The following is a 67,984-nucleotide window of genomic DNA, read 5'->3' as shown; positions in this document are numbered from 1 at the left end:
AAGTGATAAAGTAGCTGAAACCACCTCTAGCATTTGTACTCATTGGTCCACATACATCTGTATGGATTAAACCCAATAGTTCATTTGCTCTTTCTCCAACTTTAGAGAAAGGTTGCTTTGTCATTTTGCCAAGTAAACATGATTCGCATTTACCATAATCCTCTAAGTCAAATGGTTCTAGAATTCCTTCCTTTTGAAGTCTTTCTAAGCGTTTCAAGTTTATATGGCCTAATCGACAATGCCACAGATAGGTGAGATCTGAATCATCCTTTTTGGCCTTTTTGGTATTTATGTTATATACTTGTTTGTCGTGATCTAATAAATAAAGTCCATTGACTAATCTAGCAGATCCATAAAACATCTCTTTAAAATAAAACGAACAACTATTGTCTTTTATTAAAAAGGAAAATCCCTTAGCATCTAAGCAAGAAACTGAAATGATGTTTTTAGTAAGACTTGGAACATGGAAACAATCTTCCAGTTCCAAAACTAGCCCGGAGGGCAACGACAAATAGTAAGTTCCTACAGCTAATGCAGCAATCCGTGCTCCATTTCTCACTCGTAGGTCGACTTCACCCTTGCTTAACTTTCTACTTCTTCTTAGTCCCTGTGGATTGGAACATAAGTGTGAGCCACAACCTGTATCTAATACCCAAGAAGTTGAATTAGCAAGTATACAGTCTATAACGAAAATACCTGAAGATGGAACGACTGTTCCGTTCTTCTGATCTTCCTTTAGCTTTGGACATTCTCTTTTGTAATGGCCTATTCCATCACAATAAAGACAGCTTGATGTGGACTTGTCCTGCTTTGATTTAGCATTGCCCTTGGACTTTCCACCTTTCTTGAACGGTCTCCTTCTAGCCTTGAGTAAATCTTTGGCTTCACAGTCCAGTATTATTTCAGCCTTTCTGACAAGGTGAACAAATTCTGCAACTGTTTCTTCTCTTGGTTCACTTAGGTATAGTTGCTTGAAGCGACCAAACCCACTGTGTAGTGAATTGAGCAAGATAGAGACTGCCATCCTTTCGCTTATTGGTGTTCCTAGTAGACTTAGGCGATCAAAGTATGAACACATAAGATCCACATGGAACCTCAGTGGGACGCCTACCCTCTGTTTAGTGCGAAGGAGCTGAACATGTGTTTCTTGGACCTCCATCCTATAACACCTGTTGGGAGAACTAACCTTTAGACCAGACATTGATTCAATCAACTCATGGACGTTCAGGTCCCTGTCCTCCGTACTTCCACGACAGATATCCCTCAGATTCTTGATGAGCGTAAAAGGTTCATAGGCTACAAACCTTTTAGCCCAATCATCAGGGATATTGTTCAGCATAAGACTCATAACCTTTTTGAGATCCGCATCCCAGGCGTAAAATCTCTCAGGGGTCATGTCTCTGGCATAGTAGCTTGGCATGGGATGTGACAGTACATACTCAAGTCCATTGAGTTTGACTATTTCAACTAGCTTAGCTTCCCATTCAAGAAAATTTGCCAGGTTCAGCTTGACCATAAGCTCAGAACCCATGATGATGTTTTGATTGTTGTTTGCCATATTAAAACTACAATTGAAAAGAATAAACAAATAAATAACCATTCACAGTTTCTCTTAATAAACTTAAATTCTAGCATACATGCATAATTCAATGTTCATTAAGCATTTTATTCAAGTTATGTGTTCCGGCAGGTGTGAATAAAATGATTCCAAGATCCTAAAATCATTGAAGAACTAAGCACAGTTTGTCGACTTAATCCTAGAACATCTTAGGTAAGCAAAAGCCTTTTGCTAATAGTCTAGAAACTATTCTTGGTTGATAGGTACGTCTAAGAACTTATTAGGTAAACCTATCGAATTTGCCACGACATAAAAGGACTCCTTACTTATATCGTTGAGTTTCACCAAAACTAACATGTACTCACAATTATTTGTGTACCTTGCCCCTTTAGGACCAATAAGTAACACCTCGCTGAGCGAAAACTATTACTAGATTGATGTAAAGGATATCCAAGCAAGTGTATATTTTGGCATGGCACCTTTTAACTCAATTTTTAAGTTTGGAACTTAAGGCTCTTACTATGTTGGTTAGATTTTAAGTGAACTAAAATCCTTAATCATGCAACATAATCAAGCTTTTGATCTCATGCATTTTAAGACATATTTAAAAGCAATAAATAACTTAAAACATGCATAAGATAAATGTGATCTAGTATGGCCCGACTTCATCTTGAAGCTTTAACTTCAAAGTCCGTCTTGAAAATCTCCGTGGGAGGCACCATTTTCTTTAAATAGGATAAGCTATAACTAATTACAACTATTTGATGGTACGCAGACCATATTTGAATTGAAAAATAACTTTGGTACTTTAGACCAATTACATTCAAATTAATGGTACGCAGACCATATTTTCTATCCTATTTGGGCCATACTAGTCACTTCATAACCTGCAAAACAGTACATATACAATATATACCATTCACCCATTCATTATCATGAATGGCCCACATAGCTGGTTAGTAAAACACATTATGCATCACGTAAATATTTGCAGCAATTAATCAAGGGCACCAATAATCTACCAATTATTCAGTCCTTATTAATTCTAATCAAGTTGTTTTAACCTTAAGGATTTGTAGACCTAATCAAGAGTTTTATGACTAAAAAGGGCTCCCACTTAAACCAATAAATTCAAATGCTTTACTAATTTTAAACATAAAAATGTATTTCAAGTCTAACCGGAAACATACAAATTTAATTAAAATTTAAAGCTCATATAAATTTATAATTGAATCCAAAAAGTTTAATTTAATTTCAGTCGTATTTAAATTAATTCATGATTATAATTTTAGTAAAATAATTAGAATAAATTAAATTTATTATAATTACAATATTCAAAATTAAAATCCAAGAAAATAATTTAAATTATTAATTTTAAAATTAATTAAAATTACGTAAACTGAAAAATTCAAATTAAACATTCAAAACGATCTAATCGCAACGCAAACACCCTACGCATCGCACGCCCATGGGCCGCACGCACACAGCCATCGCTGGCCATGTGCGCGCAGCCCATGCGCTCGTCGCATAGCTGCTGCATCTTCCATCGCAAGCCATCGCACGCTGTGGTGCTTGCTGTGCGCGCGCCAGCGCTCGACGCACGCGAGCCATCGCTCGCAGTGCACGCTCGCCAGCGCTCGCTGCGCGCACTCCATCGCTCGCTGTGCGCGCGAGCCATTGCTCGCTGTGCGCGCGAGCCATCGCTCGCTGTGCGCGCGAGCCATCGCTCGCTGTGCGCGCGAGCCATCGCTCGCTGTGCGCGAGCAATTCCGCGCGATCAACGCTGGGCGCAGCGCTCGTGGCACGCGAGCTTGCGCTCGCTGCGCGCGAAGCTGCGCGCCTTTGCGCGAGGCAGTGCGCGTTGTGGCGCAGCTCGCTTGCTGCCCACACGCGACTGCCATGGCTCGCCTTTCGCCCATGCCCATTTGTTCATAGCTCGTGGCCCACGACACAAGGCAGGGCTGCTGCCTTGTGCTCGTGCACCATGCCTTGCTCATTGCATTCGTGCCGCACGGGCGACGAGCTCCCTTGCTCGTCGTCGCATGCCCGCACTATACAACACCCCTTAAGGGTAACACGAAGCGTCCATTGCTTTGTGCGTGCAAGTTATATGAACGAATCGCATAAAAATTTAAAATTTATATTTAAAAATTAATGACAAATTAATAAATAATATTAATTTCATAATTTTAGGGCGAAAAATCGAAAATTTATTATTCAATTGATTTCCGATTATTATGGATTCAAGTCTAGGTCATAAAAATTTAAAATTTATCATAAATTTACAATTTTTATGGTGGTTTTTAATCATAGGTTTCTAATTAAATTATAATTAATTATGAAAATCAAATTAATTCTAAATTATTCTAATTTTCAACAAATTAATCATAATTACAAATTAGATTGCATAATTAACAAGGCTAGGCATTCAAACTTGTTAAACATATACAGTAGGTCAATCAAAAATTCAAGATTTATCAACAAGAATTGCAAATATTTAATTTAACATCTTAAATTTACGAAATTTTGCATTCGAAAAACTAAAACCTTCGAAAAGTCATAGTTAGGCTTCGAATTTGAGAATTCTGGGTTCGGCAGAAAAATAATTTTTTTGTCAAAATTTTAGAATGCCTTTTACATGCGGAATTGACACAAAAATCACTCGATTTGGATGAGTAACGAAGAAACTGCCGAAAAACTGCGTACGTATAATTAAATAAACGCAATTTGCAATTAATTAATAATTACGAAAATTAATCACCCCTTTTAATTCTTGCAAATTTGTAATATTTAACCATGTTCATGCAATTTAGATTATGAAAATAATAAGGGGCTCGTGATACCACTGTTAGGTTATGATACATATGACAATTTCATAAATCATGCGGAAACAACCATTAAGCCAGGAATACATATTATTTACACATAATCATATAGCATAATTTAGATGCATACTCTTTGTTGCGTGCCTTCCCTAGCTGCGCCCGAACCGAACAAGAACAAGTCTTTAGGACTCCAAGTGTCGTCCCTCCGTAGATAGTCCACAGCACGTCCGGATCCGCCTTAAGATTGACCAACTAGAATCGCCCTTAAGGTACTAGAATTTTCGGCACTATTGAGCAAGGAATGTGGCTGAATTTTTCTCTCAAAACTCACTTTGAATACTTGAATTAATCTCAGAAAATATGTGACCCTAGGCACGTATTTATAGAGTTATGGAAAGGGAATTGTAATCCTAGTAGGACACGAATTAATTAAACTTAGAATCCTACAAGAACTCTAATTAATTAATTTATCCTTTTAGGAATAGGAATTTAATCATATACTAACTCTAATAGTTTTAGGAATCATGCATGAACACAAACTCACACACACACGGCAGCCACAAGGGCTGCCCATGCGCGTGCGTGCGAGCAGCAGCCCACGCAGCGAGGCCACGCAGCCGTGGCCTTGGCGCGCGCTAGGCCTGCCTTGCGGTAGGCCTGGGCGCTGCCTTGGCTGGGCTTATGGCGCGCGTTTGGCTTGCTGGGCGATGGCCCGACTTCGTGCTGGGCCTTCGTCCGGCAGGCCTCGTCCGATGCTAATTCGTACGATACGCTTCCGATTAAATTCCCGGTTCCGGAATTCATTTTCGATACGAACAATATTTAATATTTCCGATTCCGGAATCAATTTCCGTTTCGAACAAATATTTAATATTTCCGTTTCCGGAATTATTTTCCGATTCCGATAATATTTCCGATTCTGACAATATTTCCGTTTTCGACAATATTTCCGATTCTGGTAATATTTCCATTTCCGATAATATTTTCCGATACGTACCATGTTTCCGTTTCCGGCAACATCTACGACTTGGATAATATTTATATTTCCGATACGATCCATATTTCCGTTTCCGGCAATATCATCGTTTCCGGAGTATTCATTTCTTGCCTGTGACGATCTCAGCTCCCACTGAAACCAAGATCCGTCGATTCCGAATATCCATAGATGGAGTATCTAATGCCATTAAATACTTGATCCGTTTACGTACTATTTGTGTGACCCTACGGGTTCAGTCAAGAGTAAGCTGTGGATTAATATCATTAATTCCACTTGAACTGAAGCGGCCTCTAGCTAGGCATTCAGTTCACTTGATCTCACTGAATTATTAACTTGTTAATTAATACTGAACCGCATTTATTAGACTTAACATAGAATGCATACTTGGACCAAGGGCATTATTTCCTTCACATGCACCTCAGGTGGATATGAGGGCTCATGCGCCGAAGTAGTGGTATCATGTTGTCGGAGATCGACGCTTGCTTGCATAGTGGCCGCTTTGTTGGTAATAGGGGTGAACAACAAAGCATTAGGCAAACTCAACCGTGTAGCAGGATTAGGGAGGAGTGAATAAGGGACCTTGCATGCGCCCTCCGTTACCCCTTTTGTATACCACATATATGTGCTAGTTCCACATGCCGATAACCAGTCAAATTTTTCCAACCTTTGATGAGTAAGGGGAGCCATGTTTTTCAAAGTTGCAAAAGAAGACAAGGGGACTCCGACATGCTCGGCAAAGAGAGTGACAAAACTCCCCTATAGTGATGCTTTCCTTCTTCTTTTGGCGCTCTCGAATGAACGCATCAATGAGGAACATCCCAAAGTCAAGTTGACCCATTTTGTCCTTGTCACCATGCACAAACCACCATAGCATCTTGAAATCTTTGGTTGTGAGATTACCCAGATCTTTCCTTGCATAAAGCACCTGTGTCATGATCCGATGCCAAAGACGAATAGCTGGATTCACAAAGGAGAAGGCCTTTGAAAGACCAACTCTCCAATCATCCCGACCCGTCACCTCCTTCCAAAAGGCCTTAGAAAAGAATTGATGCCCATTTTTGTCTCCGTCGAATGACTCGAACTCCGTAGGACCGATGGTCCCATCACATGGCCATCCAAAAAGCTCATTGACCTCCGTCGAAGTCATAGTTCTTTCCACCCCATCAAGGTAAAAAGATATGTCACCTGTCTCCGAAACAACCTCAATCGAAGAAAGAAATTCAATCACCAATTCCGGATAAACCTCGACTTTCAAATTGAGAACCTTGGACCATCCATATTTTCTTGCAAGACCTTGCAAGCAATCATCTATCCCAATGGCTTTAGCATGCTTGGCCGAATAACGAAGAGTGGGCATGATGCTCCGATTTTGCAAGGCTAAGAAAGTCTCTTGTTGAGTGTCACTCAACCATGGATATTTGGGACACGTAGAAGTTGATGGTGGGGTGGGGGGTTGTTTGTGTGTAGTGGACGGAGTGGCTTTAGATGGTGCTTTGGTGGATTTCTTTGGTGGTGGCTTGGCTCGTGCTTTGCGGGTAGGATTACGCTTCTTTGCAATGGAATTTTTAGGAGCAAGTGGGGATGCGGTGGATTTTGGGTGAGAGCTAGTTGGCTTTTTTGTTCTCATGATGCAACAACCACAATTCAAAGTACTCCAAGTCTCCAATCAACCAAATCGACGCATAATTCAATATTCAACGATAAATCCCAACAAACAACTCAAGCAATAACAATAGTCCTCCAATGCCAATAATTCAAACTTCGACAACTAACAAACGCCAACCAATTTCAACCAATCAGTTCAATCAATATTCACCAACAACGATAACCATTCTATTCAACAATCAACATTGACATCAAAATTCCAATTTCCTTTTCAAAATATGAGCCAAGTGAATAAACTTTTTAGAAAAATTGAAATGTTAATACCTTTTGCACCACAAAGACTAGAATTTGGTTACGAAAGCACGTGAATTTCACAAACAATCCACAAAACTACACAATTTATCAATGCCCACAAAGAATCAAAAACCCCCAAACTGATTTTAAAAGTTAGGGTTTTAATCATGAACCAAATAATGGTGAAGGAGGGGGATTTGAGAGGTGTAGGGGAAGGTGACAGCAGGTGGCGCACCGACCGACCATGTGCAGGTGGTCGGCGGTGGTGAGAGAGTGGCGGGGTGGTGCTGTGGGTTCGAACGAGGGAAAGGGAGCGGCGAAGTGCGAAGGACGCGGGTGGGGTTTCACGAACTGGTTGCGCGGGGGGGTGGTGTTTGTTGCGTGGGTGAAAGGGGAAGGTGGCGGGTTGGTGGTGGCTGTCGTCGAAGGGTAGTGTGAATGGAGAGGAAAGACTGGCGTCGGTGGGCGAGGGAAGGGGTGTTTTGCGTGAGAGGAGAGCGACTGGTGGTTGCTGGGGTGACGCGCCGACCGCCGGTGTGGCACATGGGCGGAGGCGGTGGTGATGTTGGTGTTCGACGGATTATGGTGGTTGGAGGGGGGTGGTCGAAGGAGGGCTGGGCGTAGGTGGTGCAGTGGTGAGGGAGGTTGGTTTCGGTTTTTGAATCAAGGGGAAGGCGGGATTTCCAGCGGTAGCGCTGGTTCGCCTGCGGGCAAGGCAGAATGTTCAGCAATTGAGGCATATTTGGCCAGCGAGGCCGCTGTATGGCCAGCGCGCAAGGCAGAATGTTCAGCAATTGAGGCATATTTGGCCAGCGAGGCCGCTGTATGGGCGCTGGTTTATGCGTGCACGAGGCAACAACCAAGCTGCTCGCTGGGCGAGCGCTGCTTTCACGTTTGATGCACCGGGATTTCCAAATTGACTTGAACTTGCACCTATACATCCTAGAAAATTTTTATCAAGTACCACTAAAATCAAAAGTTAGGATCGTTAGTAAAACTAAACACACAGAATACATAAATAAACAAATAAATACGATGAACGAAAACTAATCTAAAAATAAAATAAAATTATACGAATTCAATCGAAATCAAAATAAAATATTTTTGTTCTTTTGTTGTTTCTAATTTATTTTTTTTATTTTTTTTCAATAAAATAACCAAATAAATAAAATAAATTAGATTAAAAATTGAAATAAATAGAAAAAAAAAAAATTGAAATAAATAGAAAAAAAAAAAAAATTGGAATAAATAGAAAATAATTTGAAAAGAAAAAGAGTTAGAAATCGGGTTGCCTCCCGATAAGCGCTCGTTTTAAGTCGTTAGCTTGACTCCAAACCTCAATAGTCAAGCGTCGGTGGGTAGATCGGAGAGATAGATCGTCTCCAATTTTCCAATAAACGTTCCTTCAGTGTATAGCTTCAAACGTTGACCGTTCACTTTGAACTTGGTGCCATTTTCACTAGCAACCTCAATTGCTCCATGTTCCTCGACTTCGGTGATAGTAAAAGGCCCGGACCATCTAGACTTAAGCTTTCCTGGAAAAAGCCGTAGTCGTGAATTATAAAGCAAGACCTTATCACCGATGTTGAACTCCCGCTTTTGAATCATCTTATCATGGAACTTCTTCGTTTGCTCCTTATAGAGCCTATGATTCTCGTAAGCTTCAAACCGAAGTTCATCTAGCTCATTCAATTGAAGAAGTCTCGCTTCACCGGCCGCTTCTAAATCCATATTGATCTCCTTGACGGCCCAATTAGAGAGATATTCCATTTCAACTGGTAAATGACAAGCTTTGCCATACACCAACCTATACGGAGTTGTCCCCAACGGAGTCTTGTAGGCCGTGCGTAACGCCCACAATGTGTCATCCAACTTCAACGACCAATCTTTTCGAGACTTGTTGACTACTTTTTCGAGAATTCTCTTGATCTGTCGATTAGAAACTTCAACTTGGCCACTCGTTTGAGGATGATAAGCCATGCCAACCTTTTGAGTAACTCCGTGCTTCTTCAGAAGAGCCTTAAAAGTCCTTTGATGAAAATGGGAACCCCCATCACTAATCACGACCCTTGGGACTCCAAAGCGCGGAAATATGATTTTCTTGAAAAGCTTCTTTACGACGTTAGAGTCGTTGGTTGGCGATGCAATAGCTTCCACCCACTTTGTAACATAGTCAACGGCAACCAAGATGTACCGATTCCCACATGAAGAAGGGAATGGTCCCATAAAATCAATGCCCCATACATCGAATGGCTCAACCTCAAGAATTCCGGTTTGTGGTAGCTCTTGCCTTTTCGAAACGTTGCCCGTTCGTTGACATTCGTCACATGCATTGCAAAAGAAACGAGCATCCTTGAATATAGAAGGCCAATAGAAACCACTTTGAAGAGTTCGATGGGCGGTCGGAATAGCACCAAGATGACCACTAGAAGGTAAACTGTGGCAATGCTTAAGAACCCCGTGGGTATCCCAATCCGCTACACACCTACGAAACATACCATCGGCGCACTTCCGATACAAATGTGGATCGTCCCAAAAATACCGCTTAGCATCATGGTAGAATCTCTTACGTTGTTGATATGTCAACTCCGGAGGATGGGAGCCACCGACACAATAGTTTGCGAAGTCCGCATACCATGGGGATTGAGTAGACACAGAGAATAGATGATCGTCAGGAAACGAATCATTGATAGGCCCGTCTGTGCTAGATTGAAATTTCAACCGAGAGAGATGATCTGCAACAACATTCTCTGCACCCTTCTTATCCCGAATCTCCAAATCAAATTCCTGGAGAAGAAGAATCCATCGAATAAGTCTCGGTTTGGCCTCTTTCTTGGCCAACAAATACTTCAGGGCGGCATGATCAGTGTGTACAATGACTTTCGAACCAACAAGATACGTCCGAAATTTGTCAAGAGCATAAACAACCGCAAGGAGCTCTTTCTCAGTAGTAGCATAATTCATCTGAGCTCCATCCAAGGTTTTGCTTGCATAATAGATGGCATGCAACACCTTGTTCTTTCTTTGGCCAAGCACTGCTCCAACAGCATAATCACTCGCATCACACATAATTTCGAACGGCAAATCCCAATCCGGAGGCTGAATGATTGGAGCAGTTATCAATGCTTTCTTAATCCTGTCGAAAGACTCCAAACAAGCATCAGTGAACTCAAATGTGGCATCCTTGAGCAATAATTGAGTGAGGGGTTTCGCAATTTTAGAAAAATCTTTTATGAAACGGCGATAGAAACCCGCATGACCGAGAAAACTCCTCACTCCCTTGACATTCACAGGAGGGGGAAGTTTCTCAATCACCTCAATCTTTGCTCGGTCAACTTGGATGCCACGCTCAGAAATAAGATGACCAAGTACCACTCCTTCATTGACCATAAAGTGGCACTTTTCCCAGTTCAATACCAAATTTGAAGGAAATAATGCCCTTGGTCCAAGTATGCATTCTATGTTAAGTCTAATAAATGCGGTTCAGTATTAATTAACAAGTTAATAATTCAGTGAGATCAAGTGAGCTGAATGCCTAGCTAGAGGCCGCTTTAGTTCAAGTGGAATTAATGATATTAATCCACAGCTTACTCTTGACTGAACCCGTAGGGTCACACAAATAGTACGTAAACGGATCAAGTATTTAATAGCATTAAATACTCCATCTATGAATATTCGGAACCGACGGATCTTGGTTTCAGTGGGAGCTAAGATCGTCACAGGCAAGGAATGAATACTCCGGAAACGATGATATTGCCGGAAACGGAAATATGGATCGTATCGGAAATATAAATATTATCCAAGTCGTAGATGTTGCCGGAAACGGAAACATGGTACGTGTCGGAAAATATTATCGGAAATGGAAATATTGCCAGAATCGGAAATATTGCCGGAAACGGAAATATTGTCAGAATCGGAAATATTACCGGAATCGGAAAATAATTCCGGAAACGGAAATATTAAATATTTGTTCGAAACGGAAATTAATTCCGGAATCGGAAATATTAAATATTGTTCGTATCGGAAATGAATTCCGGAATCGGAAAATTTAATCGGAAGCGCATCGTACGAATAAGCATCGGACGAGGCCTGCCGGACGAGGCCCAGCACGAAGCCAGGCCATCGCCCAGCAAGCCAAGCGCGCCGCACAAACAGCCACGCCAGGCCCAGCGCAAGGCCAGGCCCAGCAGGCTGCGCGCAGCGCGTAGCGCGCACAGCGCGCGCGGGCGCTGAGTGGGCTGCTGCTCGCGCGCACGCATGGGGCCCATCGTGGCTGCCGTGCGTGTGTGTGCAAGTGTTTGTGTTCGTGCACGTTTCCTAAAACATGCAGAGTTCGGTTAATGATTAAATTCCTAATTCTATTTGATAAATTAATTAAATTAGAGTTCTTGTAGGATTCTAGGTTTAATTAATTTGTATCTGAATAGGATTTCGATTCCCTTTCCATACCGCTATAAATATGAGGCTAGGGCTCACAATTTATAACACAAGTTTTCAAAGTATTCAAAGTGAGTTTTTGAGAGAAAAATTCAGTCACACATTTGCCTATAAAGTGCCGAAAATAATAGTACCTTAAGGGCGATTCTAGTTGGTCAATCTTAAGGCGGATCCGGACGTGCTGTGGACTATCTACGGAGGGACGACACTTGGAGTCCTAAAGACTTGTTCTTGTTCGGTTCGGGCGCAGCTAGGGAAGGCACGCAACAAAGAGTATGCATCTAATCTATGCTAAATGATTATGTGTAAATAATATGTTTTCCTGGGTTTATGGTTTTTCCGCATGATTTATGAATTGTCATATGTATCATAACCTAACAAAATTCACCTCAGAACAACGTTTAAGCACTTTAGAAAGATTATGCAAACATACATCAAAGTCAGAACCATAAACACTAAAATCATCCATAAATACCTCCATGATATCCTCGATGAAGTCAGAAAAAATGGCCATCATACACCTTTGAAATGTAGCAGGGGCGTTGCACAAGCCAAACGGCATTCTGCGGTATGCAAAAGTTCCATATGGACAGGTGAACGTCGTCTTCTCCTGGTCATCCGGGTGAATGGGAATCTGAAAGAAACCTGAATATCCATCCAAATAACAGAAAAAGTACGTTGTGTTTTACTAATCTTTCTAGCATCTGGTCAATAAAGGGGAGGGGAAAGTGATCCTTCAAGGTGGCCGTATTCAACATTCTATAATCTATACACATACGCCAACCTGTGACAACACGAGTAGGGATAAGCTCATCCTTATCATTCTTAATGACCGTTGTCCCCCCCTTCTTAGGAACGACTTGCACCGGGCTCACCCATTTAGAATCTGAAATGGGATAGATGATGCCCGCATCAAGTAGTTTCACTACCTCTTTTCTCACCACATCTTGCATATTAAGATTCAAACGACGTTGTGGTTGGATGCGAGGGCGGTGATCTGCTTCCAAATTAATTCTATGCATACAAAAGTCAGGACTAATGCCCTTGAGATCGTCAATGCTATACCTGATTGCCTTTTTGTGCATACGGAGCACGGTCAGAAGCTTAGAAAGCTGGCTATCATCGAGTGCAGCATTAACGATCACAGGAAAATCCTCATTATCATCAAGAAATGCATATTTAAGGTGGGATGGTAACGGTTTTAGTTCTACTTTCGTTACCTGTGGCTCGGAAATAGAGCAAACAGTTTCTAATACCTCAAAACCATCGACCTTCTCAGCTTCACTTCCATCTAAATCCGAGATCAAGGAATCAATCTCACAATCTCCTTCTCCTTTTCGGGCCTCCAAGGTGAGAGTCGCCAGCAATAGATCATCATACAACATTCTAGGAATGTTGTCTAGAGAAATTTCTTCTGCAATATCAATCCTGCAACAAGTATTCTCAAGCATAGGAGACTTGACAGCATTGGTTAGATTAAAAGTAACAGTATCATCACCAACACTCAAAGTAAGAGACCCAGACTTGACATCAATGACAGCACCTGTAGTACATAAAAATGGCCTACCCAAAATTATGGGAATTTGACTATCCTCCTCCATATCTAGCACTACAAAATCAACAGGAATGTAGAATTTCCCCACCCGGACAGGAACATCCTCCAAAATACCCAAGGGATACTTTATAGAACGATCTGCCATTTGCAACGTGATTTGTGTGCATTTTAGTTTTCCCATATTCAACCTATTACAGACAGAAAGGGGCATGACAGACACACTTGCACCTAAATCACACAATGCTTTATCAATGAACAATGCACCTACATGACAGGGGATGGAAAAACTACCCGGATCCTTAAGTTTGGGTGGAGACTTATTTTGCAATATCGCACTACACTCTTCAGTTAGAGCGACTCTCTCCACACCACCATAATCCCTTTTCTTAGTGATCATCTCTTTCAAAAATTTTGCATAAACAGGAACTTGAGATATTAAATCAGTAAAAGGGACCGTTACCTCAAGATTCTTGACCATTGCCAAGAACTTACCAAGCTGTTGATCGACCTTAGTTTTCTGCATCCGGTGAGGGAAAGGTAACTTAGGCACAATAGGGAGAGAATCAGAAATCTTCTCTTTCCCTTTATTTGCACCAACATCATCAGCATTATCAACTTCCATGACTCGAGGCTCTGCATCAGTTGCTTTCCCTGGTCCATCTGTGTTCCCCTTAGCAAGAGTTGCATCATCAGTGGGCATCGGGGGTCCATTATATTTCGTGCCACTTCTAAGAGTGATAGCATTGGCACTTTCTCTGTTCTGGGGCGGAGTAGGTTGCCCTGGTAGTGTACCCGGTTGCCTTTGAGATAGAGTGTCAGCAAGTTGGGCAACTTGATTCTCCAACATTCTATTCTGATTCTTCAACTCTTTGATGCTCTCATCATGGTTCTTTTGAGCTATCTCTGCGGTCTTCTGCATATTTGCAATGAGCTTATACAGATCACCCATGTTAGGCTCTGGAGTAGCACTGCTCTGAGGGGGTTGTTGATATCCTTGATGCGGGGGCCTATTAAACCCCGGGGGAGCATTATGTGAGGCTCCTTGTTGAAATGGAGGCCTAGAAACATGTGGTTGAGGTGGATGGAACTGTGGTTGCGACCATTGTTGCTGGGGTTGAGGATTCTGAACATTGTTGCCCCGATATGAGAAATTTGGATGATTCCTCCAACCCGGATTAAATGAATTGGAGTATGGGTCATTGGGTTGTCTCTGTTGAAAAGCATTCACTTTCTCCAATTGTGTAGTATCCTGTAAACTATAAGAGCACTCATGACCAAAGTGACCTTGGATGCCACATACTTCGCAGTAAGAAGTTGTCACTGGAGCTACACTAGACATAGCATTGATACTCATTGGGGGTGTACTAGACTGAGGAGCCTTCAAATAATCGATCTTCAGGTTCAAGGCTGCCACTTGTGAGGACAATAGAGCATAAGCATCGACATCCAATTTTCCCTTCTTAGATGTGGATCTGGTGGTGCTGTAATGGTTGGCAGCTAAGTTGGCAAGAAAATCATAACCTGCATCCACTTCTTTGTCAAGAAAAACACCCCCAGCAGCAGAATCAACCGTGTTCTTTGTTTCATCTTGCAAACCATGGTAGAAAATCTGAACCAAGAACCATTTTTCAATGTTGTGATGCGGACACGACCGCTGCAAAGCCTTGAATCTATCCCAGGCTTCTCGAAGTGATTCACCAGGTTCTTGAGTGAATGTAGTCAGCTTATGCCTTATTTCAGCAGTCTTGGTGGGTGGAAAGAATTCTTCTAGAAAGGCCTGTGAAATAGCACTCCACTCTGTCTCCTTGACATCATTCAACCATGTCTGAGCCTTATCACGAAGGCTAAAACCAAACAACATGACTTTCAATTGGTCTTGAGTGACCCCTTGATGCTTGATAGTACCACACAGTTGGTTGAACCTCTGCAAATGGTTGGTGGGTTCCTCAGATGGATGGCCACCAAATTGACTTTGTGAGACCATGGAGATTAGAGAGGGCTTGATCTCAAAGTTGACTGCATCAATAGTTGGCATTGTGAGCCCAGTCGGAACACTATTCGAGGAAGGAACCCCATATGATTTCAGGGATTTAGACATCGTGTGACTCGGTGGAGTCTGTGAGTCTTGGGACCCTGACTGCTTCTTCTTTTTCTGTTGCTTTTTTAGTTGACGAAGGGTCTTTCCAAGATCGGGATCGGGAGGAACCAAGGTACCCGTTCTGGCAGACCTGGGCATAAACAACAACGAAAGAAAACGCAGTGAGATTTGCCTCAATTGGAACTGAGAGTTCCAATGAGACAATGGAAATAGTTCAAATAATCAAACTAAAACTAATAGAATATAGCCGTCTCCACGGCAACGGCGCCAAAAAACTTGATAGATTAAAAAGTGATACCGCAAGTGCACGGTGTCTGTTGTTAGCAGATACTTAGCAAATACGGGTCGATCCCACAGGGAGACAAGTTCTATTAGTTTTTGCCCAATTATACGAACTATTTCAACAACGAAAGTTGAGTTTAAGTATTAACTACTGAAGCTAAAGCAATAATAAAAATGCGTAATTTATCAATGAATTAAAGGTCTAGGGCGTCTGTTCGGTTCACCATGCTTATACCAATCCAATAACACAATTTAATTCGACAACGAATAAACTAGGCCGAGTAATTAAAGTACATGCTAATCCTACGGTCGGGTCTTAACACTTTCAATTCAACATATGCAGTGCGATCGCTAACATAATCAGAATTGCCAATTGTACAAAGCCTCTAAAAACACGATCTTTCGATTCTAATTCCTATTAGCTAGATAATTAATCCATGAAATTGGCCGATAACATGAATCAACGATTAAGAACAAATCAATTGGAATTACTCAAGCAATAATCTATAAATTAGCAAACTTTAATGCATAACAATCATGGTATAAACATGGCTTCCCTAACTTAGCCCTAGAATATAACTACTCGCTCATAATTGAATTAACAAGCATGAAATACATAATGAAAACGAGATTCATAATCAAAGGACGAATTAATCTAAGAAACGGAAATAATAAGAAAGAATTAAAGCAAAAGAAATTATTGAATTACCTCTAGATTGATGAATTGAAAATTGAAAGCTAGGGTTCGACAATGGAATAAGAGAGGAATAGAAAACTAGAACTGACGTGAAAAAATTATCACGGAAAAAAAACGTCAAAAAATAAAAGCATAAGGGAATACATTAATTCCCTTGAGGTATTTTAGTGTTTCCTAAATTCTCAACAAAAAAGGAAAAAAATAATAATTACATAAGTTATCATTTAATTGAACGATCACGAGAAACGACGCAACGAACCCCCATGGAAGTAGCTGGGCGGAGAAACCAGCGGGCCCGCTGGTGGGTCGCTGGTTTTCGCGCCCAAGGGGAAGATTGGGCCATCGTTTTGGGCTTCGGGCGAATCGGATAGTCGAGCCATCTTGTTTATGTCATAACTCTTGTTCTACAATGCCTATAAGGACGTGTGACCTGTCGTTGGAAAGCTCTTGAAGTCTACTTTCTAGGCCAATAAAAATCGCCTCATTCCGACATGTAGAACTTGAGATATCATCAAAAGAGTGAACGCTTGTCCGTTTTGATGCTTAGAAAAATAGCGTTTAGCTTCGTTATTGACTCAAAATTATCCCTAGAGATATGCAATGATCCTCGAGTCAACATTCCATCCGTTCATCATCCAAATCAACTCATAACACTCCGAAAGCATCCAAATGACCGTAAAATCACCTGAAACATTAAGAAAACACAAACGGGGCGTAATAGAGTACGACAACGATAACTTATGCAAATGTGATCCTAAATGCAACTAAAATGATATAAATGCCTAATAATGCAACCTAAATGCGCCTAAAATACCCTATACAAATATGACTCATCAGCGGTCCATTAATCAGTTTGCTAGAATCATTTATTTATTTTTTATTTTTTTTGAGCAATGACTGATTTTGAATAGTTTGCTTAGAAGCTTGATAGGGTTCAGGCCCATTCATGAAGTGGGCTCAAACATCGTACCCTTTCGATTGTTCAAACATTTGCTTCGAGAGATTTTTTTTAATTTTGCTATGGTCGTTTCGTAGCTTGGAGCCCCCAAGTATGCATGTTGGGATGCTTCCTTTTGGCATACGATTTTTGTAGGTTCTTTCGAGAAAGATACCTTGGGGTTCTACTCGTGTAGGTGCGAGCTATCCCTTCTGTGGTAGGTAATGTTTTGCTACCTTTAATCCTTAATGTAGAAGTCACGTGGCTTGCATTTCGAATTTGGGCGATAAATAGTCTTTGCCTCTTTTACGCGTGTTCTTGGTCGTGCCTATATTAGTGCAATATGCCTTACTCTTTTTTAGACTTGTACCGTGGGATGGTTGAACTTATGGTGCGACGTAGGCTTGTGTGGCCTAACAGCGTGTCTTAGAACATTCCTCCAGGTGTTGGGATATCATTATTATTTTTGCATTGGAGTATTTCATCAAGCCTCGTTCATGTGTTTGAACAAGTGTAGCACCTTCTGCGTGGGTTTGCACGGCTTATTACTTCGTTCGATGCGAGGATTCATAGGTGTTTCTTTCTTATTTTTATATCTGGGAAAAACTTGGCTAGCAGAAAGATTCAGCGCCCAGGCCGGGGCATTAAAGATATCGGCGCCCAGCTCTGGGCGTTGAAAATGATTTCTGGGTATATTTTGACGGTTCTTATCCTTGATTTTTTTTCTTTCGCTTTTGCTTTGGAACGAGGTAGACTGTGTAACGGGCGCTTGTAGGGCGAGCGTTATGTGCAGTAGTTTGATCGGAGTTTTGGTGACTCGCGATTTTCAGTTACCCTTGTTAGAGGGGTGACTTTATATATTCTAAGTAGTGCTTAGAATTCGGGAGGGGTTGTAGCCATTCTAAGGTTCGTTTTACATGATTAGACCTTAGGATCGTGCCCCTATGATGTATGTATAGCATTAGCGTCTAGAATTTGCGATAAAATCGTCATTTCGAGCATTTTTTAGAGTGTTTTTCTCAAGCCCCAATTGTAGCTACGGGATTGGCTTGGTCCTATAATGCTTTGCATACGTTTTTTATGCATTCATGGTGACACGGATCATGAATAGTTTGAACCAGACTCGTTTAGTGCGAGGTACGTTCGAGTAGTGACCTGCTACTTCTCTTTAAATGTGGTATTATGCGACATTGCCATGGTCAAGGTAGTCACATGTCGAAGTGTGCCTTGACCAAAAGCTAGGTGCATTTCTTTACCCATAACCATATTTAAAAATCTTTTTGACTCACTTGCAACGTTGAGATAGACGCATACTAAGCTTAAACCAACGACACTTTATTATGTTCGAAGAAGTCTTTAAAAATCATTTGAAAATTATTTAAAATCCGAGTCCTACTGTGTACAATCCGAGGTGTCCTAAGTAGGTTTACTTATAGAGGGGTTCGTACAGGATTACATGAGTGAATCAAAATACTGTTACGATTTTTGGAATGCTGTCTAAGGATTTGCTGGAAGCCAGGGTGCAGGCGTCAAGATATTACTTGTGCCCGTTTGGCATATGCTTTAGGCTTTTAGGGCCATCTTTTCCAGAATTGCGGGAATATAAACCGTTGTCAAATTGACTTAGATTTACTTGGATTATGTCCGTACAAAAGGTCAGGGTATACTTAGTTCTTTCCCTAGCTCTTTCACTTCAATTTTTTAGCCCCCAGTTGCTACTATGTCTTCCCATTAATGATGCTTTTAGATTTCGATTTTAGATGCCCGTGCTACATGTCTGAGTGGGGTGAGCCTTGGTTAAGTGCCAAGTCCTATTGACAATGTCTGATTTTTTTCAAAGGGGATTCGCAAGCATTTGAATTACCATGAACGGGTGCCCTGAGGTCGAGGGAACGATGGGGCGACGCCGTAGAACAATCTTTTTCATTGCAAGCTTACTGCCTTTACTACTTGTTGGCGATCATGACTGTGTCTAGTGGTGAAAGAAGGTCTTTAAGCGAACGACTATGTCTAGTGGTGAAAGAAAGTCTTTAAGTGAGTTAGTTCGCTTTAGGGAGGGTCAAGTCGAGTACTTTAGAGGTCATGGACGCTTGCGCTAGCCCCCATTCAATTGAGGCAAAGCGATTTTTTGAGTGTTGGCTAAGTGCCTAGGAGTGTGAGTGCTCCTTCTGGCAAGGGTACGTGCCCTTATTATTTTTCGATGTGTGCTCGTTTCGGCATCTTGATGATTTGGATTCTTCCTTTGACTCAAATTTTTCTTTCGACTTGGGTTGCAAGTAATTAAATTTCAATAAGGGACTTCTATTTTTATTCTTGTTTTTCTATAGGCTTTAATATTTTTGCAAATTGGTTGGACCGAATAATGGATTGCCTACGTATCCGCCTTAAATAGATTTAATTTGGAATCAGGTCTTGCGTAGTTCTTAGCCTAGAAAATGGTTTCTTAGAATGCCGATTTTAAACAAGTACGTTCGAGTGGAATCGTAATGTTTGAAATAGGGTGAAATAAGTGAAGTTCATTATTATTTTAATCTGCTGCTTTGCCGTAAGCCAAAATTTTGTTTTATTTTTTAAGTACATGTATTTTTTGGTGGTACGTATATCTGAATACGTGTTGTACCCCTCCAAGTGTTCGTTATTTTTCCGTGTAGGTGCGGATAAAATGACGAGCACTTCTGGAGAAAATTTGGCAAGCAGAGAGATTCAGCGCCCAGGCTGGGGCGTTAAAGATTTCGGCGCCCAGCTGTGGGCGCTGAAAATGATTTCTGGGCGGATCTTTTTGGTGCGCTAAATGCTCCTTTTTCTTTTTAGACTAACTTTAGAGGCGCTTTGCAAAGTTCCTTTTTTATTATTTATTTCTTTTTTGTATTTTTCATTTGTTTTTTTTATTTGTGACTCAAGACGGCTTGAAAGATGGGTTGAATGAGATGGGGTAATTTGTATAGGTATTGGTCAAGCATAAGGATTACATCTGCTAGGATTCATATTTTACGGCCTCAGGCTAGTGTCACGAGTTTACATCAATCAAGGCCAATGAGTAGCATAGGGACGGCTCAAGGGTATATTAACAGGATGTATCCACACAAGTTATATGGTCATTATGCCAATGGTGGTGTAAGAACAGGTTTGGGCTTTGGAAATAATGGGTATGACGCACGTGTCAATGGCCGTACGTGGTTTGCAGTTGATAACAAGTTCAGAAACAAGAGTTGAAGTAATGGTTTCTTGGGTTATGGCAATGAGAACATGGATGGGTTAAATGAGCTGAACAGGGACCCAGAGCGAAGGCGTCTAAGAGCATAAGGATTGGAAAGGGTAGACATCATAGAATTTTATGATTTGGATTGGTTGCCTCAATTCTTTTCCTTCGTTTACTTGGGTAAATTTCGTACTTTGGGAGGTACGGGCTAAGTATTTCATGGCTCGCTCTTTTCGCTCTCCCTTGTCTCTTTCTTTTTAAGTATTTCATGGCTTGCTCTTTTCGCTCTCCCTTTTCTCTTTCTATTTTTTTCTTTTTGCTTGGGATTTCTCCCCAACATAAATCCTTCAATTTTTTTTTATTTGGGCTAAAAGGTAGATGGTTGTGGTCTTTGAGTCACGAGGCGAGACTGAGTGAGCCTCGTTTTGTAGGCCTATAGTGGACCTTTAATTTTAGTAGGCCTAGGGTGGACCTTTAATTTTAGTAGGCCTAGGGTGAACCTTTAAATTGTCTTACTTTGCAAGCGTATTTAGTCGTTTCTTAAAATGTGCAAATAGCGTAGATCCAAAAATGTTGTTTTTACCTTATTGAAATTTAACGAAAGAATTACATTGAAAATAATTTTTTGCTTCTTTTTAGATTCCAGTTTCTGGGATTTAATTGGAAGTTGTGATTTAGACTCGAACTTTCATTAATCTTTCTGATTATAACCCGTATATGAATACAAGGAGGTGGCCTAGACTCAAAATAATGACGTGGCGTAAGCCTATAACACTTGACCAAGAGACTCTCAGACTTAGGCTAATTGGACCATAACTTTCGTTGGTTGACACTTTAGATTTTAACCCTTGGGTGTTCATTTGTCATGTGCCATTTTGCTTAATGTTGGCAAGGTAGTTAATTGGGGAGATCGAATTTTTATTTTTGCAAGACTAGAATCATTAGTGCGGCTTCTCTCTTAGTGTGTATTGCTTTACCCCAATGGTAGCCTTATGGCATGCCGATTTGGGTATTTTCGTGGTTGGTCATGTTGCATTCATGGAAAATCTTTTAGTCCGTACTTAGGAATACTTCAAAGGGCGAGTGGCTCGAGAGGACTATGATAGTCGTGACCCAATGTGATCATAAGCCTTGAGGCCATTAATTTTATTTTTTGCCGATGGTATTGACGCCTTAGGTTCACTTTGGGGGTTGTGCGACTATGGAGGAATGATTTTCAGAATATGACTGTTTCCATTTTGCAAATACTTGAATTAAATAATATGTTCTTTTTATTGGTGAAAGAGAGTATTGAGGCCGTGGATTCTTAGCAAGGGATGACAATTACATATGGGTGCTTATTGATTTAAATGTTAGGAGGGGAGACTCAATATGGTTTAACCTTTTAACTTGCAGAACGACACCAAGCATTAGGATCGATTCTATGGATAAGACAACTAAGACTTAGGATTTGGATTGTACTTTGGCATAGCCTAGTCTAGACTCGGATTTATTTGAACATTTATTTTTTTCTTGAAGACTTTATTCGAACATTATTTTTTGAATACTTTGCCCATGTGACATTCAAGGTCGTTTAATTAGCATGCTCGGTTTTGGTGCCGAGCATTGTCGTCGTAGGATGCCTAACAACGACACAAAGAGTTTTTTATTTTTATTTTTTTAGTCGCTTTTAGAGTCGAGTGCCTTTTCATACGCCCTTGCAGCAATTTTTACGAAAAGTTTTTTTTTTTTGCTACGTATTTTTTTTGCGCGGGCACCGAGGCTGCTGTGCCTGACCAAAAGGCCAAGCAGCAACTTCAGCGCCCAGCGTAGGGCGTGAAAAATTCTGGCGCCCAGCCAGGGGCGTTGAAAATGCGTCCCTGGTTGGTTCTCGTTTTCTGTTTGCGTCTACTTTTGTTTATGCGACTTCGATTTTGCGTGCTTGCCTAATAACGTCCTTTACGCGTTGTGGAGCGTTTGTGGGATTCGTTACAGGCCATCCCGAGCGTCGCTTATTTTTGTGGCGATCGTTCGGGTTTGCGGAACACGTATTTCGGTATAACTCTTTGGCGAATTGATTTATGAATGTTTGGGCAATTTTGAAGGTCGTTGGTTTTCTCTAGGATAGTTTGTCACACACAATCATATATTTCGCTACACATAACTAACATTCCATCACGAGGCAATAATAACATGTCATGTAGTTTATGATAGGCTTTTATGGGTAGTTATTTGCGCCTGGCATGGTACCGCTTCTATCGTAGATCCAACACATGCCCCGGTCGAGGTAGTTTCTTCAGCAGACGAATTTCGCTCAAGAGGCCAACCCGCAAGTGCAAGCCAAGGGGGCATGCAGGCGAGAGGGACCTAATGGGCGAGCGATTGGGTTTGGGACGAGTGTACTACTAGCGAAAGTGCCGAGTGGACAACATTCGAAGCGTATGCACCCCCCGGTTGGCGATGGGTATCCTTAGTCCCAACTCCCGAGATGAAACACCAAGGGAGCCGAGATTCGTTATGCGGTTTTGCCCGTTCACATTAATATGCTGATTTTCAGGTCGTCCCAACTTGATGGGGAAATAAACGCGGGGTAGGATCGTTTCACCCTTCGGCTATTTTGATTACCTACAAGCACGAGTATTTCCTTCACTATCCCCAGTGGAGTCGCCACTGTGAGGGGGTCGAAAAAGCACGAGGCTAATGCGTGACCTCGTCCCTCGTGGGTGTGACGCTTCTTTTTGTCAAATCAAGTGTAATTGGATTTCCTGTGAGTTTACACCCAATTGACTAGTAATATAGGAGTCGCCATTCAGTTTTTAACGACAATGAGAAAAACTGACAAAACCCGGTTATCGTGACATAAAGGGAGTGCAATTATGTTTGACCACGACGGCCGTAGGTTCCCTTGTGATCCCTGGTGGTGGGGATCGCTCAACGTACACCCGCAGGGTAGAGATTGAGGGTTCGGGGGACTGTAACTACCGAGAGGAGTACTCGCTCTTCGATAACTCCAGAGGCAGGATATCCTTACTAGCTCAGCATAAATAATTGAAGGGACGTGCGTTAACTATTAAACTAATCTGAGTTGATTTTATCAATATGCAACATATAGTACTAGATCGAACGCGATTATCTGATTTAGATTGTTTTAAGGGACCTAGCATGATAATCCAATTTCCCAAAAATATCATATTTATTAAGCGTGATCGAACAATCAGATTTTAGTTAGTTTAACAGTTCATAAAAGGGCGAGGAAAGCAATTAAACCATGGAAAAGGCACACATTACGACGCACCCTTGAGAGGTGCGTCACGGTTCTTAGAAAACTAACCACTTTGACTTTGCTATTTCTCCTTTTATTTAACGAATCTCAAATTATGGGACGGGATACGTTCTGTTCGATTTATGGATCGATTGCGACAGAACGCGTGATCAGTTTTGCAGCGCGAGGCTTAGGCTTAGGGGTTTAGAGTCAATACTCAGAATATAATTGTGTGTTGTGTGTTCTTTTCACGTCGAACTTAAGGCCCTATTTATAGAAAAGAGTTCGTGGAAAGATAGAATTGCAGAAATCTAATCCACGAGGAATTAGGAAAAAACACGTACCAGGTATTTTCAGCGCCCAGAGCCAGGCGTTGAAAATAGGATCTGGGATGTTTTTCTTAGTCAAATTCGGATTCCTAGAATCCGGAGTATTTGAGATTTAATTGAGTCCTTTAGTGCGTATTAACCTTGTGACGGGATGCGTCTGGGCCCGTTACGAACTCTAGGCTCGTTGGGATTTTAGTTAATACGTGACTCTTACTTTCGAATCATATTAGGAATAGGATTCTCTCGCAATTTCTATCTCATTTAGGATTTATGTTGGAGTGCAACACCTAATTCTGACAGGTTTCTATCTTTTATGACTTGCCACTTTTAACAACTACCCATTACGGCAGTTACTATTTTTAGTAGGTTTCCATAAATAGCTGGTTTCGGGTGAAATGAAAAGGGGTAATGAGATTCGTTATTTTATAGGAGATGCGTTGTCAAGTGGAGATTTACGTTCTCATCATCGAACCTTCCCTTTCGGGAATGGGGACAAAAGTAGGTGTCTACATCGGGCGGTTCCGAAAATCTCACAACAAGGCCTAAAATGACTGCCCGATCCGGACTGGGCGAAGCCCGCCTGATCGGGCGCGTATGGAAGACTTCAAATCCTTTTGTTTTCGCCCGGTCTTCTCATTTCACCCTCAGCTCAAAGGGCGAGTTGCAAAAGTCATGATCCTTCGCCCATATCACCGAGTCTAACTCCCGGGGTCAACCGTAAGCATATAAGGCTCCCGAAAGTCGACGATAATGGTCCCGAACTTCCTCAGGCTCATGTAGTGGCCTAAATCACCATGAAACGGGTCTAAAAATACCAATTTCGCACCAATTAATCCTGAAACTCAAGGCACACTTAATAACACAGATTAGTACTAAAAACGGCTCCTACGAGCTCATTTGATGCATAAAAGTACTAAGGGACGGGGGTAAAACTCTATATAAAACACACATATATATCATAAGGTTTCTGACCAAAGGTCAAGTAAATAAGTGAGCCTTTATTTCTTTAATTCCATGTATGTTTCGTTTTTCTTTGGGTCTGATGCATTGCATATTTTCTTTTCATGTTCATTTTTTTCATGTTTATCTTTCATTGGCTTAGAATATTTGTTTTGTGGTATTTTTTTTTAAAGAAGATTTTTTTTTGTGGTGTTAATTCGCTGTTTTTGTATGTATGAAAATAATTTGCATAATTTTTATATATTAATTATAATTTTTAATTTAAATTTTAGTAGTTGTTAAAATTAGCAATTGTGTGGGAAAGATAATTTGAGGTGGAATTTACGTAAAAAGTAGGCGAAAGAAATTATTGACCTTGAGTCAAGATTATAGAAGAAAAAGTAAGAGTCGGAGTGAGAGGTGTGTCAAGTTAGTGGAAAATGAGGTGGAAGAAGAAGAAAGATAAGAGGGAAATTATTTAACACTTGACCAAGGGTCAAGAATGCACGTACATGGTCTGACCTAACGGATAACTAGTTGAAACTTGATAATCGCGCCAAGAAAAAAAATTGCATCGGGATTATATAATAAGTTAGCCTATGTCGAAGTTTAGAAGTAGGAAATTATATTGTCTCTTTTAGCATATTTAACAATGTTTATCTTGGTAGAAGGACTCCTAAAAAATCTATGGTAGTTGGAAACGTTGCACCCCAAATTAAAGGCCATTACAATAGATTATGTACCGGTAAACAATAAATCAATTCTATTATTATAACAAAGAATGTAACAAGGAAAATGGTGTTCTAATAAATCCGGTGTACGTAACACTTTCAATCTACTTTGCCGAGATTTTTGGTGTTACAAAAGGCCTTAGAATGTAATATTGACACAAAGGGAAGTTTCAAATTATCAGTGATTCTAATTAAGAGATAAAATTGGATATGTTTCAAGCCAACTCCCATACCTACTTGTATAGTGCACCTCGATGCTTATGAATTTGTCATCGATATTACATTAGAGATCAAAAAGACAATAACTTTGTAATTATTGCTCCATGAAAGAAACTAAAAAGGGGAAATGGCTATCTTATGAAAAACAATACAAACGCCGTGGATGCCAAACTGGAATTTGCATACTATAATTTCCACCAAAAAAAATCTATCTTATAGGTCGAACTTCCGATCTCTTTTACTCCGTACAATATATTATGGCATTCCGTTGAATGTGTACGCCAAATATTAATTTGATTAAGAACAATCATTCATACTTAATTATGTTCATTAGAAGTTTTTGCTGCCTTCAAATGTTTGGCCAAATTGCCAATTAGCCGGTACGACGTTATCGGACTGCACCATTTTACCATCACTAGTTGTCACTTGGAATGACAAACTTTGGCCTATCAAATTTCGCGTAAATTGCCAATTTTGCCCCCAATTACGCGTCATTTGCATCCAAATTTTGGAATTAGACGGCTTAATCTTAACATCAACAATATTTCCAACACCTCCAACATTAAACACTAGTACAAGGTACCAACCTTGATTCCCTTGTAGTAGGAATTTCAAGCCACCCTTCCTAACACAAGGAACTCGGCGAAATCGTACAGGAACAATCCCGGCTTTGTATTCCGCAATTGTTAAGAACATCTTAAGTGATAAATCGAAGTGTTTTTGAGGAGGATTACACCAAATATCGACTGTTTTTGTGTAGTTAGGAGGGCAAAAGTTTGTGGCAGTGATCTTAATAGTATTTTTGTTGGGTTTGCACCATTTGGAGTTCATGCATTGTATTTCATAACATGATCCACATGCCGATCCATTGTTGAATAACGCTGTGCTTAATGCTGCTGTTTCAAGGCCGTAACCTTGTGTATATAGATCTTTATACCCACAAGCACCATCTGAAAATCAAATCAAAATAAGTTTTAGCAAATTATTTTCACAACCATCACTACAAAATAATCACTTTATGTAATTTATAGAGATGATGAACTTCGTTTCTAAATAGTCAAATGCCGTCTTAAACTGATGATAGAGACGGATATGAGACTGAAATAGTAAAAACTTTTGAGATGGAATTTTGATAGATGCATTACAATTTAGTAATACGTAGTACATAATTATATCGTGCTTCTAGAGTTTTAGAAACGCTTTAGGGATTTTTTTAAAAGCAACGGAAAAAAGAATGTTATGTAACCCTTTGTTGAAATTAATGTAGTTATTCTAGTTGATAAATACTCGTGAATTCATGAGCTTCTCACGCCCAAAATCTAATTAGGTTAAAATAAATTCTTCGTATAAGATTGAATAGCTTACACATAGTCTCGCCTCCTTTCATATCACCATAAAATGTGGCATGGGCATCCGTCACCCACTTGTCGTTGGCGGCTTGACAACTTAAAGACAGTGTCAGTGTAATAGCGAAGAAACAATAATACAAAAATGGAAGAAATCTAACCATTTTTACTGTAAAAATGTATGAATTTTACTGTAAAAATGTATGATTTATACTCAATTTTTGTAATTAATTAGATTATGATGAGATTATCATATATAATGGTAAAAGCAAACCAATATATAGGAGAGGATAGTCCAAATTTGGTAAATTTTTAGTAATATGGTGACAGGCTAAAGTCGTATTACCTAATCAAAAATAACCTAAGGTCCACTAGCTAGGTAGCAAGGGAAGTCAGGATCGAATCCACAGGGAAACAGTGTTCTTTCTACTATTAATCAACTATATTAGACTATTGGGAAACAAGAATTGGTTGGTTTGTATGCTAAGACTACGAACGATAATTAAACAATTAAGAATTCAGGAATTAAAGGATCTAGGGCATAGGTTCACCAACAAATAACAATCCAAGACGATAAACAATCACAATAATCAACAAAGCAATTAATTAGACTAGCATGCTCTCTCGAATCGATACTAATCATAGACTTAGAATTAACGGGCTCTCGCTACGTATTAATCCTAATTCCACCTATTGACACAAGCCTAAACATCAAATTGCATCTCTCGAATCTTAACTTGATATTGCCAAACTACCACAATTAAACCTGCGCAAATCTAATTGTATAGTAATAATAACCAATCAATAGGAATTAATTACAATGCCAACAATCAAATTTATTCAATGTCCCTTCATGTTATTCATGGATCCCCAAACCCTAGAAAATAGATTTACTCAAGCATATTAACAATAACCAAAGCAATTAACATAATCAAAAGCATTATTAAGGCAACACAATGAATGAAATTAAGGAGCAATACCTAATTGAAGGCAAAGGAAATTGAAATCTTGAATTTTTATTGAATTTGAAACTAAGTGTTTTGAACTAAATTTGAGAGAAAAAAACTAAGCTTAGGAAAATAGTCTAAGTGCTTAATACTAGAAAATAAGATAATAAGGTCCCTCACTAAATTAACAAAGGCTATATTTATAGTTTAGCCTAAAAACATAAGGAAAAACCGGAAAAGAATAAAGAAGGACGCGCGCGCACAACGCCTTGGGTTGTCGTCGCCCGGTCGGGCGGCTCTCCGCCCGACGGGCGAGAAGCTCGAAATCCGCCCGACGGGCGCAGGGCTGCCCGACGGGCGTAGGGCGACTTTCTGGAAACCTTCTCCGCGCGCCCGGTCGTGCGGCTCTCGCCCGTCGGGCGGAGGGCGATTTCTGCTGCTGCTGCTTCTGATGGGCGCCCGGTGGGCACCGGGCGAAACTCCGCCCGTCGGGCGCCCTCTGACGAACTGATCCTTGGTTGCTCGCCCGATGGGCGAGGGGCAATCCACCGGGCGGAGGGCTAAGTGATCCGCCCTTCGTCCACAACACCGAGTCTAACTTCCGGGGCTCGATCATGAACATCTAGGGCTCCCGTAAGTCGATAAAAGTCGTCCCGAACTCCCTCGGGATCCTGTAGTGGCCTAAATCATCAAGAAACGGGCCTAAAAAGACCAATTTCTCACTAAGTATTCCTGAAACTCAAGGCACACTAAAATACACAGATTAATACTAAAATGGCTCCTAGGAGCTCATTTGACGCATAAAAGTACTAAGGGACGGGGGTGAAAACAATATATAAAACGCATATATCATATGGTAAATTGATAATGAATCAATAATCTTTTGCACGTAATTAAATTACATCTCACTTACTATGTTTGTTAGTATTATTTTCTAATTTTTTTTACTAACTTTTAGGGATTTTTCTATTAATGAAGGAGTTATATTCTCCTTGATTATAGACTTAGAGTACATAAATTGATCGATTAACAATCAATCAACATAACTTAATTTTAGTATAGTTTTTGTTCTTTTATTTGAAAACCAAAGTATAAGGATGAGTCAAACTTGTTAGGTTATGAACAATCTAATCGTTATGCGGAATAAACCTAGATTGCCAGAAAACATGTAAAATTCACATAATCAATTAACATAATTATTGGAAACATACTTTATGATACGTGAAAGACGGATTCTTTTACTCAAAATATTTCTGAACATCTGAACAAATTTATTTGTGTTTTTAAAGTAAAGAAATCTCGTTTTACGTCTAATTTGGATGATATCAAGTTTTCTTAATTGGATTTAGCCGTTGTCATTCCGCAAATTTGAAAGTCTTGGTGGTAAGATATTTACATAGGAATTTGAAGTTTTAAGTTCAGAAGTATCTTCTAAAATGATCTTTATATTTTTTGTTTTAATCTGTTTAATAAGGTTCTTTATACTTTGTTTTACTCAATTTTTGAACATAAAAATTTACTATCTTACCCTTATTATCCCTACAACACTTACAACTTTCCACCTATTTTCTTTTACTTTATTCATTTTTTTTCTTACATTCACCCACATCTTTCATCTATCAAATTTTATCCACATTTTATTATAGGTAAATTTGCCAAAAATTACCTTATAATATTGGATTTTTGCCAAAAAGCACCTTAAAAAATAATGTTGTAATTAACTACCTTTTAAAAAAAATTACGTTGTATTACATTTGGTTGGATTACAAGCATTGATAAAACATTTTGGGGTTGACTTACTAGGAGCATATCTCGTGGCATGTCACCGAAATGTGTAATTAAATGACACATGAGATACATATGATAAAATCAATCCCAGAATCTTAATTCAACATTTATAATTTGCGAAAAGATAGTGTCTTACAACATAATTTTTTTATAAGGTAGTTAATTTCAATATTTTTTTTATAAGGTAGTTAATTACAACATGTTTTTTATAAAGTAGTTTTTTGCAAAAAAAAAACCAAATTAATAAGATGGTTTTTAACAAATTCACCACCTTATTTTTTTTTTCAACGAATCTATTATACAAATTTGCCTTATTATATCCACCACCTTTTTACATACTTTTTCTATGTTGTCTTAATATTGGTGTAAATAATAATCATAAAAATCATTTTAAAACGGGTACTAGTCCCATAAAGTCAATATCGACGTCTTAATTTGTTGGGGGTTTAGTTTTTTTAATAGTACGTACAATTAACTAAGGGCTGCTCCCGGCCTCCCGTTGCTTGCCTGGTTGCCTCATTACTCTAATGATCCACCTACGAAGCCCACTATTATTGATTCAACCTTGAAATTAGTATACTTGATTAATGCTTGTTTTTTCTACCAAAAAAAAGATTAATGCTTGTTTTTGCATAAATGATTTGGCATATATGTATATCAATTTGGCAACTAATTGTTATTTTTTAAGTGAACAAATAACGCACCTATCCTTTTGGTGTTATCTATACATATAAACTACAAACACTAGATACTTAATTTCATCAACCAAAACGTACAATCACAAAAATAAAATACTAACAATGAATCAAAATCATCCAACAAACTCAAATGAAGAAGATGAACAAGTTGAAAAGCTAATACAAACCCTTCCAAGAGTTTCCTTGAGAGGCTCCTCTTTTAAAATGATAGAGTATGAAGGTTTCTACTACTACAACGAAGATGATATTCCTACCTTAACCAATGCAATCAACTTTCAAAAACACTTTGTTGCTCGTGACACCGATATCTTCATTATTAGTCCGGCGAAAACAGGTACGTCTTGGTTGAAGAAGTTACTCTTTTGTGTTGTTAACCGCGTAAATTATCCAACCATTGATCAAATCCCGCTCCATAGTCATACCCATTATCAACAACACCAACAACGTACAACAACTTGTATAGGATCGTCCTTTACCCAACTGGATTCGCTTCCATCACCTAGGCTACTTAACATTGCTATCTCTTATTGGTAAGATCTGACCCATGAAATGAAACAACACGTGTGAGAGTCCCACATTGATAAAAGAGGAGATAGTTAATCGCTTAATAAAGCAAATGCGCTACTCCCCTTATTGCCATATGATTTTAAGGTGGAACTTCCTTTGGACTTGTTAAGTGGACTCTCTCTTGATAACGGGTGCGGCCCAGACCCGTATTTAACACTTGTAACATCCCTTCCCAAATCTATTGCAGATTCCGGGTGTCGGATTTTGTACATTTGTCGAAGCTGTTTTGACACACTCACATCATTTGTCGAAGTTGGCATGCCATTTTCTCCCCAGGAGGAAAATGATGGTATCATACAACAAATTATATATTGACTTGTGAAGCACTGGAAATAACAAGGATTTGAAAGATTGGGATTGGGCTAAAGAAGATCAGTTTACAGTTGATATGGCAGAAAGGATGGCAAAACTCATGCAAGAAACACTTGACCCCAGATTATGCTTCAAATTGCTCCCATGATTCTTTACAAATTTGCATCATTTTAGGGGTACCAAATTGGCGTCCTCAGCTCTAATTATTGTTTCTTTTGATGTACATTTTTTTTTTTCGGTTTGTTCCGCAGGAGTTTGCATGAGTAACTCGATGGGCAACATTCCTTCCAGTTGAGATTTTTTCCATTCCCAAGGCTCGAACCCGAGACCTTGGTTAAGGGCCTCTCAATTGGTCTTCTATTGATGTACTTTAATTTGCTTAATTATTTCTTTCCAAGATGATTGGGATCATCTCTAGTAATTGTGCCTTTACTTGTTAAATGGATTTTTCATTTCCTTAAACAAAAATCTAATTAATCTATATCAATATTAAACTAGATGATCATATCATTGTTTGTTTTTAACAAGTGAAGAAAATTTTCTAATGATGTTTCAATTTATCTTTAATTGGAACTAACAACTCGTGTTTTCTTTGGAAAATATTTGGTTACGTTGGGTTTTTCTTCTATTTCATTAGTACAGTCTTTGATCCGTAGCTTTAAACCCGTACGGAAGGGGTACGTATACTCTCCGGCAGTAAATCACAACACAACCAAACTAGCTAATTAATTACTCTTACAAGAGGATTACGACAAGGGGATTCACTATTTCCGGTATCTTTTTAATATTTGTACCACTAGTAGAAAAAACATCATTTGCAGCGCGCGTAAACAGGCTTTTTGCAACGTTTTTGGGCGCTGTAATTGTGGGGGCTGTTTATAATGGACTTTTATTCGCAACGAACAGAAGCGCTGCAAAAAGACATTATTTACAACGCACCTTGTTTCACCCGCGCTACGAAAAGTGTATTATTCACAGCCTTTTACACTACGCAAGCGCTGCAAATAGTGTTTTTCGAAGGCAAATTTCTGACATTATTCGCAGCATTCGCTTAACGGTAGCGCGCTGCAAATAGTATATTTATTTAGCAAAAAAAAAATTACTGCATTAATTATGCATTGGTACTAGGTACTAGCCTCCATAATCTTTTTAGCACAAACATTGAACAAAACATAGTTTAACTACAACATTAATGATGCATTGGTAAAAACTGGGAGCCGGAGTTTAACTAGAGGTGACATAAACATTACGACATCAAATCCCTAATCTGATTCTACAGCAACATTCCCCTTCTTCTGGATTTTCTTCATGTAAAATTCCAACTCGTTTCGCTCCAAAATATATCTGCAATTGACAAATTTAAATTTACATGTTAGTTGATTGCAAATTTAAACTCGTGTCTGCTACCACTTCTCATATTCATGTCTGCTACCATCTACTTTTGCACTCAAATGCCAAGAACTCACCAAGTGTACCACAATGCCGTAACTTGATTACTTTATGGCTTACACCTTAAGCTTAAGGACTAAAGTATTACTTATAAATTTATAATTGATTCAGATTGTCCCATATTTATAAGCCTCAAAACCATATATGAAATATTTACTAATACTTCAAACTACTATTACACCATTCACCGATTGACCGCAACAGTCGAAAATTCCAAACCAAGATAACATCAACAACACAAGAACAACACACAGGAAAAAAGAGTAACTGTAACTGATAACAGGAATCTACTTAATAATGGGGACAGGAAATTATCAATTCAAAATCAACAAACAAACTTTTTAACCTTCCAAAGTAAATATGTCAAAATAACAATTCACTAATAATCATCACCAACAATAATTAAAAAAAAAACTTAGAAGCTACATAAAAACTGTAAAAATAGCTGATAGTGTTTGTTTTTAGTAGCTGGGAGTATCACAAACACCAGAAATAAACCCAAGTTAAAATGAAATCATGTGGAATCAAACGACATTTCACCAAAAGCCATGTTCATATTTACAGAAACTAGTAACCAAAACAGTTGGGTAATTGAACACATGCAAAGGTCTAGAGGGAAGTTAGCAAAAGCATAACCTATGGTAATTAAACCACTCACAATGATGCAATGTTCTCCACGTAGTAGCTACTAGCATTTAGATTAGATTAGGGGAAAAAATTGAAGGAAATAGGTGTGATTACCAGACACTCAGACAGGAAAGAAGAATAATTGCATGTTTCAGTACCATTGTCTAAGTGTCTAGACTATATCAGGAGACAAGTTGCTGCAAGACTCAATTTGAACAGTAGCAAAGTTTGAATTAATTTAAGTGAAGCAAAACCAAAAAGATGGAACAGTTATACGATATGAATTCTTTACCATAACAACAAAAACCAATTGACGTGAAAGGGATCTAGCACAGCTTGTAGAAGCACATTAGGTTTCTAAACAACCATGGCATTGCAAATAGAATAACAAAAGTATGTATGAAACCAAAACTTTAGTCACGTCGATACATCTCCAAACAAGCAAGTCTCTGCAGAAAATTTATTTCAAAACTGAAAAACAAAGAAACCCATCACAAAATCAAAACTTAAATGACAAGTGAGTCAACAATACCTTTTGGATAACACGGCAACCATACATTTGCAAGCTAAGGGTCAGCACATGACCATCAAGTTTGACGGCAAGTTCTCTTCTTTAAACACCCATTCCATGCTCAAAGAACTGCAAGTAGCAGCAGATATTTTACATTAAACAATGTTTAGGTTATTTGATTTTTATATTTAATCAAACTTATAATTGGACTTTTAAAGTTATTTTCATTATAAATCTTAATACCATAAAAGTGTATAAGTATGGAAGTATCTAAACTATGTGAAATTATTGAAAATTGCAAACCAACACATAAACTATGTGAAATTATATAGAACATATTACATCTAACAGATACATATAATTGTCATGAGTAGCATCCAGCACCTAACATTCATAAGTTTTTGCTTAGAATCTGTTGAAATAGGTGACAGCGTGTAGTTTCAGAATCGGAATAGCATAGTAACTGGTTAAAGTATGTCTGCCAAGTCTTTGCATAGCAATGTTAGAGGCTTTCTTTTTCCTTGAATTTACCAGGACGATCTACAGGGGGTGTGGGAAGGTGGGGGGTGGGGGGGGGGGGGGGGGGGTGGGAGGAGGTGCCAGGCTGCCAGCGCCATTTCTGTATAAAACAACTGATCACCTTTCGGAATAACCTAAATACCTGACCTATTGTGAGACCAAGATACGAATTGTACCAATTTATATGTCCACTATGTTAATTTGTTAAGTAGGTTAGCTACAAGAAAGAGGAATGAGAGAACTGCTAAGCCAGGGGATGCTTCAGCTCCACACTAGTAAGCTAATAGTACCATGCTTAATATCTTAAAGCTAAGCATAGAGTTAGTTGTCAGGACTGGTAAAAGACTTCGAACTTGACAGGACATATATGATTCGCTTTGTGTAAAAAACAGAATGGATAGCTCACAGACACATAATCATATGTTTATACGCCATATTGGTTCCACCATACCTGCAAAACAGTGGTTTGGGTTTTTCTCAGACTCCACATTTGAAATTTTCGATTTCCAGCCACTTATTTTGGGATGAAATGCCTCAGCAGTATCTTTTGAGTACAAGTTGCACATGTTCAAGTCATCAGCTTCGCCGTGATATCATTCTTTTATTGTAGTTTTTCTTACATTTACCACGTTAAGCCAAACTGATTGATTATTTTGTCATTGCATATATGTAAGGACTAAAGCAAAGCAATATGGTCAATTTAGGTGCTCAAAAGTGGTCATTCGCGAGAAAATTATTAGAACAAGGTAGTTTCCTGAATGTTAAGAACAAAATAAACCTCAAGGCATCAACCAGTACTAATGAAAAGGCATTACTTGTTTTTATCAAATTTTATCTCCAACTAAGTTCTCTTCCGAACATTTACTTATGTCTTGGTGGTTTAAAGAGAGAAAGCTCACTAAAAAAAGCCTTGTACCCATACTAAGCCCTACATAATTAGAGCATTAATTCCTGAATAGTTAGAAAGAGAACTTGGTTAAGCTTCAAAATGTCTCAATTTTAGTAGTCCTACAGCACTCCTACTCTCCTAGAGTATATATTTTTGTATTCATACTTCTCTACATATTATCCCCTAAATTTGTCAATGAAAACAGAATAATCACAAGCATCTATTTAGTTTAACTAAGCACACGTGCGAGGAGTACTACAACAGATAGCAAACTTTCCTATTTAAGCACCTACAGAGTAACTTTCAGAAGAAGCTTGTCTTGAGAATAGGATTATGTGCATTACTCGGAGTCACATTTCCGAGAGAACAGTTAAACACTTGCTAGACGTCGAGTCCTTGATTAGAGACTAATGTCTACTGTTTAGTATGTAGTTGTATAGTTTAAACAGTCCCAAAAAACAGATTGCAGTATATTAATAGCAGATTGTACCCAGTCTTCTTTGGGGAAAGAGAAGCACACACTATTTCAAATGCAAGCAGACTCTAAATAGTAGATCTTCGTCTTTAATGATTAGTTAAAAACTATATCTAAAGCATTAACTTATCATCTACTGCACCTGTCAAGAAGCTGCCAGCGGTCACTAATTTTGGCATCCACATCATCAATTTCTTTTTCCAGTTTCTGAAGCATTACATCGACCTACCAGCATGAACATGACAAATATAATGAGTAAGTGTCACCTATATACTAAAGCTGGTCCATAAATCTGTAGATTAACCAGACTCACCCGGTCTACGAGCGCTGATGAGACCTCGTCCCCAACATCCACTTCAGCAGCTTGATCACTTTCTTCTCGAGCAGCCTTATAGGCCTTCAGAGAATCTGCTTCACCATCTGTACCCTCCTTCTCAACCATGGTATTATATATATCTATCTAAAAGGAAAAAACAAGAATTTTTCACAATTTCAGTTTGCTAGGAGAAGTTTCAAGTACAATCGAACAACTGATTAGCCACACCAAACCTTTTAATAGAAGCATTTAATAATTCGTTTTTTGTTACTAGCAATTCTACTGTTCCTCTTTTCTTTTGATGGAAGATTGTCAGAATGGAGGAGCATGTCACCATCAGCGTGAATCATAGAAAAAAAACGCGGATGCGGTCGCGTTCGCGGTAACGGTCGCGTTGTCGCGGAAACCGCTTGTAACGGAAGAATAGAACGGATCGCGGTTGACGCGGTGTGAATTTTTAGAAAAAAACCACATTAACATGTCTAAGCCTTATTATTACATTTTTAGTCTATAAAGTATTATATCAACACAATATAACCAAATCTATCCTAATGTGAGTGAGTATTATATTCTGTGAACAAATAAGCCTCGAAATATCATGTTTCATAAACTAATTACAAAAATATTTTTGGTCAATTTATGTAAAAGAACGGTGTAACGGAGAAAAAAACGTCAAACGCGGTGAGTCACCGTTACGTAACGGACGACGCGGGGCGAAAGACGTGATTTTTGTCAAACCGTAACGTAACGGGTTTTCGCGGAACGGCAAATCCAAAATAGGTTACAGAACGGCCGTTACGTAACGGAACGGCCGAGTTTTAATTCCATGGCGTGAATGTGTGCAGTTGAAAAAGAGAATCTCAAGTATCAATAAGAAAGCAGCAAACCAAAAGACTCTTTAGGATAACTGGAAAAAATCAGGCAACTAAATTCAACTGTCAAGTCAAATCACCATATTCATCGAGAAGCCAAAGTTCCAAATTAAAGTTAAGAAATGAATCCCAAACTAGGCCCATATTATATACCTCTAATAATAGTAATAGGCAATCAAGTCAGTACCATCAATTAGATTACAATACGAGCAGCATAACTCTATGAACTTTCGATTGGATTTAGATACCAGAAACAAGCCAAACAAACATGAAGAAATCCAAAGAAAAATGATATCACAGCTCTGCCATGGAAATCATTAAATGATGAGAGAGCAAGAGGACTTATGCCATCGTTGAAACCACCCTCCCCCGCTAAAAGAAAATAATGGAGGAAACAACAAATTTCACATGCTAAAGCTCATAACAAATAAGGAAGAAAAACCAAAATTAGATTTTTCACCTTTATGATAAGAATCACAGGAAAGAGATCTTTTTGTTAAAGTTATCATTTATCCAAAATATCTGCCTACTCTACAGGGCATACCTCTTTATTGACATGCCTCAAGAACTCCTCACGTTCCCTGCTACCTAACTGCAAAGTTAATGCAAAGATGATCAGTACCAATTCAGATCATTCCATCCAACAGGACTGAAGAAAAAAATGTTTATAGAATCTTCATACAGATGCAGAAGCCAAAACAGCCAACGCACGACTAAGGCTGCGTTCGGCGCCACTTGCGTTTTCAGTTTTTTAATTTTTTAATCAAAAAAACCAAAACAGTCTCGTTCGGACTTTGCATTGAATAAAACTAATTTTAAGCCTTTTTGAGAAAATAAAAGCGGAAAACTTAAAACCACTAAAAGTGGTTTTTAAGGTTCCGTTTTTAATTACTTCCGCCTGTACAGTACATACTCTCCCTCCCTCTCTCTCCAATCTCCACCATCTTCATTCTTGGCGCATCCCGTTCTCAATTTCAAGGTAGGCTTCTCATCTTCTTCTTCCTTTCCTTTTCTTTTATAATTTTTATAGCCCTTGAAATCATCCCTTTCTCTATTGTTTCATCTCTTTTGTTCATTTGAACTGATTCTTTATTTACAATTCGAGTTTATGTCGTCTAAATTGTCTATATATCCATATCTATTTTTTTAATTATTTTTTTCAATTGTCAATTTGTATGTGTTCATCTGAATTTTGTCATAAGTTATAGTTTAAATTTGAGGAATTTTGTTCAATTAGCGTTAATGATTTGGGTTAAATTCAATTGAGTTTTTTGAGTTGGGGTTTCACAAGTTTAAGTTTTAGAGATGAAGAAGGGAATCCTAATTATCTGGGATTCACAAGTTCAATATGGGTATGGAATTGGTTTAATTATTTTTCTTTTGGTGTTACAAATTCACAAATTACAGAGTATATTTAATTGTATGTGTTATGAAAATTGTCTATTTGATTTGATCAATTGGTAGGAATTAATGTCTAGTTTGTTAATACGTGGATGTGAGGCATTAGAATAGTATGCTGCTATCTTGAGTGTCTAAAACGAGTACAGTACAATAAAAGGTCTCTATGACTGCTTTGTTGAGTGTCTAAAACGAGTTCTTCAGTCAAATAAGTCTGAATGACCTTCGGTACAAGGATAGTCTGTAGACAAAAGTATAATGTGTTGCTATGTTGTGTGCCTGTGTTAATGGTATTGACTTATCGTTCCTGAGACTGTTAATACTTGGTGATAGTGGAAAAAGGTTGTGAAAAACAGGAGGAGTTCTAATTGTAATAATGTAAAAAGCTGCCCCCGAAATCAGAAGTCGAACTGTCTCTTCCTATAATAACTTCAAAGTGTGAGATTTGTGTGAGAGATTGACCGCATCGTGCTTATAGAATGTCTTATTAGGAACTCAAGCTCGGAAATTAAGGATAGTTGGAATTTGAAACCAATCATGTATGAGAAATATACTTCATATTTTTTTTCAATGGTAGATCATTACGAATTAGGAGGTGGGGTATTCTAGTTGTAAACATGGTAATTGATCATCTAGCTGCAAACAAAATACTTTGGTTTTATATTACTATGAGCTCATAATTTGATAGGAATAAAGGGTCAGTAAGTAACCCCTTCCCTTTATCTCTATTTTTTATCCTTTAGATGATATGTTGCTAGACTCTAGAAAGAAGGCCTGTAGATTAAGTAGTTCCTTTGGCCGTTTAAATGTAATTTGGCAGGAATTTCTAGTTATTCAGATCTTGTGTAATCATCATAAACAATTATAACTTTGTGTTGTTTCTTTTTTAATCTTTTGATGTTATTATTGTATTGTTTATGTTCTGATCTTTTTTCCACAGTTTGTGTTTGTGTATATGGACATCGTATTTGCTTGTTCGTATATTTTTTTTGTCCTTTTTCTGCTAGTCCTATTTTCTTTTTCTTAAGAAATATGTATGTCCTTTTTTTTCCGTACATTTAGTGACACTTAAAGGATTACTCCGTATATTATGCAGATGAAAATGTTGAACTTGAAGATGATGAAATATACAATGGATATGAAGAATTAGTGACTCCCAGTGTTAGTCAAAGTGAACTCGTAGAATGGTGGAGTTTTGAGATCGTTTAGCAAAACGATTGTGGGAGAGACAAATTTCTCAATGAAAGTAGAATAAGCTAGGGTACAATAATAATAATAATAATAATAATAATAATAATAATAATAATAATAATAATAATAATAATAATAATCTTTAAGAGTTGAAACTTGTAGTTTTGGGCCCAGAAATTACGCATGAGTATTTGTTTTTAGTTAATTGGAACCTAAAATGAAACAGTTTTGAGAAAATAGAAAACCAAAACTGAAATCAGTTTTCTGTTTTAAAAAAACAGGAAACTAAAAGCTGGCAATGGTGCCGAACAGGCCCTAAGTTCACAGAGCTGCTTTTGTTTTTCAGCAGTTCTTGTTCACAGCCCATCTATCGGCTCCACTTGTCATCCAGAAATTATATAATCAAAGAATTATGCTATGAAAACAACAATACCTGAAACAATTGGGCCATCAGATTAGAATCACGGAGAACTTGCTGCTGAAAAGCAGCAGGGTTTACAGAAGACCCACAGAACACAACACAAATAAACAGATTCCAAAATAAGATGCTAAAATAAAACAGTTGGTTTTTAAGATAGGCCAACATCATCAAAATCAAAACTGGGGATTAAGCAATCAAAATTACCTGATTAGCTTTTAGAAATAAAATCTCATAAATATATTCTAAAAAAGAACAAAAACCTTCCTTATCCCGAAACTCTGTTAACATCTATTTCCCTCTCCTCTTTCCACCCCCAGCAATTGTCTACACCACCATCATAAATAAGACCACGAAACCCCTTCCCCTCCACCTCCAACAGATTCACAGTTACCAAAGAAAAAGGGTATAATTAAGAATTTGATACTCTAATAAGCATAAACGGCAACAAAGTCATACCCCTAATTCATTAAATTGAAAAAACTAACAAAAAAACACAAACCTAAAATGACCTAAACCAATCTCTCAACCAAAAAAACCCAGAAATTTACATCAAATTAACAAGTCAAATGAAGAACAACAAATCAACCATAAAAATAATCACATCAGATAAACATTAATCAAACAAATTCGAAGAAAACTAAGGGTTTAAGGATCGAATTCTTACCGCAATCGACAAGGCGAAGGTAAAAGAATAAGTAGTACCCTTCAGTGTCACGCTAGTTTCCAATTATTACCTGAACACATTCAACAACCAAATTAATCAAAAAGTTGAAGAAATTAGGGATTTAGAAAAAAACCCCAAACCAATGCAAACAAAACCCTAGAAAAAGACGGCGATGAAAAATTCGAAAAGGGAGATATTACCTTGCCTACTATGCAAGAAACTGGAAGAATCATGGTTCAACTCGTGTGGCTTTGCTTCTCCTACTCTGAATTCTTGGTGAGAGCGTAAATCGGCACCAAATTCGAATCGGCACCAAATTCGCTCAATATCATATGATAACGCCGACATTCCTTCGAACAACGGTGAAAATGGCGGAATTCCAACCTTAGCCATGTTAGATCTGAAGAAGAAAGAGAGAGAGAGAGAGGATGCTAGGGTTTGAGGGACTGTGAAATTGTGAATGGGCGAGCGGAGAAAGTCAGATAGCCAGAGTGATGAAAAGAAAAGTCACAGAGCGCCCACTTCGAGACTAAGCTGCAAGTATAACTTATTCGCAACCACCACAGACCCCCCACGCTGCAGTTACCTTTATGAATTTTTTTTTCATTAATTCGCAGCGTTTTGAGCCCGCATAAGTTGTTAAAAGATCATTAAACAGTTGACCCGCGTTGACCATAGGCTTTTCGTAGCAATCAGGAATCACATGAGTTGCAAATGGGTTGCTGCAAATGTCATTTTTTCTACTAGTGTACGAAAGTGTTGCCTCGAAAAATTTTATTGCATTCACAAGAAAATAACAGTGGTATTGGCGTCAAAATTATAGCCAAATGAGCCCTAATATTTCACTTTTATTCTTGGCGGACGACAGTATTATTATTTTATAAGGCTAATTCAACAGCTTGTGCTATATTAAGAACATGTATTTTAAATGATTTTTCCAATATCTCAATACAGATGATAAATTTCCGGTCTTAATTGTATTTTACAAAATGCTCAATAATAACATAAAACACCAGCGAACTAGTTAGGAGTACCATGAATAATTGGTTTTCAAAGTTAGTCTCCAAAGCTGGAAAAACGGTCTTAATACAAAATCTATAGGAGGCCCTTCCTATCTTATGCAATAGTGAAGCTCTGTTATAGTAAAAGTTAGTAAAAATCTTATATCATTTTTACCCAACTTTTAATACAAGAACGCTAACTTTTAATGCAAAAAAGCTAACACTTACTTCTTTTTTCTTACTAAAAAAGGCTAACTTTAACTTTTGAGGTTTCATTTAAATGAAAAGAAATGAATATCAATATACTCCGTAAAAATTAAGAATATCAATGTAAAAGTTAGCTCTGATGTGGTAGAAGTTAGGAAAAATCTTATATCAGTTTATGTAACTATATGTAGGCCAACTTTTAATGCAAAAAAACTAACTTTTATTTTATTTTTACTCAAAAAGTCTAACTTATGAGGTTTCATTTCAAGTGGAAAATTAGGAATATCAATATACCCTGTAAAAGTTATAGTTATCATATTAACATTTATAGTTTTCGAGTCAAAGTTATACCCAATATGCAAATATTTGAACACTATGGCTATTAGCTCAAATAGTAAAGCAATGTTCATTTATGTACATGGTGTGGGTTCAAGTCCCATGTAGCCTTCATACTATTGAGTTGCGTTTTGGTTCGATATATTGAGAAATGACTAACAATATAAAGTCACATGCGCCAAAATTGGTAAAAGCTATCCTAAATGCCGATTTATTTTTCATAATAAAACCAATAGCCTATGCAGGATTCGAATCTACATCTCCGCACAAGTTGCACGGTGCTCAACCAGGTGAGCTAATAGGCTTACAAAAATAAAAACACCCAATATAAAACCAGGAGTGCGTTCATTTGCTTTCTCCACCTAGGTCTTCAAACTTTCTGAAAGAAATGGCATCAATGCTCTAGAAGTTTACAGGCTGATACACAAATCTTTGAGAAAAACCGAAATCCAATTCATTAGACAAAGGCATGTGTGGATATCGAAGCCAAACCCAGCAGCATAATTTCAAACCAATGAAGCAACTCTAAAGCATGATACAAGACCAGTGGTTAACTGGTTACCAAGGGGCAAGGGGAAAGGGAATCAGAGAGACTTACCTGTTCAGAAGGATTAAGTTGAGAGGATGACTTGAGCTGGGAGCTTTCCAATTTTGTGAGAAGCTGAGTCACTGTCTTTAAATGAGGAATGCTGCATACATTCAAACCCACAAGATGAGGGTTAGCAACCAATGACCTATTTGAAAGGCAATTCACTAATTTTCACTGAAATTTTGGTATAAAAAATCATGAGAAACAATACCTATGCAAACCATTTTCCATATATGCATCAAGTGATAAAATCACTAGTGGTAGCTGCTGCAACACCTGCATCATTTCTAAGCAATTCAGAAATAAAAATTTGAGCTCAGGCTTGCAACACTTGCAAAGAATAAGTAACCACAGTGCTAACAATAGCAGGATAAAACCAATTCAAATCAGACTGCTGTACGATGCTAGGTGTAGAGAAATAAGAAGTGGTGGAAATATAAAAAAATATTTGAACTCGCAGTTAAAATAAGATATAAAAACAAACCACTTGTGACAGTTTCCTGTGAATATTTACTAGCATGTGAAATAGCATAATGTCACTCAAAATAGTACCATGGAGATGAGCTTCGAGGGATCCCATAGCCATGTATTCAAGTACAAGAAGTCGCTGACCGCCTTCAGCACCGTAGCCAATCATCTGAACAAGACGTGGGTGGCGCAGAGCTGCAGAAGAGAAAGCGTGAGAATCTCCACTAAAATCTCCTTCTCACCTTGAAGACCTGATGGATTAAGCTTTTTAACAGCCACAACCTGCCAATAATCATGCATATTCAAGAAGGAAAGTTTCAGGACATATTCAAACAAGTTCTCTATAGTTGAATACTCTAGCTTTTATCTTGACCATGGCTTACATTATTAGTAGCAGGGGACTGGTTTTTAGAGTCTGTCTCGGCTTTCATCTCATGTTTATTGGCTGCTGCAACATTCAGCCAAGAGAACTTTAAAGACCAGTGATGGGAAAGAAGTGATACAAGCCACATCAAACGCTTCAGCCCTCTTAAACGAAAGAGCAGAAAGCATGAAAAAACATGGTTAATGAAACAGAAACTGATGCAAAATTGAAGATAATAGACCTACAATGTAATGCATAAAGAAAAAAACAAGAGAATTCATATATCCTTAGTAATTCACACCAGCATAGTACAACTGAATGCAATTTGATCAAATAACAAGCTAAGCAACAGGAAGATCCTTCCCATTATCACCTAATAATGGCCTTGAAAAGACTTATCTACAAAAGAAGATCGAATATATCCTTAGTAAGTACTCTCTTCAATGTTCTTTCATAAGCCTGCACCTGCAGTGGCCGAACCTTAATTAACAAACTTTAGCTGACATCAAGATATTGTATATCCTCCAGAAGGATTAGTTAATGTAATCTCTTCTCTGATTTATCAATTGTATTAAACTACAATTGAATACATATGGAGCATCAATCTGACAAAGTACAAGAGGATATACATTAACAAAGTACAAGAGGGTATACATTAACAACTTCAGCTAGTCCCCAAAGCTTAGTATATACAGCCAAATGCAAGTTTCTTTTAAAAGATTAGTACGTAATCCATTAAGCTACGTACATATATACAGCTTAATGCAAGTTTCATTTACAAGATCCTAATCCATTATAATCCCTAAGTTAGCAGTGAAAGCATAAACAAGTGAAGGCTACATTGCCAAGTTCATAAAGTCTTACTCTACATATTTCCAGCAACTAACCCTTTTTCACGAACTTTTCTCACGAAATTTTCTCTCCACTTCCGGACTCTTTTTAGTTCTGCTTCCTCCACCATACAATCATACGCTATTTCGTCCAAATAGCCAATACGAAGGTGTTCAGCAGAAAGTGACCCGGGTTTATAGACGTGAGGACGCATAATTGTTGGCCCCTCTGGAACCTTCTGGACATTTTTCTTATTAGATGATGAATAACAGAACAATCTTTTAATACAAGTAACAGATTTTCTCCAAGTGTGTTTCCTCCCAACAACAGACCGGGTCAATACCTTGTCATCATTATCAACTTCCGTTGTTTTGTGAGTGCCAGTGAATATAGACAGGTTCTCCAACTGCTTGACAATTTCACTTGCTGTAGGGCGAGTCATTGGATATTCCAGTCCCAGACACTTGAATACCAGCACAGACAGATCATGTCCATCGTATTCATCAAATAATGGATGGTTCACAAAACTTTCATGAGCCAGTGAAAATTTTGATTTGTACCTTTCTTCCACGTGTCTGGCCATCATTCTTGTAACCACTTCAGTCACATCATATTTGCATATTAATGACATAAGCAAAACACCGAAAGAGAATATGTCAGATTGCGGAACCACTGAACCTGCCATGTTTTCCACAATCATAATCTCATAAGACAGAATTGGCAACCACATATCAAAATGAAAAGAGAGCAAAATAATCTCAAATGCCTTCATCACGTGAAATCACACAAGTTTAGGAATAGGTTTGTACCTCTACATTCTTTGCTATCATAAAATATTTGCTTCTCATGATCCATTCATAGCAATCTACACCTAAAGCTACATTCAGGATCCATTCATACCAATCTATACCTAAAAGCTACATTCAGGATCCATTCATACCAAGTTCGCTTTTCCTTCACCCCACCCCCCTCTTTTTTTCCCGCTACCCTTTCTCTTCCCTTCCCCTTCCTTTCTCTTTTATCTTGCTATCAAAAGACACCGTTTAACAGTGGACACATGGAAAGGGAAGGAAAAGAAGAAAAGGGGAAGGATGGGGGGAGGGCATTTTCCATTGTTTGGATACCGAAGTGTGAGGGTGAGGGGCAATGGAGGGGGGGAATGGAAGGAAATTCTTTGATTCATTTAACAATTAAATTTCTCCAAAAATTGAAAATATAAGGTAAATGAAATACGAACTGAATAGTTGTGAAAGTCTCTATGCTCACGACTTTTTCTATCCTCCTCTTAAGATTCACTAGTTGATTAACAATAGAAGTTATGGAACCTCATAAATAATTTTCACCTTGTCCTCCTGATGTACTTCTCTTTTTCTTAATATTTTTTTTCTCTATAAAAAATCTTGCAGTATTTTCTCTCCTCTCTCTCTACTGTAAAAATGGAAAAAGAATCCCCAATTCAAATTAGCAAGAAGATAAAAGCTTGCTGCTTCAAATCTATCCAGCCGTTACCAATGTGCTTACACAAAACTGAGTTCTTAGAAAACCTCCAGTTCTTAGACGAGTTACAGCTACATTTGATGTAAAAGTTTGTGATATTTAATCAATAGTGAAGCTGAACAGAAAAAGTCTCTTTTTCTATGCAGCAATCGTACTGGGAATTACGAGCCATGGATAATACACATCTGTTTTAAAACCCATGGGAACGTTGTGTCCTTAAACAACACAAGTTTTAGCGGTCATTGCTTTTTCCCAGTTCTCCTGAAGTCAGGGACATGTCTCAGCAGAACTCGACAAAGAAGCTAAAGAGTCATCTATTTCAAGGACCACATATTGTCCAGCGACCAAACTAGGAGTCTATCTACCATGGTTACACCAAACACCTCCCTCTATCCCATGGGAACATTGATTCCTTGGACTGCATAGATCAAACTTCCAAAAAATCTTTACCGAAGCACTAATACTAGACCTTGATACTGTCCAGCAACCAACCTGGAGGATTATGCACTAACTCTTCAAGAATTTAATAAAACATGTCATGATACTTTACCATCACTTTTTATATGATACGGTAACCTATTGGGACATTATTAATAAAACCAATAAACTAAAACAGAAATCGTTATGATATGGAGTAGACAAAAAAAAATGGTAAAATTGCAGATTGACATGCATTGACTTTCTTTTTAGAGAAGCATGCAGATGAACTAATATTTGTATTGCATCAATAATCGGACAAGAATTAACCTTGAACTAGCAAAAAATTAATCCCTGCCAATTAAATCTTTCTAGAATCTTCAGCTTTAATTCCGAACCTTTTCTTTAAAACAAACAACAGACCAAATCATAGTATACCCGAAGTACAACAACCTCATATAGTACAGATATCCCTTTTGCTAATTTTGACAGAAGCATCTGGTCAATCCACCCACCTAATTATCCCTTCTCCTAACCAAAATCTGGGATACACTCTACACATACAACTACCCCAAATCTAACAAAAGATATAAAAATATTCTTCTATAATTCTCAGCTTCACCAGAAATTTGGTTATACTACCCAGACCCACCACCTCCCCCTCCCCCTCCACCAAAATAAAAATCCTGTCCATGAATCTACACTGTTCAACATCAATTGGTACTTCTTTCACTGGAGAAGCAACAAAGAAGGAAAAGGATTGAAGATACTCCTTCAGAGTCCTTCATAAGAGTTTCTCAACAAGAATCTGTAACAATAAATCAAGACTGGGATAGCATTTCTTTTGTGATAGGAAAACCAAACATTTCCATGAATCGACTGTCAAGAGAAGAAATAAATAACTTGCAATACAAACCCACTCCTGTAGTCAGATTACCAAGATATTATGGGCAGATGAACATCTATTACATTATACTAAAACATACACTATGAATGACATGTGTCACTTCCTGGTACAAAATTTTCCCGCCAAAACTTTTTCCTAAAAAATCTATACATTATTTTTATTTTTTCTCTTTTTTTATTTACTGTTCATGTATAGGAAAAAAAATATATGTTTATAGATTATGAAAATAATATATGCCACATAATATTTGCTAAAAAATAACTTTTGTAATATTTTAGTCAAATCATTAATAATGGAAATATATTTACTCAATATTTTGGAAAATCAGCATATTAGTATATCAAATATTTTGGTCAAATTAACATATCAATCATATAAAATATGTAATACGGAATAAGACGAAAATTGCATACTTTGTATCAGATAATTAAATGAGTATGTTCAAGATTTATTAATTATGCAATAGTTTTAGAGAGACATATTTCAGTCAAATAACTTTTGGATTCCGTGGATCCACGGGACCTAATCCTAGTTATGTTCTAAAAAGGACTTGGACGTTTCTAAAAAGATAACCGTCCAATTAAAAGAGATGGACATCCAGTTCAAACAGATGAACTTGTAGTCTAAAAAATAATGAACCTACAGTTCCCAAAAGATGAACCTACAGGCTACAGTTCAAAATAATGAACATGCACTTCACAAAAGATGAACAGGTATATTAGTTAGGGATTCAACAAGCATGCTTCTATCATGTGGCTCTTCAAGGTCACCTATCTCAGCTTCTTAAAGAATAGAAGGAGAAAATCTCTAAACAACTTTGTGTTTGGTCAACGTTTAGATCTTGTGGTTGGGAAGGAAGAATAGAATTCTTAGAAAAATGATTTCTAATTAAGAGGCTAATGGAATAGAATAGCAACCCTAGCTTCCCTTTGATAATATACAGTGGAAGTTTTTCTGGATAATCATGGTTACTAAAGTCAAAATGTTACTGCTAATAATAAAAAATCTATAACAGCTAATTGTTATGGTTAATGTCTTATCTTGTATTATGTAAGTGACTTGTCAATATACTTTCTCTTTAAGATTGCTGGATTGGTGGGGAAAGCTATCAAGGTTGATACAGCCACTCTTAACAGGGACAAACTTATGTTTGCCAAAGTTTTGGTGGAAGTGAGCCTTGATCAACCATGTCCAAAGACAATTCAGTTTGTGAATGAGAAGGGTCTGCTGATTGAACAGATAGTGGAATATGACTGGCTCCCTATTCAATGCTCCTCCTGCAAGAAAATGGGACATGATAGCACTAACTGTGGGATACTGAAAGCTACTCACCCACCTGTGAGAACAAGAAAGGTGTGGGTGCAGAAAGCCAAACAAGCTCCAAAACCTATGACACCAATACCAGCTGCTGATGTTGTTGCTGCAGGTCCAGACCAAGAAGGTTTTGAGCTAGTTAACAGGTTCAGCAAACAACAATGTAGCCAGCTAAAGCATGTTGCCACTAGGAACAGTTTTCATGTGCTGAGTGCCACTGATGCAAGGGAGACAGACACTGTGGTGGATGATCTTGTGGGATTTGACCAGGGGTTGACTACCCCTGAGTCAAATGGATAATATTCTCTGTTGGAACATCAGGGGGTTGAATAGATATGATAAACAGCTAAAGGTGAAGAGGATGCTCAATCTTCACCACATTAAGCTATTCAGCCTTCTGGAAACCAAGATAAAGGCTCCAAAATTGGGTGACCTTTATCTGAATCTGTGCCCTGGGTGGAATTTTACCACCAACTTGAGTTGTTGTACTTCTAGCAGGATTGTGGTTGGTTGGGACCCATCCTCTTTTCACCTCAACATTTTAGCCATGCCATGACCAACCAGAGTATTCATTGTGAACTGACCTCCCTCGGTACTTGTCTCAAATTCTGTGTGACTTTCATCTATGGGATGAATGATAAGGCTGAAAGAACTAAGCTATGGGATCATATGTGTGATATTGGCCTTCACTGTAACTCACCTTGGGTGATTATGGGAGACTTTAATGCTCTCATGGATATTGATGACAGAATAGGTGGCCCTGTTAGATTGAGTGACATTCAACCAATGAGGAATTGTATGACTTCATGCCATTTGGACACAATCAAAACCACTGGTAGACATTATACTTGGACCAATAAGCAGGAGGGGAATTCTAGAGTTTTTTCTAGGATTGATAGAGTGTTGGCAAACACACAATGGGGTGATATGTTTCCTGATGCAGAAGCTAATTTCCTCCCAGAGGAAGATTTTGATCATTGCCCCATGGTCCTTTGGGGTTTCCCATCTATTCATGTTAAGAAGCCTTTTAGATTTTACAATATGTGGACTACTTCTGATAAGTTCATCAATATTGTAGATCATAACTGGCAAAAGAGTGTTCATGGGTGTCCCATGTTCAGACTTACACAGAAGCTTAAATGGCTCAAAACTGACCTCAAAGCTCTTAACAAGCAAGGTTTCAATGATGTTGAAGCTGAAGATATCAAAATGCATTGCATTCTCGTGGAAGTTCAATCTAAAATGCATGCAGATCCTAGCAACACAAACTTGGCCACTTTGGAGAAAGAAGCTGTTGCAGCTTATCTCAAAGCTCACACCACCTACACCTCCTTCATCCAACAGAGAGCCAAGATAGACTGGTTGGAATTTGGTGATGAGAACTCTAGACTTTTCCACCAGAGCATCAAACACAGAAGAAAACAAAACAGTATCCATTCCATTCATTCTCAGTCTGGTGAGTGGATCCAATCCCCTCAGGGAGTGAATTTGGCTTTTCATAATTTTTATAGTGATTTGTTCTGCACCACTTTGGAGAATAGAACTGCTGTCAACCCTTGTATCATGAATAGAGGTGCTAGATTAACTGAGAACCACAAACAGTTGTTGTCTTGCCAGTTTTCTATGGAGGATGTGAAAAGAGTGTTGCATGATATCCCCATCCACAAAGCTCCTGGTCTTGATGGCTACAATAGTCACTTCTTCAAAACTTCCTGGGCAATTATTAAGGATGACTTGTACAATGCCATTACTGATTTCTTCAAAACTGGGAAATTACTGAAAGAGATAAATGTCACAGCAATTACTTTGGTTCCCAAGGTGCCTGTTCCAGCCACAGTGGGTGATTTCAGACCCATAGCTTGCTGTACAGTAATCTACAAGTGCATTTCTAAGCTTATGTGCAATCAACTGAACAAAATCTTGCCAGATATCATCTCTCATAATCAAGGGGCTTTTGTTTCTGGGAGATCTATTCTACACAATGTCCTCATATGCCAAGATATAGTCAAGATGTACAACCAAACACACACTCAACCTTGTTGCCTAATGAAGCTGGATTTAAGGAAAGCTTATGATACTGTTGAATGGAGCTTCATTGAGGAGGCTATGCTAGAACTAGGGTTTCTTGTGTTCTTTGTGCAGCTGGTCATGACTTGTCTTTCCACCACCAGATACTCTATCCTCATCAATGGCTCCCCCACTGACCTCATCCAGCCAAAGATAGGATTGAGACAAGGAGATCCCCTTTCTCCTCTCTTATTCACACTGTGTATGGAATATTTTTCAAGATGTATGAAAATTGTTGGTGAACACCCTGATTTCATATTTCACACCAGATGCAGAACACTCAAACTCAACCACCTGTGCTTTGCTGATGACCTATTAATGTTCTGCAAGGGAGATCCTAACTCTATTCAGCTTATGATGGAGGGGTTCAACCTGTTTTCTGCAACAACTGGCCTGCAAGTGAACCCTTCCAAGTCATCTGTGTATTGTAGTGGTTCTGATGCTGTCAAACATACCATCAGAAATATCACTGGGTTTACATTTGGGGAATTACCATTCAGGTACTTGGGGGTCCCCATCAGCACCAGGAAATTACAAGCAGGTGAATGTGATCAGCTTGTTGATAGAAGGGTTACAAGAATCAAAATCTGGAGCACTAGAAATCTCTCTTTTGCTGGCAGAATGCAATTGGTAAATTCAGTGTTGATGAGCATCTGTATTATTGGGGGCAGATTTTCATCCTCCCTAAACCTGTAGTGAAGAAGATAAATGCTGTCTGCAGAGCATTCTTATGGCATGGGGTGTATGATGACAACAACAGGCCTGGCCCTGTTGCATGGGAGACTTTGTGTTTTCCAAAAGAACAAGGTGGCCTTGGTTTCAGAAATCTTGCCATTTGGAACCAAGCTGCAGTTGGGAAGCTAGCTTGGGCAATTGAGCAAAAACAGAACTTATGGGTCAAATGGGTCCATTCTATTTATATAAAAAGCAAATCCTGGCAGATGTACACTCCCTCCATGGCAGCTAATTGGGCTGTCAAGTACATCTGCAGAGCTAAACAAGCTTGTACTGAGTTCACTGGTTCTTCTTCTTGGCTCACTTCTGTGAAATACTGCATTAAAGACAACTACAAGTTGATGAGAGGTTCTAGAGACAAGATCAGATGGAACATGTTTGTCTGGAACAGATTTTCTATGCCTAAGCACAGAATCATATGCTGGCTAGCTTTACAAGACAGATTGAAAACCAAAGCAAGGTTGTTCCCCTTAGGCATTGGTGCTGATAGCCTGATAATCTGTGTGGCCTTTGTGGCTCACATCCAGAGACTGGAGCTCATTTATTTTTTGAGTGCGAGTATAGTATTGATTGCTGCACTGCATTGCACTGGCTAGGTTTTAGAACCTACAGGTCCCCCCTTATCTCCCTCTTCCAGTGGGTTAGAAGATATTGCACTTCTGGTTTCAAAAGAAAAGTCACTTATGCAGTGATTGCTGGGGTGGTTTACTCCATCTGGAAAGCTAGGAACTCTTCTATTTGGGAAGGGTCTGTCCCTACTGTCAAACACACTGTACAGCACATTCAGTTTTGTGTAAAAAATAGAGTTAGTAAACTCATAGGAAAGAAGATTAGCACTAGTGAAGCTCATTGGTTTGCTAGCTTGTAATTAGTTTTTTGGGGTCTGTTTAGGGCTTTGTTTGAGCCTTGTTGGTGTTTAAGTACTTGGTACTGATTAGGTTGTAAATTGTTTTGGTTGATATATATAAATCCTCTCTTACTTGTAAAAAAAAAAAATAATAATAATATTATTATTATTAATATTGAAACTTAACTTAACTTATTGAAACTTATCTGAACTTATCTTACCTTGTTGGAACTTTTTGGACCTGAAACTTATTTTATTAAGGTGAACAGAACGCCCCCTAAGAGCTCTTAAAAGTTAGGTCACTTGGGTGTTTTTTCTACTCCTAATTAGGCTTTGTCTCCAAACCATAAACCTCAAGTGGATAGTTATCTTCCTTTCTTCTTCTCCACCTACAGTCCTACACTCTCCATACACCCTAGGATGCTACTTAAATTAAACTTACTTGCAATGCCTGGGATCGGTTTTTTGTTTTTACCCCAAAACAAGCCTCCTGGCTAGCCACTTGGATCAATTCTAACACCTCTTCCAAAAGCTTGCATGAAATGGAGATATCAAAGAATAGAACTATTAAAAACTAATATTACTGAGTATCACATAATTGATAATTGGTCTCATTCTCTCATTTCTCTTTTATATGTGTAAGATAACTAGATCCAATCCATTATACAATCTCCCCTTGACATTCTTGTTTTATATTATTCATTAAAATTATGTACTGTAAAATTTTATAGAAGTAATATTCCAAAATGCCCCCAAAATATTCCCAATAATACAATATCTCTAAAATAGTAAAAACTAAAAAGCCCCTACTTGTTCCCAAATCAGGGGCAGAACTCCGTTAGGGTTCAAAAGGGGCAAGAGGCTCCTGTCATCATTCTGAAGTTTTTAGCTTAAATTTAATATCTGCCACTTGATAATCATAACTAAGATTTTGTCACTATGATTGTGGGCTTGTGGCATGTGATTTGTAAAGTCATATATTTGATAAATAAGGTTCAAGGTTCGAATCGTCATGTTTTCATTGTCCAAAATTTTCTTATTTTTGTAAAAAGCATCCTTCTTCTTTTCTTTATTTATTTTAATATTACCAATGGTAACTACTAATTTAACTTCTTAAACAGAATAATACATTCCTAGCAAAGTAAAAATAAAATATTACTCCCTCCGCCCCAATTTAATCGTTATAATAAACTTTTCACGGAGTTTTATGCGATAATTTATTATAAGTTTATTTGTTATAGTTTAATAGAAAAGTATATGGTGGGAGATAGCGAAAGATTTTTTTAACTAAATGTGAGAGGATGTAGGGCCATAACTTTTGGTAGAGGGAAGAGAGAGAGTAATAAAATATTAGTGGGGTCATACCATAAAAGGAAGTATGAGAATTAAATTTTGGGACAGACAAAAGGAAACTGTGACTACTAAGGAGTACGAAGTATGAAAATATTTTAAATACGACTACCAATATATGTATATTACCTATTTACCTTTATTTCTAGACTCTTTATTTTTGTTATTATTGTTACTATTATTGTTTAATAATTCAATGCACGGCCCTCCTCGAGATGGAGTAATGGCTTCGTCCCAGTCCGAATACCAAATACACCCTTGTGATGAGCTAAAAACATTTATTACAATGATAATCGAGCAAAACTCGTAGTTAATCAAAATTTCATTGGGCCAAAAACCACTAAAGTACATCTTACACAAAGACGGGTAAGTTTTCGTTGAAACTAACTCAAGAACCCTCGTATCCATCTAAAACAAATTTATGTTAAAAAAGTATAAATATTTATACATCACCAACGTCATTACCCATTGCAGTTGTTATCCCTAGTTGTTATCCTTATACAGTTATACTTGGTGTTATATGATATCACTACATAATTTTTTTATCTGTACCCGAAATTTTATTCTAAAATACTCCCTTCATTCCATATCTAAGTTGACATCTTTCATTTCAAGATGATACACATTTAAGTAAACATCTACTTTTGATAATTTTTTCTATGAATTTGGGGCACGTACCATGGAATTAAAACTCGGTCGTTCCGTTACGTAACGGCCGTTCTGTAACCTATTTTGGATTTTCCGTTCCGCGAAAACCCGTTACGTTACGGTTTGAAAAAAATCACGTCTTTCTCCCCGCGTCGTCCGTTACGTAACGGTGACTCGCCGCGTTAGACGTTTTTTTCTCCGTTACACCGTTCTTTTACATATATTGACAAAAAATATTTCTGTAATTAGTTATGAAGCACAATATTCTGAGTGCTTATTTGTTCACAGAATATAATACTCACTCATATTAGGATAGATTTGGTTATAATGTGTTGATATAATACTTTTTAGACTACAAGTGTAATAATAAGGCTTAGACATGTTAATGTGGTTTTTTTCAAAAAATTCACACCGCGTCAGCCGCGATCCGTTCTATTCTTCCGTTACAAGCGGTTTCCGCAACAACGCGACCGTTACCGCAAACGCGACCGCATCCGCGTTTTTTTTTCTATGGCACGTACCCATCCACCAACTTACTCTCTTTTATCTTTGTACAAAAAGTAGATGTTAACTTAAGTACTGGATGGAGGAGGTAGGTGTGTACTCTTAGCCAATGGGTTGATTGATTTATTGCAATTGTATTTTGTTATATGAATAATGAATCTATAAGGTGGTAGACATCACTGGCATTTAACTTATCACGTGAAAATGAAACTAATATTAACACTATGTCTGGATAACTATTATGGAAGGATAAAGAAAATAAAGGGATGTGAGGGAGGGAAGATGTGAGCTTGCATTTTACTTCCAAATCTTTCCCAAAGGATTTGGTTTACTAAAAGGGAAGGAAAATTGATACTCTAATTCTCTTCCCTTCCCTCTTCCCAAGTGATATCCTATTCGGAAAGATGAAATGAATCCCTCACTTTCTCTTCCCTCCCTTTCCCTACATCTTACTCTATCAAACACAGCGTAAGTAAAACCGAGAGGAAAGCATAATGAAGAGCTCAATAAGAATTCTGAAAAGAAATAAAAATATTAGTGCTGCAGTGGGTAATTTCTTCCAGTTTGGCTTCCAAAAAAAATAAATTTATCAACCAGGACTCAAAACTTCTGAATCTAACCCTGGAATGAACCAACCACAGCCTCTGGGTTACAGACTTACAATCAACTATTGACAGTGCATTGAGAATCCCAAACAAAATGGCAGCTAAAATTCAACATCTGTCACCAAAATGGTCAAGCTACCAAAAGGGGAGCCATATTCTTTGTTCTAAAACATTCAAGGTGGTATTTTACCAAATATTTGAGACTCCTATCATAAGGAAACTTTCAAACAACTTCAATTTGTATGCATGTATGCCCTGGAGACATAAAAGAAATATTCACATTAAGATGGGAAACAAGATGAAAACTGCTTGTAGTTCTACCTTTCCTTCATTCACAATCCAAGGCATTTTTTGTGAATGGCATATCTTAAACAAATTAACGGGGGGCAAGAAAAAAAATTGCCATATTTGTAAGAGTATCAAATAAATACTAGTACAAAGATAACATGAATTTTCGAACACAGAAATAAATAGGATCAAAATAATATAAAGTTCCCTATACTTCGAAAGACACGGCATAGTATTTGATAAAAAAAATTGAAGTTTTGAGCTACGTAAGAGAGTTGACTCTTGAGCTCCTTCTTCTTTGTCGGGTGGTAAACCAACACTCGCCAGCAGCAAAATTTGAAGATTATAATATTTTGTTTTTTTTTTTTGGGGGGGGGGGGGGACCTCATAAAAAAATTTAAGAAAGAGTGAAGTACTCTCTTGAAGCCTTTCCCAGACATTCACGCACGCATGATGAGCACTTTTTTTTTTACTTTCTCTTTTTATTTCTATTAAACTAAACAATGGTTTGGGCTTAGTTGTGTTCAAAATATAAAGGGGGTGGGGGGCATTTGAAAAGTCCACGGCCCTATTTGGCAATTATTTTAGCTGGTTTGACTAGTTGTGTTTGTATTAGCTGGTTTGATTAGTTGTGTTTGTATTAGCTAGTTTGACTAGTTGGTTGAATTAGTTGTTAGTTGTTAAATGTGTAAAATGATCACTAATGACATTGACATAGAGTGATGTAGGTTGGAAAAAGTTGTAATTTTAAACAATCTTAGGACAGAGTTGTCATTTTATACCTACTTCTTCAAATCTCTAATGCAAAAGTATTGATCTTTATCAAAGTTAGCCTTTTCATCTCAAAACTCTCTTGCAAACCTCTCCTAACCAAACACTCCAATTAGTTTTTGAAATGGTCAAACCTATTCACCTCAAAAATCCCTTTATTCTCCAAACCTTTCCCCATGTTTAATTTTTATGTTTGGGGGGCTGGTCGGTCATCAGTATAATCCTCCCTTTCTCTTGTCATCATTTTCTCAAGTAACCCATTTGGAGTCAAAACCTTAGAGTTTAGATGTTAGCAAGGAAAGGTTAATATTGGTCCAATTGCCAAATACAGGTAAGACAAATAGTAAAGTAAATGCTAAGCTTTGACATAAAATAACCTTCCGTAAGAAGGCAAACATGACTACCTTCACAAGAATCTTCAACCCCTTCAATAAGTTGAATAATTCCGCTCCTAGTTGTTCCAATGTCATATAATACCGGATTCATTTCCTATAAAGCAAAAATATTGTCATTAACATATTGTTGCAAATAGTGTAGCTGTGTAGGATCGTATATTTGCATCTTATCTAGACCCATGAGCCTCAAACCAGCAAGTAATTTACACTACCACAAAACCTAGAAAGCCGTATAGTTCATAACGACCAGACTCGCCAATATGTGGGAAATATTTGGATCCCAAAATTCGATTGCCCTACGTATTTATATACCAATAGGCTTTGTTCGGTTTAATTGAATTTGACTAAAATAAACTTATTTAAACTTATCAAAAGTTACGATTGCTAAAAAGAACCTATTTGTGTGTTAAAATGTCTGAAGAAAAAAAATTATTTTTGCTAAAAACTATCTTAATTGAACTTATATTTAACTTAGCTAAACTTACTTTTGCTAAAATAAGTCAAAACAAGTTAAAAATAAGTTGAAACAAAAAGACCCTTACTATTGGAGGAAACATCTTGTGTCACGGTTCGGATGTTTTGGGCACCGGATCGTGCGGCGCGCTCCTACCTAGTGGGCGGTAGGGGCGCAAGCTTTATGCGGAACGAATTCAAAGGGGCTCGTGAAGCACGAGCAAGCAAGGTTTCTGAGAATGAGCGCTCTTGTCTTTTGGCGACAAGAAAGGGACGCGGGCGCCGATCGGGCACTTGTGCGCACAGCAGTCACAAGTGGGGCCGACGACGCGAGTGTATCTGTTTGTGGGACTTTGTTGAGGCGAGAAAGCTTAAAAACGAGCGACAGCATAATATCTATAAAGGCATACAACAACGCTAGTGATTAAGCAAAGGCAACTTCTGGTGAGAGGTATTGAGTCATACCCCTCATAGAGGTTTATTTTGAATTAGCTAAAAACTGCCAGTGAACACTGGAATGACAGTAACATAATAATCTTATCTAAAGCCTAGAAACTTCAAAGAAAAGTCCTAGAAAGTTTAGATAAGATCAATACAAGGGAAAATAAGAAAAGTACAATGCAAGGAAGGTTGGATTCTAACATCTTGCGTACAACATAATACTTGGATTCATCCTAACAATCATTAGGGTAGGGGGGTAAATTTTACACGGCGCTCTTGCATTTAAGTCAAACACGTTAGCAGGATTCGAGTACGTTAAAATACCACATGGTGCACTGTACTACAGATTTGTCTTAAAACTACACCAACTTGTTAAGTTGGTACAGCAATTTACTCCATCCATCCTAAAATATTTTTCCCTTTCCATTTCCAAAAACGTTTGCACTTCTAAGATAAACTAGAACACCTTTAACTTCCAAGCCACCCTTGATTGATGAATGAAACACGTCAAGGGCTATTGAACTGGCTAAGTGGTTATAGGACTTATAGGTATTTGATAAAAAAAATCATTTTTTTGAAAAGGTGAAATTGGAAAGCAAAGTGGGAGAAGAAAGCATGTTTCCTAAAGAACCAGTATACCCAGGGCCCTATCCTAGTCCTCACGGCCCCCGCCATTTTAAGGGCCCATTTCTGTTGGAGCCCAAAAATCATTTATTTTCTCTTTTTTTTTTTACAATATCGAGTGACTTTTCCTCTCCATTACTGCAGTTCCAACTTCCATTACTCTTTTATGGAAAGAATCACCTTACCTATGGTAATTGAATCACATTAGTTTCGGTAATTAAGACCCATTAATTGATTAATTATTAACTCTTCAGTCTCCTCTCATGCTTCAAATACATATTTGTCTCGTAATTAAGCCATAGATTTACTGCCTCCAATTTCAATTCATCAATGGTTCTCTCTTAATCTCTCAGTTCATCTTTATTCTTTCACTTTTTTTTTGGTGATTTTGTGATTTAAAAATGAGAAGAAAAAAAAAACTTACTTTGTTTTAGATATTATTGTGCGTCATTCACGCAATCCAATTGCTAATTCGGCATTGTTGAGGATGGAGCCGTTGTGGTGGTATACGCCTCGTGGACATCAGTGCATTGTTCATCGCTTCTTCTCCCATTCTGATTTGTAATTGAATTTTTGTGTTATTATTATACTTGTAGATTGATAGTGAATTTGAGTATCAATTTTTTCATCAAATCTTTTCGCTATTTACTTGTTGATGAATTTGTTAAATGGTTGATTGTCATATACGAGGTAATATTATTTCAAAATTGCTTCTTTCGATTTTATGATTTTATGTGTAGTGTTTAATTAAATTGAAAATTATTTTGGAAGATGTTGATTACAGTCGCAAGTTGTACGAAGTAACAAAATATTCCTCAATAATATAAAGAAGTTATATTCGTGTTCCATATAAAAATACAACCATAATGATAATATTGTAGTTTTTTTTAATATTGTTAATAGGGCCTCATTTTATAATAGCACAGGGCCTCTAAAATCTCTGAGACGGCCCTGAGTATTCCTACAACTTTTGTTACTAACTACTAAATTTGAATCCAAGTTTTGTGGTTAATCTCTCATGAAACAAAGAGAGAGGGAACTAATGATCCATAGGCAAAACTTTAAGTACATATATAGGTTATAACCGATAAATCAAACTAAAAGTGCTTGATATTTTGTCTGACTTGTCTAACTGTAATTTCAACTTACGATTTTCCAGAAGCAAAGGGTAGGTAACTAAGATAGAAAATGAACCGATGAAAAGCAAGCTTCTGTGGAATCATAAGCAATAGTTTTGGGATCATTAGTAATCCTCTTATTAACTACCTCCATGACCATCTCCTCTTCTCTTTTCTTGTCTCTCTTTCATCTCTCTCATAAGCATTGTTACCTGTTTCGCTAGTATGTGATTAGGTAAGGATTCGCAATTCGCTACCTAATTTGTTAAATTAGACCAAAAATGTACCATTTTCTCTTTTTTGGTTCGCGAGGTGAGTAGGAAATTAGGTAACATTGAACTGGCAAAGGACATTCATACTACCCTTGCATGATCTTCCGCTACCTCACTTTGTGCACAATTCCACCATTTACTCTAAAGGCCACTTTATTTCATAGTACCATCACCTCAACACTGAGCGAGGGACCCTTCTAAGCATCACTACGCCTTAACAAGGCTACAGGAATCAACAACTATCCCCCATACTACACTACTAAGCATTGTGTATTTGTGTAACCACATTCGCCATAATGCTTATCTTCTTCATTCTTTTTTACCGTTGTGATGTTTCCTCTACATAATAATTTCACCTAACAACTTCCCTTCTTTGCACCAATTAAATAAGCAAGAATTCTTCTCCTACAAGAACAACAGAATTCAACATGTGGTGGCTAAGAATGGTAAGTTAGGTGTAGCCTAGATGGGAATGGCTAGCACGCGGGTGATCATGTTCAGCCCATTTCAAGGTGACGTTCCACATGCAAATTGCTTTCTTCCACCCTTAATCCATCTCAACTAGAAGTAAAGAGTCACACTCAATTAAAAACGTAACATATCATGTCTCACTTATCATGCTCTTTGCTCCCAATGTTCTACATTTAGAAATGCAAGGTGGCGAGGTATAAGGGGATACCACCACACACTAAAGATGAGGCGGATATTTGATTAGTTAAATGATTGATGGGGGGTAGGATCTAGGGATCAAAAGGCAGCCCACCATCAAATAGTAAGGATTGAAGCACAATTTTTATAGTCTAAAAACTTAGTTTGTCTGAACAGTGATGATGAGATTAGGAAGGTGGTAAGAGTATTCAAGGAAAGACAATTCAAGAAGAGGTCAGGTGGGACAAGGCCACCTTGAGGGGACGGGAAAATAGGGAATAGAGAGGGAGACTGGGAAAGCAGTCAAACAACGACGGTGCTACCAAATCGAGAGAAGAGAAGGGCTGTAGAAAACAGATGATATGGGAGAAGCGTCAGCAAGGCCACACAGCCATAGGGTTATAAAATTTGATTTCTTAAAATTCTAAGTTTCATCAAAACAAAAAAAAAGGATAATGAAAGGGAAGATAAGCTGAAATTTGACATAAATGCTGAAAGGTCGGGTGGTTGAACGTAATATTGCAGTTAAGAATGGTTATTTACGTTATCGACTTATCGTCCATAGGGAATTAGGGGTGGGTTTGTAATTACCTCATTTAAAGATAGTGCATTGTTAAAGTCCATAATGCTAAAATATCACCATGAACACAGCCGTACAAGTGAAAGGACATGTCACATTTTAGAGTACTGTTTAAGACACTGTGATACCTGGTCAAGTAGTATACGAGGAGAGAGTTCGGCATGGACCAGATGTAGCACATTTGAATGATGCAAGAACTCAAAAAGACGTGCAATTCCAAGAGCCACAGTCATCCGATCACGCCACAGAAAATCACCTGCAGCCGAATGACATAACATCTTGATTAAATTTTGACGGAGATATTTAATGCAACTCAATCCATGCATGAACATTTCGACTATAAAGTTGAGCACCCCCAAAGGTTAATCTACCATGCGGAGTTGGCACACACCAGCGTGATGAAGTGATGCAAAAAACATTAAACATTGTTCCATACAATAAATCTAACAAAAGAAAAGAATTCCATTTATGCCAATCTGAAAGGTTTTCTCCAATCTCCATATGCCGAGAACGTAACAGTACAGCACAAAAAATAAATAACCAATCTTATTTCACTCTACATGAGGGAGAAACAGCTTTCTGCTACATGAAAATTTCTCAAACTGCAATAGGCCAATTAACAAAAGGTTTTGCTAAAATAAACTCAATAGACGCATCGATTTAGCTCACTCAAACCAAAAAAATGCTAGAGATTCTGGAAATAAAACCTAATTATGTTATACCTTTACCCAGATACTTCTCTAGTGTTCCAACTGAATTGACGTTATAAACAGCAGCAACAACCTCACCCTCACAGCAAAATCCAATTAACTTGACGATATTAGGGCAGTTTATTCACTTTACATGATCCAAGAAGGTGATTTCCGCCTATAATCAATTAACAAATATACAATTTCATCATATTCTAAAGTATTTTCCCAATAACTAATCAAAACAATCAAATTAAAGAATTTTCCGAAATTTTACCTTCAATCTGATAAGTTTCTCCTCAAAACTCAAAGTGTTGTCCCAGATTTTCACAGAAACTTCTTGCATTTCCATTCCTTCCGACAATTCTGAGATTCTACCCCTGAATAGTTTGTAAAATTCAGTTTTCCCGATTACATTTCCGTCGCTAAAATTATCGGTCATCCCAATCAAAGCCTTCAACGAAAAATTAACTCCGCGATCAATTGATGACGACGCCATGCCTGTGCCGGCACCGAGTATTGACGGGGACTGTTATGAAATATTTCGATCTGCGAGGCTACTACTACTCTTAGAGGTGGCAATTGGCAAACGGGTAGCTCTTTGGTCGGGTCATATTCGGTTATTCGAGCAAGGACGTAGGAGATTTTGGGTTGGGTCGGTTCGGTCCACTTGGATACGAGGAAATACAAATACATTTCAGATATGTATGCGGAAATACATATCAGAACAAAAGACAAAATAGGAAAAATGAAAAAAAAAAAAAAAAAAAAAAAATGGTACTTTTTTAAACATAAATGGTACTTTTTTTTACAGAATGATACCTTTTTTTTTTTACAGAATGGTACTTTTTTTACATGAATGGTACTTTCTTTTTTGTCTTTTAGCTATTTGTCTTTTAGTTGATATATATTAGATTTGCATTTCAGTAATCATACTTTTGATGTCCCCTATTAAATAGTCCATTAAATCTATGATAATTATATTTTAAAAAAACAGAAAATAATTCATTAACGTATGAATTAGTGGCACTATATATCAACATTTTTTTCTTAAATGCGGTGGTGCGGGATTATCATTACTTCTTAAATGATAATTGACAAAAATTCAATAATATAGCCACTCGTTAAGTCTTCTCCATTACGAGCAAGGATTTTGGTGATAGGCGTAAGTGGTGATCCAAATTAAGTCTTATATGCTTATATATGTTTGACTAGAATACTTAATGGAACAAATGAGGTCAATTTAGTAAATGAGGTCAATTAAATTCAATGAAATTAATTTATAAAAATACACGAAATTTTTTATAAATATAATAAAAATATATTTATAATTATAGAAAAATACGAGGTATTACACTATTCAATCCAAAATCCAAGCCGCGCAAGATCGCCAAAAGAGCTATGCAGATTTAAAGCGTAGGGATGAAGAGTTCCAAATAGGTGACAAAGTGTTGCTAAAGGTTTCACCAATGAAAGGTGTAATGAGATTTGGAAAGAAGGGAAAGCTTAGCCCAAAGTATATAGGCCCATATGAGATCTTAGAACGGATAGGGAAGGTAGCGTATAGACTAGCCTTGCCCATGGACTTGCATAGAGTGCATAATGTGTTTCATATATCCCATTTGAGTAAGTATGTCCCGGATAAGTCTCATGTACTACAACCGGAGACCATAGAGTTAGACCAAAGTTTGACCTTTGAGGAAAGACCTGTCAAGATACTTGATAGCAAAGTGCGTAGCACTCGAACTAAGGACGTTAAGATCGTAAAAGTGTTGTGGTCTAACCAAGAGTCTGAGGAAGCTACCTGGGAAGCGGAGGAGGAAATGAGAAAGAAATATCCCGAGCTTTTTCCTGAGGTTAGTTGAATTACGGGGCCGTAACTCGTTTTCTTTAAGGGGGGTAGAGTGCGGTAGAATTTCGCGCTTTTTACCTTATTTACCCAATTTATCCTTTAGGATATGCTTGAGTCGTTGTTCCCAGTGAAGTTTCACTTTTTATTGTCATGTTTAATTACTTAAAGAGTACAGCAACTAAAATTTTTTTTTTTGCAAAGAAAACGCACTAAAGTCTAAAAATAGTCTCAAGTTTAGTTTAAAAATTGTGATTTCCGTGCCCAAGTTTCGGGACGAAACTTCTTTTAATGAGGGTAGACTGTAATACCTCGTATTTTTCTATAATTATAAATATATTTTATTATATTTATAAAACAATTCGTGTATTTTTATAAATTAATTTCATTTAATGAGAATTAAATGCGCTTTTATTTTTAATTAATTTAAATATTAATTATTTCGAAAATCGGATTTTATAAAATAAATTCAAGGAATTTATTTAATCGGGAATTCTTGGGTCGTATTTCAAAAACGAATTTAATAAACTTAAAGCCCGGTCGTTTTGTTTTAATTAAACCCAACAAAGCCTGCAAGGAGTAAACTTAAATGATCCCGGTAATGAGCCCAACTCAAAACTACCATAACCTAGCCCACAAGGGAGAGAAAAACTATAAATAGACCCTCTCATTAAACCCTCACAAAAATTTCTACACTCCCTCTTGTTAGGTTATGATACATATGAATAAACATAAATCATTCGGAAAAACCATAAAGCCAGGAAACATATTATTTACACATAATCATTTAGCATAATTCAGATGCATACACTTTGTAGCGTGCCCTCCCTAGCTGCGCCCGAACCGAACAAGAACAAGTCTTTAGGACTCCAAGTGTCGTCCCTCCGTAGATAGTCCACAGCACGTCCGGATCCGCCTTAAGCTTGACCAACTAGAATCGCCCTTAAGTGTTAGGTTATGATACATATGACATTTACATAGATCATGCGGAAACAACCATTAACCCAGGAAACATATTATTTACACATAATCATATAGCATAATTAGATGCATACTCTTTGTTGCGTGCCTTCCCTAGCTGCGCCCGAACCGAACAAGAACAAGTCTTTTAGGACTCCAAGTGTCGTCCCTCCGTAGATAGTCCACAGCACGTCCGGATCCGCCTTAAGATTGACCAACTAGAACCGCCCTTAAGGTACTAGAAAATTCGGCACTTTTATGAGCAAGATGTGTTTTAATTTTCTCTCAAAAAACTCACTTTTGAATACTTTGAAACTTGTGTATAAATTATGACCCCTAGGCCTTTATTTATAGAGTTATGGAAAAGGAATCGTAATCCTAGTAGGATGCGAATTAATTAGAATTAGAATCCTACATGAATTCTATTTAATTAATTTATCCAATTAGGAATAGACATTTAATCATACACTGACTCTTGCAGATTCAGGAATCATGCATGAGCACAAACTCACACACACACGGCAGCCACAAGGACTGCCCATGCGTGCGAGCAGCAGCCCGCGCAGCACGGCCCACGCAGCCGTGGCCTCTTGGCGCGCGCTGGGCCTGCCTTGCGGTAGGCCTGGCCGCTGCCTTGGCTGGGCTTTGTGGCGCGCATGCTTGCTGGGCGATGGCCCCGGCTTCGTGCTGGGCCTTCGTCCGGCAAGCCTCGTCCGATGCTAATTCGTACGATACGCTTCCGATTAAATTTCCATTTCCGGAATCTATTTCCGAACAATATTTAATATTTCCGATTCCGGAATTAATTTCCGTTTCGAACAAATATTTAATATTTCCGTTTCCGGAATTATTTTCCGATTCCGGCAATATTTCCGATTCTGACAATATTTCCGTTTCCGGCAATATTTCCGATTCTGGTAATATTTCCATTTCCAATAATATTTTCCGATACGTACCATGTTTCCGTTTCCGGCAACATCTACGACTTGGATAATATTCATATTTCCGATACGATCCATATTTCCGTTTCCGGCAATATCATCGTTTCCGGAGTATTCATTTCTTGCCTGTGACGATCTTAGCTCCCACTGAAACCAAGATCCGTCGGTTCCGAATATTCATAGATGGAGTATTTAATGCCATTAAATACTTGATCCGTTTACGTACTATTTGTGTGACCCTACGGGTTCAGTCAAGAGTAAGCTGTGGATTAATATCATTAAATCCACTTGAACTGAAGCGGCCTCTAGCTAGGCATTCAGCTCACTTGATCTTACTGAATTATTAACTTGTTAATTAATACTGAACCGCATTTATTAGACTTAACATAGAATGCATACTTGGACCAAGGGCATTATTTCCTTCAGTCTCCCACTTGTCCTTAGGGACAAGTGTGCATTTCCTAATTCCTTTGTCGCTCGATGCTTGCTCTTGAACATAAGGTAAGAGTTGTCATCCTTATTATGTCCAGAGGTGTTCCTCGGTTTCAGAGTTCAACTGATCAAATAAACAGATAATCATAGCCTATGATTCATCCGAGCACGGCCATGCATTTCACAGTTTCTAGCTCTCCGAGTGGCCTTGTACAACTTTTAAGCATCTCATCCCGATTTATGGGAGGACAATCCCAATCTTGCGATCTTGAGATTAGACTTCGTTTGATAGGTGATTACCTGAGCGTTGCCTTTATAGCCTCCTTTTACGGTGCGACGGTTGGTCAACGTCAAAGCAACCAGTTCTCAAACAAGTAATCTCAAATCACTCAGGTATTGAGGATTTAGTGTCTAATAATTTAATGAAATTTACTTATGACAGACTTTCATCTCTTACAGTAAAGTTTCATAGGTCTTGTCCGATACTAGTCTTCCCAAAGTAAGTATCTATGCAAATGATTATGACATTGCCATGTCCACATAGTTCAAGAAACAGAACTACTAGTCATCTTGCATTCTAATCGTCTAACGTTTTCTATGCGTCCAATTTTATAGAAAACTCCGATTAGGGACCATTTTCAACCTTTGACATTCAAGTTCACTTGATAGACATTTCTTAGTCACAGGACTGGTCCTGACAGTCTATCTTGAATATATCGTCAAGTTGAAGGGACTCATCATTTAATAAACCACGAATTAAATGGAAAAATGAATTCCTTTCATTTATTGTGAATGATTAACCAATAATGTTTTACAAAGATTTAAACTCTAAAACTTTAAAACATTAAACAGAGACATCAAAGCCATTCTCCAATATGCTTGATTCCCATAGCTGCAGTGTGCGAGTTGTGCTTCGCTTGCGGCAGAGGTTTAGTTAATGGATCTGATATGTTGTCATCAGTTCCAATTTTGCTTATCTCGACTTCTTTTCTTTCAACGAACTCTCGTAGAAGGTGAAATCTACGAAGTACATGCTTGACTCTCTGGTGGTGTCTAGGCTCTTTTGCCTGTGCAATAGCTCCGTTATTATCACAATACAGGGCTATTGGTCCTTTAATGGAGGGGACTACACCAAGTTCTCCTATGAACTTCCTTAGCCATATAGCTTCCTTTGCTGCTTCATGTGCAGCAATGTACTCCGCTTCAGTTGTAGAATCCGCAATGGTGCTTTGCTTAGCACTTTTCCAGCTTACTGCTCCTCCGTTGAGGCAGAAGACAAACCCAGACTGTGATCTGAAATCATCTTTGTCGGTTTGGAAACTTGCGTCCGTATAGCCTTTAACAATTAATTCATCATCTCCACCATAGACCAGGAAGTCATCTTTGTGCCTTTTCAGGTACTTCAGAATGTTCTTGGCAGCAGTCCAATGCGCCTCTCCTGGGTCTGACTGGTATCTGCTCGTAGCACTGAGTGCGTACGCAACATCCGGGCGTGTACATATCATAGCATACATTATTGAACCAATCAATGATGCATATGGAATCCCATTCATTCGTCTACGCTCATCAAGTGTTTTTGGGCACTGAGTCTTGCTTAGAGTCATTCCATGAGACATGGGTAGGTAGCCTCGCTTGGAGTCCGCCATCTTGAACCTATCAAGCACCTTATTGATATAAGTGCTTTGACTAAGTCCAATCATCCTTTTAGATCTATCTCTGTAAATCTTGATGCCCAATATGTACTGTGCTTCTCCTAGATCCTTCATCGAAAAACATTTCCCAAGCCAAATCTTGACAGAGTTCAACATAGGAATGTCATTTCTGATAAGCAATATGTCGTCGACATATAATACTAGGAAAACAATTTTGCTCCCACTGACCTTCTTGTATACACAAGATTCGT

At 38.1% G+C, this 67,984-nt stretch overlaps 3 protein-coding genes and 1 non-coding gene across 13 annotated transcripts; 2 read left to right on the top strand and 2 right to left on the bottom strand.

The window, feature by feature from the left end:
* Positions 1 to 14,902: 14,902 nt before the first annotated feature.
* Positions 14,903 to 15,008, top strand: LOC130460440 (small nucleolar RNA R71). The gene has a single exon (XR_008920310.1). It is a non-coding gene; the product is annotated as a small nucleolar RNA R71 (small nucleolar RNA).
* Positions 15,009 to 25,979: 10,971 nt separating this feature from the next.
* Positions 25,980 to 27,589, bottom strand: LOC110780811 (expansin-A23-like). Its single transcript, XM_021985120.2, has 2 exons — positions 27,309 to 27,589; positions 25,980 to 26,893 (listed from the first exon to the last, which is right to left on the bottom strand). Exons 1-2 carry the CDS (start codon positions 27,451 to 27,453, stop codon positions 26,274 to 26,276), a joined length of 765 nt encoding a protein of 254 aa, XP_021840812.2. The 5' UTR covers positions 27,454 to 27,589; the 3' UTR covers positions 25,980 to 26,273.
* A 3,222-nt stretch (positions 27,590 to 30,811) lies between these two features.
* LOC110798823 (uncharacterized) lies at positions 30,812 to 31,993 on the top strand. The gene is made up of 2 exons (XM_022004024.2): positions 30,812 to 31,056; positions 31,477 to 31,993. The coding sequence occupies exons 1-2, from the start codon at positions 30,825 to 30,827 to the stop codon at positions 31,602 to 31,604; spliced, it is 360 nt and encodes a 119-aa protein (XP_021859716.1). The 5' UTR covers positions 30,812 to 30,824; the 3' UTR covers positions 31,605 to 31,993.
* Positions 31,994 to 32,719: 726 nt separating this feature from the next.
* LOC110798822 (probable serine/threonine-protein kinase PBL9) lies at positions 32,720 to 62,491 on the bottom strand. 10 transcript variants are annotated; one of them, XR_008932781.1, is made up of 9 exons: positions 61,339 to 61,353; positions 57,084 to 57,168; positions 43,918 to 43,982; positions 43,619 to 43,816; positions 43,278 to 43,342; positions 41,134 to 43,166; positions 40,934 to 41,003; positions 37,804 to 37,851; positions 36,439 to 36,531 (listed from the first exon to the last, which is right to left on the bottom strand). XR_008932781.1 is itself a non-coding variant. In XM_056843535.1 (6 exons), exons 1-5 carry the CDS (start codon positions 40,435 to 40,437, stop codon positions 34,251 to 34,253), a joined length of 501 nt encoding a protein of 166 aa, XP_056699513.1. In that variant the 5' UTR covers positions 40,438 to 40,902; the 3' UTR covers positions 32,720 to 32,945; positions 34,210 to 34,250. The 10 variants fall into 10 exon arrangements, 2 of the variants coding, with proteins under 2 accessions (XP_056699513.1, XP_021859715.1); XR_008932783.1 differs by having other exon boundaries at positions 43,918 to 43,979; XR_008932784.1 differs by lacking the exons at positions 57,084 to 57,168; positions 61,339 to 61,353 and adding an exon at positions 44,763 to 44,929 and having other exon boundaries at positions 36,390 to 36,527.
* Between the last annotated feature and the right edge of the window lie 5,493 nt (positions 62,492 to 67,984).

Source organism: Spinacia oleracea, chromosome 4 (genome assembly GCF_020520425.1).
Source record: "Spinacia oleracea cultivar Varoflay chromosome 4, BTI_SOV_V1, whole genome shotgun sequence".
Classification (NCBI taxonomy): domain Eukaryota; kingdom Viridiplantae; phylum Streptophyta; class Magnoliopsida; order Caryophyllales; family Amaranthaceae; genus Spinacia; species Spinacia oleracea.
Note: the sequence above shows the minus strand (reverse complement) of the source record. Positions and strands in the feature narration are given on the sequence as shown.

Coding starts and splice junctions, on each gene's coding strand:
- LOC110780811 (XM_021985120.2), bottom strand. CDS start 27,453: ATGGTTAGATTTCTTCCATTTTTGTATTATTGTTTCTTCGCTATTACA. Junction 26,894..27,308: donor GAAAGGAGGCGAGACTATGT/GTAAGCTATTCA, acceptor TTTGATTTTCAG/ATGGTGCTTGTGGGTATAAA.
- LOC110798823 (XM_022004024.2), top strand. CDS start 30,825: ATGAATCAAAATCATCCAACAAACTCAAATGAAGAAGATGAACAAGTT. Junction 31,057..31,476: donor TATTAGTCCGGCGAAAACAG/GTACGTCTTGGT, acceptor AATCTATTGCAG/ATTCCGGGTGTCGGATTTTG.
- LOC110798822 (XM_022004023.2), bottom strand. CDS start 61,443: ATGACTGTGGCTCTTGGAATTGCACGTCTTTTTGAGTTCTTGCATCAT. Junction 57,169..61,338: donor CTCGTATACTACTTGACCAG/GTATCACAGTGT, acceptor TTTGCTTTATAG/GAAATGAATCCGGTATTATA. Junction 45,408..57,083: donor GGTTGAAGATTCTTGTGAAG/GTAGTCATGTTT, acceptor AAAACATGGCAG/GTTCAGTGGTTCCGCAATCT.